Raw genomic sequence first — 72089 nt, forward strand, 5'->3', positions numbered from 1 at the left:
TAACCCCCCCTCCCCCCCCCCTTCAATACAGTATGTAAAAAAAATCAGCACGCCCTAAATTTTAATGAATCTGGGCAATACAATAAGTTTACATGTCGTTTTTCATCTCATAAAAAAAAATTCAGCTCTTGTCTCGTGCAAAAATGCCCGAATCGGGAGGGAAGATTTGACGTGAACCTCAACTGAAATACTGTTACAACACCTGAACATCCACTGTATGGACAAATTATTATATTACTGAAGGACACGGAAGCACTACTATCAATGTGAAAATCTGTCAAAATGCTCTCACTTCCTCCGACTTTGTCAGTATTATTATTTTTTGTTAAAGCACAGAATTTCTACTTTCCTTACAAGTGATAAGACACAAAACAAAGATGTTATATGTGCATCATATTTTTATTTTATTAGAATTCATTATTCATTCAATTTCATCAATAAATCACATCAAAAATCTACTGGCTTTTTGTTCAAGATTGAATTTTTCTGTCTGGTATTAACATACTTTTAACCCTGTTCTGTTTTATGACATGTTGCACATATTATTCCACAGCTGGTTAATTCAGTTTAATTAACTAATTTGGCAAATATCAAAAACACATGAAATAGCACTGACTAGCTATGATGACAAAACAAGCTTGATGCATAATCTGTGCGTTCAAATTGTACTGAAGCAATAAGATACAAAACACACCTTAATTTTCTTCAACATTCTGCTATTTATTTTTAAATATTTGGTCTTAACTTGGAATGTGAAGCAAGAGTTCCTCAGTCAAAATAAATGACTTAGTCATCAAATATTGCACATTTTCACAAAGAAATTGTCACTGAAAAGTCAGTTATTAAAATAAATATTTGATTTGCATACAACATATGTACAGGCAATCAGAAGGAAATTTCAAAAGTTTGAAATATTTTCTAGGAAAGAATATATTATTTTCACAGATGATATACTGGACAGCAATTATCAGACTCTTTCCAGTGAATATTTTTTTAACTTGTCCAGAATGGAGTATTAGCAATGGTATATTATAATGTGTAACCTGATTAATCCAAAACATAGCTAACCCATACCAATGAAATAACAATAAATATTGTTTTCTTTAAAGCTTAGACTTTTCAGAACATTTTTCTTCCCTTGAGTATACATTAAAAGAAAAAAGTTTTCTCAACAAGATGTCAGTTGTTATGAAAATAACTTTATGTTATGAATATGAATTTCAAGTTTCATCTCAATGTCTGCAAGCCCTAATATCAGAGTAAAAAAGAGATAAGCCCAAATCTGTCAAAAAAGGTTAGAGGTCATACCCAGGAGAGTCCAGTTACTATTAATAAAGGCTAAGGCATCTTGGAACAACATCATACAGAACAACATTAGAAATACTGGATTTTTTACAAGGCTGACACTTATGCTACCATGTATTTTCTGCTCAATTGTAAATCGACAAAATCCAAAATTAAATGTCACAAAAAAAAAAAAAAAAATCTAACAAAATTTGTATTGGTCTTTTATATCTTTGTGATATGATAAACTTCCCTGTTGCTTTTACATTTAGATAGATAAAAATATTTTCCCTAAACAACCACAGACATTAACATCCAGTAATTTTAATCTGAAAAAAATCCACATCAGTAATCATTTCCCATAGATTTGTATAGCTTACAGGAGCACCACAAAGTCACTTGGTAAATAAGGCATAATATTCTTTACATCCAAGCACAGAAAATCTGTGAAAGTATTAAATACAAATCTGATTCTGTTCCCATCTTATGGTTCACCGGCCTTTTTTAAAGTAATCATATGTGTGTGACATTTTTGTTATCCATCAAATGGTCATGAAAATGGAGGAGATGATTCATTTATTTTCAATTTCTTTATGATATACACCAAAGAATGAAGAAAACTTATACAGAGGCAATATGCATCAAATCATAAAATTTCAAATAAATTTCAGATTAAAGCAACAGAAAGTTATGAAAAAGTATTTGTTCTGTTTTACATAATTTCTTTTTTGGATTGCAGTTTTTAGGGGGCATTTTCATTCATCCTAACTCTATTTATTTATTTTTTAACATTTATATTTAAAAAAATTTGATTTCTCTAAGTAGTCAACAAATTCCTTCAAACTCTGCATACTGCCTCCTGTATATGTGATAATTTTATTTAATGAAAAGAATTCATGTCTCCATCTTTATAAAGGCACTGAATCATTTTGTTTGAAGAGGAGATTTCACGTTATTTGAATAACGGTATTACACTCTTAAGCAGAAAAAAATCTTTTATACATTTGAAATTAAAATAAGTGTATGAAAAAAAAGGTACAAAATACATGTAACTTTTGAAAATAATTAATGCACATGTACCAGTCTCAAGCCCATTTTGGAATACACATCCATACAATGTTAAATGCACTAAAAAGAATAAACTGATTGCAACTTACATACATCACACTACAGAAAGAATATAAACAACATTTACCCAAACAAGAAAACAAAACAAATTTGTACAAAATGGAGTTCAAACAACTTTCAATATCAAGATCTATTAGCTATCACAAAAACTTATCCTCACTGTATGTAACATGACAATGAGCAACTGAGAACAAAAAATATATAAACAACAAAAAAATCTCGAGCACCAATGACTCCCCTCAACACCTAAAGTAGAAACATTAAATCTCATCTATTCTTTAATAAGAAATACTTCTAAGCCCATATTTCTCATTTTTTAATACTGAAACACATACCGGTAAATCCACTTGTATCTAACCTTTAACATGTTAAAACTGGCCCCAAAACCATAAACCGAGAAAAGACTTTAATTAAAATTTCAAATCTGTTAGTATTCTTTTGAAATAATCAAGAAAATAAAACCGAATCTTCATTAAGTGTTTACATTTGAATATTTACAAACATGCAACTTTTCAAACATGTTTGTTGAATTAAAATCAAGATATTCAAAATCTAAATTTTGACTTACTCTGTTCATAGTTCATGGTCTTGGGGCCTGGTCTTATTCATTTCTGATAGCAACCAATTCTAAAAAAACATATCAGACATCCTGCTCCAAAAAAAAAAAAACCAACCAAGAGTTCATTCTTATACTTCCCTGAGGTTAATTTGATCTCTGTTTTGGGGGGTGTTTTAAAGGGGCCCAACTTTTCACTCATTTGCAAAAAAAAAAAATGATACTAAATATAACAGAAATATATTAATAAAGGTAAAAGTAGCAAGTTTCTGCATTGCTTTGAGTGATAAATTTCTAAATAGTATTTAAATAGACAACCTATGACTACAAAATTATACATATGCAGAATAAATGAATACAACAAAGGAGCATCAATGATATAAGGTAGTGTTGATGAGATGATGTCAGTAACTGACAAGCAAACAGACAAGCTCTCACAGAGCAGACTGATCCTGACTGGCTAGAACCGAAGGAGATATACGGCCGGAGTCCATAGCGATTTCACAACTGTGATGCCTTATTCTACCCTTCTTCTGTTTGGCTATGGCACAATCTTCATGACTTTTACTTTTGCTTAGATTGCGATGTTTCTCCATGCTTTTGAATTCCTGCTGTGTGATAAGTGCAGTTGTAGATACAGCTTTACGTGCGGTCTCGGTTTCCTTAAGGACAGGCTTGTCACTCTCCACTTCCGGTAATGAAGCAGCTAGTGCCTTCTCAAAAGCTGAAGAATGATCATTAAAGGTCTCTGGTGATTTACCACAAATGACTTCTTTAAATATAGGATTATTTACTGGTTCAAACACGGACTCTTCATTTAAATCCATCTCCTCGGAATTCTCATTCAAACTTTGGGAAACAATTTCATCTGTTTGAAAATTCTGCAGGCTGACACGATCAGAGAAGTGAACACTCTGTTGTTCTGATCCACGATCACTGGCCATTGAACGCTTACAACGTCGACACTTATGCTTGTGATCATCCATGGAAGAAAGACGCACACTGCACCCAGACACCGGTGAACTCTGACCTGATTGATTGCGAGGTTTCTCTGGGACGTTTCTCTCAGAGTAGTCCTCTGGACTTTGAGTCTGTGAGGAATCCACATCAACCTGGACTTCATATGGTGATGTCCCTATAGAAGTGTTGTCTCTGTCCCTAAAAAATTTTTTTCAACAATACATTACACAAAAGATCTCCAAGTAAATCTTTAAAATATTTAATCCTACAGTATCAAGCTATTAAATTTTAATAGGTACTGCATACAGGGAAATTTTCACCCCAATTTTGTTTTTGCCCCTTTTGCCCTCTTTCCAAGAGAGCAAATTTAAAACAGGGCAAATTCATCAAATCTTTTCAATTTGTGTCTGAGCAAATTTAAAATGGGCAAAATTGTTTGCAAGTGTGAGAGGGTGATAATATGCGGCGAAAATAACTCTATACACTATATCACTTTCAGGTGCCACAATGTGCAATAAGAATGTTATGTATAAAATTACTTCATTATTTATGTATGAACAACCATAACAAGAGTAGAGTTACTTTCAGGTAGTTTAATATAGATTTACTGGATGATCTGTAAACCTGAGATCATGCCTCTATACCTGTATCCAGCTATGGATCCCGCCAGAGCCTTTGTACTAGCATTGTCCCCTATAGACACAGTTCCTGACTTTTCTCCAATGCTGAAATTAGCTGAACCACTACTAAAGCTGTTTCTCTTCTGTAGATTTGAAGACACATCTGCTTGCACTTCAAGTCTGGAGTCAAAATAATGATAATTAAGAAATGAAGATTTAAGATATCTGTTCACAATATTAACCTACGCCACCTTTCACTACAAGGGCCATGATGCTTGAACTTAGCAATGCATTTGTATGAGTCTAAGTATGTGTTGCCTCTCTGTTCTGAAGAACACATTAAAGATTTCTTCTTTTAAATCTTGTGTAAAATGTTGACCTCCTATTATAGCTTTACCAAAGCCAGAGTGGCCACAATTTAGACAAAACTGAATCTGCACAACATGAAAATGCTAAATTTTAAGCTGGCAATTTTCAAAACTGTCTATAATACCTACCTGCATTTAAAATCCAGATTGTCAATGATGTCATACATGAATATTATTCAATTACAAATAAAATCAATATTGTAACTGATAATCAGCATTCAGTGTGGTGGATAATCAGTGTGGTATAAATTATATACCGATAATGAACATAGAAGTTTGGTCAATTATTGACATTCTACTCCTTTGTACTTATTCATCCAGCAGTGACACTTCTTATTTACTTATTAAACCAAAATTATGTTCTTTTTTAAACTCATAATCATTAAATTTGTGTATGTTTTCCCTCTCTTTCTTTTGTTAAAATACAACAGGTATTCTTAAGTTCAAACTCAATTTCACAAAGTGAAAAATAGAAATATACAGTAGAACTTCGGTATCTCAAACACTGATATCTAGAATACCATGGATATGTCAAAGTGTTTTGGAAGTCCCAACTGCTTATATTCTTCAAGTATTTTACCCTTGATATCTGGAATCCTTGGATATCTCTGTTTTTTCTCTGTCCCATTGAGTTTGAGATAATGAGGTTTGAGTGTATTTGCAAAATACTATTACATGTATGTAATAATAGCTGAGATGGTGAATACATGGAGAATATCTATATGTATTATTAATGTATATCAACAGTTCCTTCTTTTCATTGCTGTTTTATTGAATTTACAAAATACATCATGTGTACTACATGTGTATTAATGCTATGTAAAAGTTTCCTTCTTCTATCATTTCACTAACACAGCAGGTGATGTTTACTTGAATTCCACCTTATGATATATATTTCACATGTATAAATAAGACCTGCTGTTCATCATTACATGCAACTTACTTTGACTGGAAAGCACTAATGAGTGAGGCCCCCTCACATATACTGCCATTGAGACTGAGTCCTCCAATGGCCCGAGTACTGGCAGTATCCCCCTCATCTCGAATTACCCCTATCCTCTCCATGTGGCTTCCACTGGCACTCAAACTGCTTGTCATACCAAGCGAGGCATCCCCAATACTTGGCCCAATGCTAGGGTTGGCTACATTATGACCTGTTCCCACACTTTGATTATCTGGAGATAGGAATTAAAAATTTCATCACTGTCCCAAAACACTTTTGGAGACAAAAATTAAAAAACAAAATCTTAAAATCTTTGCTTTTGAGATAAGAGGTTTATAGAAAGAAACTCCTTTTGAGATGAGTGGTTAATAGAAACAAACTCATTGCTTTTAAAATGAGTGGTTAAATTTTTGTTTATTTCCACATTCAGATACTTTGCTATTACAATTCAAAGGAAATGTTTGTACAATAAGAATACACCCAAACTTTTTTTTTTAACACTGACCTAAGTGTTGACCAATGGTTCCTGCTGTATCATTTTCTTCATCAAATTCAAACCTGACACCACCCTTTCCTGACGTTGTGACCCCACAGCCTCCACTTCTACAGAGGGAGATGGGTACCACACCATATACATATGCCAAGAGGATAGGAACTCCTATTGCTGTAGCAATTAGAACATAAACCTATCACAATACATTCACCATCCCCAATTACAATGAAAACTGATTAGAAACCTGTACATTACATATTACAACTAATAAAAATTATCTGAAGGACTGGGAATGCTACTTAAATTTGGTCTTTGACTTTATATACAATAAAATCAGAAAGAACTCCATTACCAGTTTTTTGTTAACTCTCAAGCAAAAAAAAATTAATTGAATCTACCCCTGCAGATACATGTATTATTTCACTGGAAATAATCAAATGATAATGAAAAATAATTTTTCAGTAACTTTTAATTTATTATTTTCCTTTTGTTTACATGTTATACATATTATCAATATTTTCAGAGTTTTGAGATGTTTGTTCCGCTTTCCATAGAGAAGACATTTCACTGATGCTTATTCACTTACCTACAGTTAGTCCTGCCACCACTGGGGCAACAATGACTGAGGCGGCTACCCCTCCAGTTATAGCCAGGTTACGTTTATGTTTTGATGTATACACCAACTCATACTTTGAATATATCTACAAGTATAATGTAATGTCATATGAATATCAAAGGAAAAATTAGACAATATTTATGGTTCATAGGGTATAAGTAATTCACATTCCTGTTTCATTTGCATGTAAAGAAAATTGAAGTGTTGATATTAACGTTTTCCTATTTGCATTACTTTTACTACCTATCAAAAAGTAAATGAATTAAATAATTTGTATCAACAGGATCAATTTATTTCTAAATATTTCCATAAAGATGTTATCATACACCCTGATACAAAGGAGGATTTGATTGCCTTAGGTTATCATTTCTCACCTTTCTTCCTACCCAGACTGGAATGCCAATGATCATAGCTGGGACAGCGATTCCTGCGATCAGTGTAATCCCCACAGGAGCCCCCACCAGAGTCCCAAGCTGCCACAGAATCTTCTTCTTTCTGCTCCATGGTTTCTTACCCCAAAATGTGCAACCGGAAGGGCTGCAATGTGAAAATCATACATGTACACAAATATTAATTAGCAACTCAAATCTGTTCAAAATTCTAGTTTGGATGTATAGACATACATATAACACTGAGTAAATGTATAAGTAAAGACTTGACAAAAAATATATGACGGTAAACTCACACTAATGTACCCGTAATTCAATTAGATGTAACTTAATTATGCCACCATAATTACACTGTATTTCATTTTTAAAGATAAACTCAAAGATAGCCCAGTGTAAAAGAATCTGATGTCAAAACAATATACGTTACATAAAAGAATTGTTCAAATCTCAAATATTTACTCAGAACATTATTCATGTTGATTTACTGCACAGGGTAAGGGATTTGATCACAAGACATAAAATATAAGGTAAGGGAATACTCTGGTTGTTCCTGACATTTCAAAATGATAACTACAGTGATATTGGCTGCATATTTTCTTCTCTGGTTGCAAAAAAAATCAATATGGCAATAACACAGATACAAATTGAAATGGACAGTGTGCCAGACACTGCATTTCATCAAACGTGTCTAAATCAGCCTTGACTTTCTATCCACAATACAAAAGAGAGACGAACACATAAGCCATTTCACAAATGTCATGACGGTAAAGCAACTATAAATTCCCAAAAAGCCAGTGGGTCATACATGTATTTCTTCAAACAGAAATTAGTACTCCAAGTAAAACTATAGATATCCATTTAGAGTTTATACCTAAGGTAGTGTAAATCGGATATTTCCTTCATACAGAGCCAGCAGAACTCGGCACCACACACCGGACAGGCCATATGGTTACAGGATCCGTCGTTCATCTTCATAATAAATGCCCCGCACCGTGGACAGGGCTTGATGTCATCCTCTACAGAGATACAAAATATACACAAGTAGAAACACAAGATAGTAATGATGTTACAAAAACAGGAAATAGATTTTAAGCAATCTCCACCAAATGAAAAGATTTTTTCTTTACACAAATTTCTTGGAAGTTTATGAAATACTGTTATCATAATTGAAGGTTCTAAAAGTCAGCACCTTTCTGATTAAAGTAATTCATAGATTCTTTTATCAACATAGAAAATTACATATAATTGCATAAAAAATCTATAGAAATAATCAGTATTTTGTCCTTTTGAACAGAATTTCACTAATGGGACAGAATTTTTTAAATATATATATTTTCATGAGTATGATGCAATATTTCAGTGCTACAATGTAACAAACAAAGCCCTCCTTGGCTGATTATAAAAACCTACAAACTTTACTTTAGGTAATAGAGAGGTTGAGATTTCATACGTGTACAGGTACGTCTAGTAGGGGAATTCCCTAAATTTCTTGCGTATTACATCATCAGTTTTGGTGTTGATAAGTTTTCTTTTTCATGCGCATCAAAAAGTTCGTTGACAAAATGCTTTGTTTAATGGGAAAATCTTATATAATTGATCTCAAAAGTTTTTTTAAAACTATACTTTGCTAGTTGTAAGGGGGTACATAATAAATTTATCATTATAACAGTAACTTGATCTGAAGAGCCGTATCACGTCTCGTTGACAGGCGCGGATCATCAGATCAAACTCAACACTTCGCGTCTCTTTGATCTGATGATCCGCGCCTGTCAACTCAACGTGATACGACTCTTCGGATCAAGTTACTGTTATAATAATGTATATATATTACAATCAGCAACAAAAAAAGATTAGACAGTGGTCTTATATGCCTGTAAAATGCCTTTTTTTTGCTCAGAGGCATGAGAGACACATACTGTTGTGTAACTCCATGTCAGGGCCATAAGTTGTTGTGGTAGAGCGCATGTTGGGTGACCTTTCTGCCCTTGCCGCATCACAAGTCTTGTTTGGGTGCCAGTGTTGTTTACAATGGTAACAAAAGTGTGTGTCACATCCTGGCCTCTCACATTTAATCTTGGGACACCCTGCACAACCTGTGGCAATCACTGCATACCTGTCAATAACAAAGATCAAACTGTCAGATCTGGAAAGAACACAAGAGCTAATATAAGAATCTGGACCCAGAAAGTGGGTATAAATAAATGACATAATGGGACTTTTCATGCAAAAAAAAATCACTTCATGTATTGCAAAGTTTAAAGGGGGGGCTTGGATTTTGAACTACCTCAGTGAGGATGCTTCCATATCAATATAACAAATAACTTTGCTGTTCTTGAGCAGAAGATTTTTAAATATTTTTTTCCTATATATTCCCTTGTTAAAAATTTGATCCCCAATTGTGGACCCTCCCTACCCCCCCCCCCTTCATTTGAACAAACTTGAATCTACACTACCTGAGGATGCTTCCATATCAATATGACTAAACATGGCTTTTCTGTTGTTGAAAAGATTTTTTCCTATACATTCCTATGTAAAAATTTGATCCCACATTGTGGCCCCACCATACCCCTAGGGGTTATGATTTGAACAAACTTGAATCTACACTACCTGAAGATGCTTCCATATCAATATGACAAAACATGGCTTCGCTGTTCCTGAGAAGAAGATTTTTCAAGTTTTTTCCCCTATATATTCCTATGTAAAACATTGATCCCCCATTATGGCCCCTTCCTACCCCCAGGGGTCATGATTTGAACAAACTTGAATCTACTCTACCTGAGGATGCTTCCATAACAATATGACAAAACATGACTTTGCTGTTCCTGAGAAGAAGATTTTAAAAGTTTTTTCCTATATATTCCTATGTAAAACATTGATCCCCCATTGTGGCCCCACCCTAACCCTGGGGGTCATGATTCGAACAAAGTTAAATCTACACTATCTGAGAATGCTTCCATATCAATATGACTTAACAAGGCTTTACTGTTCTTGAGAAGAAGATTTTTCAATTTTTTTCCCTGTATATTCCTATGTAAAACTTTGATCGCCCATTGTGGTCCCACCCTATCCCCAGGGGTCATGATTTGATACAAACTTGAATATGCACTACCTGAGGATGAATCCACATCAATATGACTAATTGTGACTTTGTAGTTCTTGAGAAGATTTTTCAAGATTTTTTTCTATATATTCATATGTAAAACATTGATCCCCCATTGTGGCCCCACCCTACCCCTGGGGATCATGATTTGAACAAATTTGAATCTGCACTACCTGAGGATGATTCTATATCAATATGACTACTTGTGGCTTTGTTGTTCTTGAGAAGAAGATTTTTCAAGATTTTTTTCTATATATTCCTATGTAAAACTTGTAATGATTTGAACAAACTTGAATCTGCACTACCTGAGGATGATTCCATATCAATATGACTAATTGTGGCTTTGTTGTTCTTGAGAAGAAGATTTTTCAAGATTTTTTTCTATATATTTCTCTGTAAAACTTTGATCCCCCATTGTGGCCCCACCCTACCCCTGGGGGTCATGATTTGAACAAATTTGAATCTGCACTACCTGAGGATGATTCTATATCAATATGACTAATTGTGGCTTTGTTGTTCTTGAGAAGAAGATTTTTAAAGATTTATTCCTATATATTCCTATGTAAAACTTTGATCCCCCATTGTGGCCCCACCCTACCCCAGGGGGTCATGATTTGAACAAATTTGAATCTACACTATGTAATGAAGGTGTCACATAAGTTTCAACTTTTACAGCCCAGTGGTTCTTGAGAAGAAGATTTTTAAAAGATACCACCAAATTTTCACTAATTCTTAATTATCTCCCCTTGGAAAAGGGGGTGGCCCTTCATTTGAACAAACTTGAATCCCCTTTACCCAAGGATGCTTTGTGGCAAGTTTGGTTGAAATTGGCCCAGTGGTTCTGGAGAAGTCGAAAATGTGAAAAGTTTACAGATGGACGGACGGACGACGGACAAAATGTGATCAGAAAAGCTCACTTGAGCCTTCGGCTCAGGTGAGCTCAAAAAAGGGAGAGTCTGTGAATACTCATATACTCAGGGAAAAAGGTAAAGTTCTTAAAATTTCAGAAATTGCAAGTTTATTTGGAATTACAAATTTAATTCACGACACAAACCCCTCCTCAACAGTACATCTTTGTTCACTTCTCTAGCATTGGATCTTCGTTAAATTGGTGAACAGATAATGACATGGTATGTAATAATGTTCATTTTAATTACCATATACAATTATTGCTGTTTTTGAGGACAATACGATTATTTAGGCATCTGAGGCAAACACCATATTTAAGCAGAATTTTAAGCAAGGATTCAATTTTGGCATTATTGGCTAGGGTTCTGAGATCGCTAAAATTGAATATCGCTAACAATTTATTCCATATCAGGTTTTATAGCTATCTCCCTCACTTCTCACTAAAATATATAACTTTTTTTGGATAATTCGCTAAATTTGCATCTTGCTATACAATACATGTAATCATTTTGATTGACAAAACACAATAATTGTTTCATCATATGATTCAATGATCAAATGCTGATGTTGTTACTTAGATCATGTACATACAAATTTCAAAACATCATAAGCTTATCAGAAAAACTTCAAGAGATTTTTAATCTATGCATATATGGATGGAAAAAAAAAAAATAAAAGTACATGTGGGGATATGAACTTTGTACAAACAATAATACTCTCATGAACTTCGAAACTGAAAAACATTTTTTAAATGATTTGAAAAAAAAGAGAAAATTTTCTGATTTCAAACTAACTACCTGGAATCATCAGCATTCTTTGTAAATTGTTGAAGAACAACTTATTTTTCTCAAAAACTAGTGTAAAATAATGAAAATTTTCAAGATATCTGTTTCTGATTTTCAAACAAGAGCATAAGACTCTCACCTTGACAGAATCCCAACAAGAATCCATCAATGGAACAACTAAGACTTCATGAGAACGTTATGAGAAAATTATGGATTTAAAATTCATCTTTGAAAACATATATCATTGTGCAAGTGATCAAGGCAATATTCAAACTGTTGTTTCACCTATTTAATATTAGAGGATTATTAGAGGGTATTCAAATCTTAAAAGTTGAAAATATCAGGCACACTGTGAGCATTTCTGCCTGACAGTGTAATGTTCACATGTAATTTGTACCTCATGATGTCTTTTTGCAGAACCTTTTCCCTCAAGCATTCAATGTAGGATCATTAATAAGGATTATAGTGACGATCAGAAATAATCCAGTAATGACGTGACACATAACACATTATACAACATGAGATCTAAACCAAAAATAGATGTTATGAACAATGCCAGATTCTCTGTAAAAAAGGGGGGAGCATATTGATCTACAAGAGTTCTACTTCAAGTCACTCTTACTATATGAAGTCTCTAACTGGTCACCAATTCAGAATTTCTTGTCAAAAACAAATATTTCACTTGAAATGGCAAAAACATTTCGTGAATAACACAAATATATTGTAAAATTAAAGCTGCGAGCAATGAGCTGACAAAATGATACCCCCCACCCCCCAAATTAATATCCCCCACTTTCAGTGAAATCAGGGGACAAAACTTAACTGCACAGAAATGTCAGGGTCCCTTTTTCTACAATGAATTTTAATAAATCTACAATGAATTTGATAGTTTTCAAAAAGGACAGATAAATAAATTGTGTGTTACCAGATCCCCTACCTACTCTTCATTATATGAATTGACACTGAAATTTTTTTTTTTAGGTTTACTTGTATACTTTTTAGAAGAAAATTCTCGTTTCACTATTAACAGGATTAGAAATCCTTATTTTGGTCTTTTATGTGTTTTAGAAAACACATATCCTATGTTCTCCAACAAAATTTCTTGCAAAATCTCAAAGAAAATGTAAGAAAATGTTATCACCAGGGACAACCTCTTTGCAAGATATGAATTTTCGACCTTGACCTTTTGACCTTAAAATTAATAGGGGCCTTCTTTAGGCCATAAGCATGATAAGGAGCTGTAAAATTTCATTCCAAAACTTAAAGGCTTTTTGAGATATCATCTAGAAAGGAAAGTGTTACACAAAAACAGAATGACAGATAGACAGAACCAAATTAGTATCCCCCATTTTCATTGAAAGCAAGGGACGAAAAAAAAACTAAAGTATTATTTCAAATTTTAATTGTCTGAAAATATGGCAATGTTTTTTCTCTTAGGTTTTCTTAATGTTTCCTTATGACATAATGAAACTTACTTATTTTTCTTTAATAAACTGAATTGACCAAAATGTCCAATAACCAAAACATTTAGTAAAAGATTATTTTTTCCCTAAGCAGCTGACCTACAATAACATCATATGGGATTAACTATTCAAATAATACCCATAAAGGTCTGTTTTGTGTAAAACTGAGTAACCACACTGGGATCAGATAAAAGGATAAAAGAATTGATCATTTGAGACACTTTGATTTCTGAACATCAAACAGACAATTAGTACTACCAATTTTTATAACCAAGGTAGGGGTGCAACGATACACTTACCTCACGATACGATACATATCACGGTATTCAGTTCACGATACGATATGTATCATGATACATGACAAAGTTAAAAAGTCTTTCAAGTTTGTATCATTTTTTTTTTAAACTTGACAGGGTTATATAAAATGTTCAAATTTTTAATAATAATTAAAAAAAGCTTTCTGTTAACTTGAATTGGATTGTTAGGTAGTTCTTTGAGTTGTGACAATATTCTAAACCAATGATGAACATTTACTAACAGTGAACTACGGGGACCTTTCCTAATAATCTTCCTTTTAAATTGGAATGAAAAAGGAAGACATTCATTCTGTTATTCCTTTTATTTACATAGAAAACCAGTTGTCATATTTCTCGTGTTAACACGTCTTAGTCAACAAAACAGCGAATTTTCATCGAAATACACACGTGATAAAATATCGTGTATTACCAAAGAATACGTTTAGATCTAAAGGGTTTTTACTTTATCATTTGTCTTAATATCTATTTTAACAACTTATAATCACATTAAGTCAGAGACATATAAAACCCAGGGTTTTATATGTCTCTGATTAAGTCCTTCTCCGTGTTAAATCTGAGGTCTGTAAGATGATGGAGATAAGTTCAACTGCCGTTAATGCGTTATCGACGAACTTACGTTTTGTGCGGAAGGCATTTTGAAATTGTAAAAAAGGGAACAAAATGGATGATTCGGATAATTATGGACCAATTGAACCGAACCGCAATATCAGTTTAGTGTATCGTGAATTGAACCGTGGAAAAATATACCACGATATACCGTCAAACGGTTTATCATGGCACCCTTAAACCAAGGTGATTGGAATGATAAAAATAGATATCTTTTTTTTCTGATAAAATATTCAGGGACAATAATATCTAGTGCATAAGGCCTATTTCCTTACTTGCATTTTGTTAATCAAAAATTCACTCTTTTTTTTATATCACTAAAATGAAGTAATGACCTTGGCCCCTAACACATCAGTGACCTCTTGCTAAAAATCACATCTCAGCACAGCAGCTTTAATCATTCCAGTGTATAGATTTACTTGAATCTGAAATATTTAAACAAGCCCAAGAGAACATCACATGACAATCCATTGAATATAAAACTGGTTCTTACCCACAATCTGGGGCTGGACACCAGCGAGTGTCAGGATCAGAGACAAGAACACGGCGGACCATGAAATCCTCATATTTATCCATCAGACCCTGGTTCTGAAGGATGTTCTGAATGTCATTAGGGTGGTACTTCTCTGTGCACTCCGGACAGGATATGTTAATGCGACTCTCGGTGATTTCTATTTTTAAATATGTCTGCAGACATGTGCTGCAGGACCGATGATGGCATGTCATGATTTCTGGGAAATCCTCAACAGGTCGCTCTATCAAACACAGGGGGCACTCCCTCATTCCCGATGCAGAACTCTTCACTGGCATATGTTCTGTCTCTGGGACAGTCTGGTTCATGATGAGAACCGGATGGGCAGGCTCTCTTTCAGAGGAAGCTGGACTTAAGCTCATCTCAGATTTACCAGAGTCTGAGTCTAAACTGATCCTGGACTTTGATTTACCAGTTCTAACTCCAGGATAAAAAAGTCGTCTGAGAGAAAACCGACTTAGTCTCCGGCGCTCTGAACCACGGGAATTACCAGACGAAACAGACATGGCTGACACTGCATGTACTCCTTCTGAATCTCTTTTCTTCATTTCAATGAATATTTCTTCCTGTAATAATAATAAATATGATGAAATACAGTGCACAATATCCCATCACATAATTCATAATGAATGGAATTCTCATTTCCTGTAAATGGTAAACCTCTGGCACTTAATGAGAGGCAATCCATGTTCACGTACAATCACTTAGAATCTCTGAAATCTCCTCCTTAGAAATGATGTCTTTAATTATAAATGGCCAATACTTTAACATGTACAACCTGCTTTTAACATATCACATGAACATGATGAATGTAATCAGAGGGTGAAAGCGAAAGTGCTATTTCATATATTGCCTCTTCACACTTTAAATAAGCAGAATTTCAACAGTTCAAATAATGACTTAGCCCTTGGTACAATATATGTATCTTTGTACCCAGTATTCCAGGAACTGAAATAAGCTGCTTAATCATGTTAATGTGTGGTTTTAAGTGTTATGCATAACACAAAGGGAAATCCCAAATACATCTGTTTCTAAAACAGGATTTCAAAAATATATATCAAAAAAAAAAAAAAAAAAAAAAAAAAAAGAAAAACCCAAGTTTTTATGTTTTTTTTTTGTTAACTGTACAGTAAAACTTGGTAATAAGATTAAGTCACTGTGACCTTGATTTTTTCTTCCTTATAATAGAGATTCTTTACATCAATATAAAGAACTTAGTGAAAAGTCTTCATTAAATTTTTATTATAACCTAGACTTCCTTAGAAGTCAGATTTTTACTGTATATAATTGTTGTTTTATTTTATTTAAATTTTTTTTTTTTTTGAATGACAGAATTTTTTGAAAGCCTGGACTCTACCTTAAACATGTTATGTATAATAACAGTTACTGTTAAAATTTAATGTTATTCTTACTTGTATTACACAATGTAAAAACCAGGAACTGAAATGTAAACATGTACACTAAGTCTTGATTCCAATGAAAGATTAAGTACTGCACTACATCCTTAGTACTTGATATACATTAGACAAGTTAGTACTTTTCATCATTTACTTAAATTATCATGCTTCTTTTTATCGAAAACACACTTCAGCCACCACAAAAATAACCTACTCTTATTGTAATCTTATACATCCATACTCCAGTCCAAAACTGACTACTCACCAAAGCTTGTTATCTTGTAACTATTAAGTTTTTAAATAATTTTTAGTAACATATTGTTCATCAGAAGAAACCCTCAAGATGTCCTATGTAAAATATTTCTGATAAAATACTATAGTAGGTAAATACTGTTCTGATTTATTGGACCTTGTTTGGCTACTCAAATGTAAAACTGAATGTTTTGCTTTTCTTAATAGCAATCAAACTGCAGAATTCTGGTTGGACTAAAACTTTCAAGAATGTTTACATAACTAGCTCCCTTTTCCACCTGCTGACCCCAGAAAAATATTTCTAATATTCCCTGCTATACATAACACCTCAATATAGATGATTACAAACATAATATACAGATACCTTTACTCCATATTTTCTATATTCATTCCTGTCAGGTTCTGTCTAATTTTTCTTTATTTTTTTTTTACCCACAATTTATAAACGCAGTGTATAAATAGAAATATTGGGATGCTAAATTCATGAGAAAAGTCATTTCGAAATTGTTACATACATAACTAAAAATTTAAAAATCTACTCCTTGCATTTCTAACTTTTATGTAAGCTGTGTAAGTTGTGAATGAATTAGAAAATTCTTGGCAATTTATTTACCTTTGTGGAAAGATTGATCATTGAATGTTCATATTGAACAAACTTCTGAAATAAATTCTGTACCATCATATTTAATGCACATATCTATCAAAGTAATACACAATAAAGTAAAAAGAAATAGGGGTTGGGAAGATCTTGAAAAAAAATCCTTTCATAGCAAAAGGTGTCATTTAACAACAAGAGGTACTGTGAGCACTGAGCTCACAAATTATACCCCCACTCCATTTTTTGCTATGGGAAAGCCCAAATATCTGTTTGATCAAAACATTAAGTAAATGGTAAACAATGGCATTATGTAATAATGATTCTATGAAAGTATTGTTAAATTTTATTCAGTGGTATAGGAGGAGTTGCAGATAAGGGATGGGCACCCCTGATATTATAGAAAGAATGACAGTGCCAATGTGTTGCTATGAGTAATCAACCTGAAATATATATGTGTCCAATCAAAAAGTAAAATAGGAGGTGCAAATGGCACTGTGTAATTAAGATTCTGTAAAAATCTCATTAAATTTTATTCAGTGGTATAGTAGGAGTTGCGGATAAGGGATGGGTACCCCCAATTTCATAAAAAAGAATGGCAGTGTCCATGTTTTGCTATGGGAAACCCAAAATATGTGTCCAGGGCTCAACATTAACAATTGTTCGATTACCCGGGGCAAGTAAATTCTCAGTTTGGGCAGGAGCAACTGTCAACTTACTTGTTCAATCGGGCAAGTGAATTTTTCTGAGAGAAATGTATATTATTATCTAACTTACATTAATTTATAAATGTAAAACACTAGTGCTTGACTGACATTGCTTCTGCATTCAGAATCACTTGGAAGAATTTCTAGATTATACCGTTCATTTAACCAGAAGTCTCTGATGAGACTGTAGCTCTACTGGTTTGTACTTAAAAGTAGCACTTGGACTTGAAACTTTGCAACAGCAATACATAGAATAATGATCCTTGGTGTAGTCTCTTTTTGTTTTATTGAGATTTTTGTATTATCAAGATTTAATGCAATCAGACTAAATCTGTAGAAGGAGTAGCCTTTTAAAAGAATTTTACAGAAATTTCAATTTTAGTAACCATGACAACATCATTCAACAAAATCACAAAAAACAATAAAGACAATTTTGTATCATAGTGTAGTCTACTTGTGTGCCAAGTTACACTGAAATCGGATCAAAACTTTAGGAAGAGTAGCATTTTGAAAGTTTTTCACAGAAATTTCTATTTTTAGTAACCATGGCAACACCGTTCATTGGAATCAAAAACCAATACACAGAATTATGTATCTTATTGTAGTCTACTTTTGTGCTAAGTTATATTGAAATCAGACCAAAACTGTAGTAGGAGTAGCGTTTTGAATAGGGATGTCAAAATTGTCAATAATTCATATTCAAATATTCGATAGGAGTATTCAAATATATTTGAATATTCGATAAAATAAATAAGTCTTGCATTATATCATATATATCTTCACTCTTGTGTCAGCTAGTACACGTTTAATCCATTATTTTGAAATAAAATATCATGTATAGTCTTGTAAATGTGCAGTAATTAAAGTATCTTTATATGAAATATTTCGCAATGTATTGTAGAATATATTATATATACATGAAGTTTATACATCCAAAACATAACTCACAATTTTATTGAAAATTCAAAAGATTAATTGATTGTCTTGCCAAAGACTACACTGATAACTCCTACAGATTTATACCGCATAAGAACAACTATCTGCTGGAGAAAAATTATCTTAATTAATATATTATGTTTTGAAAATAAAAACAAACAACTTTAGAGCAATTATTTTCAGTTAATTTCCTGATAATGATTTTAATTATATATACATAAACAAGGAATCCACGCGTTTATTGAAAAAAATTGTGTCCTTTCAACAATACAAACTGAATCAAGAGGAATATTTTAATTTTGTTTTAAATCATATGCTCGATTTTTTTTTATCTGATTGCAAGAGGGCCGGGATTTTATTACCAACGACATGGCAGCGAGATCTGAAAACCCAATGGATGTCCATAAGTTACTGAATTTCCATTACCATTCCTCTTAAAATATTGCCAGACATTTGTTTTTGAGTAAATGACTTTTCCTCTGGAACACATAATTCAAATTAAAATGTAATCAATTAAAATTGATTAAATTTTTAATAAAACTTGACAGATTTTCCTCTCTTTTAAATACACGCATACTTAAAAAAACGAATATTCAAATCATAAATTCATATTCGAATATCAGCTCATCGAATGAATATTCGAATATTCGTTGACATCCCTAGTTTTGAATGTATTTCCCAGAAATCTGTATTTTTAGTAACCATGGCAACACTGTTCATTGAAATCAAAATCCGATATACAGAATTATGTATCTTAGTGTAGTCTACTTATGTGCCAAGTTATATTGAAATCAGACCAAAACTGTAGGAGGAGTAGCGTTTTGAAAAATTGTTTACAGACGGACGGACAGCCAGACAGACAGACGGACGGACGACGGACACCTTACTATCGCATAAGCTCTTCTGGTCTCTGACCAGTAGAGCTAAAAATCAGGTTCATTATTCTGTTTTCTTTGGTTTTCTGCTGTCTTTCTTTGGTTATAATGCTCAACGTCTAACAACTTTGATACCTACTAGGAAACTAAATTCACTTAATACACTGACAGAATATAGGTAACACGACCTATCCTGATCAAGATATATATGTATGTTTCATAGCAATGATCTTCCTTTACGTTGCATCACAGTTATCCGAAAATCAAAAATCACAAAACGATCCTACTGAAAATGATTTTCAAAAATATGATTTATATTATAAATGAAATGGGGGGGTAGTGATGCATTGCAGTGTGTATTAACACATTTAATTGACAAGGACAGTGGTATACATTTATGTACAAATGTATCATCCAATTTTTTTTCAGGTACCTCAACTTGCCAAACTTACTGTTGTGTATCTAGTCACACTTTTTTCTTCTCATAACATTTTCAGTAATAAATTATTTTTTTCCTTCCTAATTTGGGCAACCAAGTTTTGCATTCGGACAAGTCAAAGTTTGAGATCACTTGCCCAAAGGGCAAGTGAATCTAAAAGTTAATGTCTATCCCTACTGTCCAATCAAAAGATAAAGTAGGCGGTGCACAACGGTTCTATGTAATAAAGATTCTTTGAAACAGTGAAAGTATCATTAAATTTTATTCAGTGGTATAGGAGGAGTTGCGGATAAAAGACAGTACCCCTGATATTATAGAAAGAATGGCAGTGTCTATGTTTTGCTACGGAAAACGCAAAATATATGTCCAATCAAAAAGTAAAATAGGAGGTCACAATGGCACTATATAACAAAGATTTCGGAAAAGTATCATTAAATTTTATTCAGTGGCATAAGAAGACTTGCGGATAAGAGATGGGTACCCGACGCATAATGGATGGACATAGTCAGACATACACCCCCATCACTATACACCCCCCGCTTTTCAAGTGGGAAATAAAAAAATAAGCATGATGGAATATAAATTAAATATTCTAAAATCAATAATGAAAATTATAAAATTATAAAAGCACAATACACTGGATTTCAAAAAGAAAGATTATGATAAACATCAAATGTGAATATTTAAGTTCAGATTTCAGATCTAATGCATTACAGGATGAGGTAAACAGAAAAAGACAAATTTATATCAAAACTGATTTTACAGATAGTCTTCTTTTTTTGGTTTTAATTATTGTTACCCACTGGAACAATTACCAAGAATTATCCTAGATGAATCCATTACATTGGTATTTCGGTAGACAGACACCTCGGCCCAACGACACCTCGGCCCGTCACATTTGACACCTCGGCCCTGACAGGTCGGCCCAAAATTATTGACACCTCGGCCCATACTGAAGACACCTCGGCCCAAGGAATTTTTTTTTTCAGAATTATTATCTGTATTCACTATGGTAATATAAATATATGTATGTTTATAATGACGATATGTATACGATAAACAGGGGCAAATAATTTCAAAATAGATTAATGATATAAAGATCTATGTCAGCTGCTGACAGTGGGAGATAGAAGGTCTATTTATTTATTTATTTTGTTGCTTATGAAAATGCAACTTTATTCATTTCATAATGTTAAGAATTCTTTTACTTAAAAATCACTTTGTAGTAGGGGCATATTGTACACGTTAACCTCACAGATAGAAATTACGTTAACCTGATAGATCTTCGTTGCGTAATATTAGAGCATAATGGATATATTTCCCTAAACCAACCAAGGTAGATATGTGGTTTGTACCCAACAATTGGATTAATTTAGCCTGCTCGTAATTAACTCCATCCCACATGACACGCGCTTGAGACGGCAAAGGATGCGCCATGTCTTCTTGTTTGTTTAACGATTAGCACTTTGGGATGGACAGTCTTTTATTAATTACCGCCAATATTTATTCATTTATTTTCTTTTTTATTTCATGGATATATAATAATATAATCCGTCGCATTTAGTCCCTATAATAATAAAATACTTCAGAATATATTAAATAAATATGTTTTAAAATAATACATTTTTGTTTGTGCCAAGGTGTCTTTTACGTGAGCCGAGGTGTCTCAAATCTTGGGCCGACCCGTCGGGGCCGAGGTGTCAATGGGCCGAGATGTCGTTGGGCCGAGGTGTCTGACATTCGGTATTTCCATACTATAGTAACAAGGATCCTTTCCATTAACTTCATTAAACATGTTAAACAGACACAGTACAGATTCTTTTTAAAACCTCTTTACGTGCGTTAACGGATATAAAACACCTACTCGGATGCTTACAATCTTTCTAATATATTGAAGTCCGTAAATGGAATAAAAAGATGTAAATAACCTGGTTTCACTACATTTCAAAACATAGTCACTGTACTGAATGTAGCATCCATGATCAGACCTTACTCTGGAAAAAATATTTTCATCGCATAGTGGAGATTATAACAATAACCTACATTTAATACCAAGAGGTTCAACCACCTAATTAGCCTAGTATTTTCCCAGTACAGTAAAGTGTTTTCCTTAATCATGAAAATCTAAAAATAAACACCACTTACATATTCATTGTTTAACATACCTTAATCTTAAAAATATATATAAATGGTTTCCTTATGTTAATATATTGGGTTTATTCCTTGTCTCCTGTTGAGATATTCTTCCGAACATCTCCATTTTTCCGATTCCTTTTCGCAACCGTTGATGACAGTTAAAACAAAATGGCTACACCCTGCCGGAAGTGCATACATAATAATGCTTATATTTTCTATGGTTCATTTTCTATTTTCAATACAGCCCCTACAATGGATTCAAGGGAGGAAAAATTAAAGTTTGTACATTTTATTAAATATAATTTTTGTTGATCTCTTAACAAAACTGAAAAATTAACTGAAGGGTCACCAAGTACAAGAGAACTAGTTTAGCTTTGCTAGTGCCCATAAGTTGGCGGATCAAAGCTTAATCCATGGGGCGTCCAACTATGATAAAATTAGGCTTAGATCAAGAATCTGGGGGTCGTAACATAAAGCTTGCTAAGTTTTTCACTTAAGTAGGGTCATAAGTATGTTTTAGGTGCAATCTTAAGACCTGCCTAAGTACTACTTAAGTATGTCTTAAACCGTAACATAAAACGGACTTAGGTAGGTCTTAGCTAAGTCAAACTTATGTTCAAAATATTTGTTATGAATCATCCTAGTTTTTCAATTCATTTATATATATTTGTAAAAATGATTTAGTTACGTTTTTAATCACATATATATTAATGCTGACGTCCTTACTTATCGGATTTAGCTAGGTTAGATTAATTTCGTATTTAATTAAAGTTAATTCTGTTTAAATTATTCGAAATAGTTTATACAATGTATTTGAAAAGAAATATTGCACAGTCACAAAGTGGCACTAGTGGTTCATTGTAAATGCGTGAATATTGTTTATCACTCGAGACTGCGATGTTTTCAGTTTACCGTTTGTTGTTATTCTTTCGTTTGACAAATGTTCACTTGCTTTCAAATTGTCTTTCTCGCAGACATGGCACGATAACCGAACGTCTATGTACTTGAAATTGAAACTCTAATTTAAAAAAAAGTGCAAAACAAAAGGGACATTTTGAATTTTTTTCCTCCCATATCAGTAAGAAGAAAATGCAGCCGTTTTATGATATACTTATTTACAATTTAATGAAGGATGGAAATTAAAGAATTGTTTTCAGAAAATAATTTTTCATATATCTCCAACTTATCAACAATCTCTCTCTCTCTCTCTCTCTCTCTCTCTCTCTCTGGAACGTTAGTGAACGGTAGTGTACCCTGTCTGAATCCTCGCTTGTTGCGTTGTACATTCAATCTAATTTACAGAAAATCTTTATTTGTTTTCTAGTCATCATCCTTTAATTCACCGACAATTTTTAAAATCATTTCATCTCATTTTCTCACAGTGAACAAACAAATCCATGATTGCCGTATACAAATTACTTTTATAATTGAAATTATACAATATACTTATAATGATTAGTGTTTATAACCTAGGTCACACTAATATTTCAAACGTATCCCAAAAATAATATGTTGCATTTACCATTTACATGTATATGTCATTTAGAGAGTGATATTGTAATCAGTGATGAATAACCCCCCCCCCCCCCCCCGACGAAAAACTAAAATTCTTATACCAGTATATTAAATATAGAAAATTATTTTTTAATGCATAATATAAATGGAGGAATGTTTTAACATAGATAGTCAACCTTAAATAGTTCTAAATATATGTTTAAGAAAGTTAAGACATACTTAAGTCACCTCTTCCGGCCGCCTAAGTTTTGCTAAGATTGTCAAATCTTAGCACGTTTCTAGTTACGGTCTTAAGTTTAAGACTGTACTTAAGTCCTACTTAAGCATGGTCTTAGACTTAAGTACCCTTTATGTTACGACCCCCTGATGTGTGTGAGATATCTTATTCCGTGCTTACCAATTAACACACACATCTAGATAATAGAAAAACAATTAGTTCGTTTTTTTTGCGACTATTGTCCATTGTTATTCATCTTGGTATTCAAAATATTATATTTAAAAAAAAAAAAAAAAAAAACACTATTCAGTTTGAATTTTAATAAGCTTTGCCTTAACCAAGATCAAGGTCAAATCCGATTAAAATGTTTGAAAAGTTCCATTTTGTTTCACCCATGTACTAAGTTAGAATCAGTTATAACAGTAATATGTTGACGGTGCGACCGGTAGGGCGAGCGCAGATACCTTTCAGTTTTAATTTAGATCGGGCTCGTCAAGCCGCACGTGATATTTGCTACGTCTAGACTCTGACGTCATATGACGTGTATGCTGCATTACCAAAACGGAGTCTGATCAGTGCTAATTTTAATCAAGAACGTTTAATCTACTATTTATCTGCTATATATCCATTAAATCAAGGTAATTTTATTTTTTGTTGAAATTTTTTTGCTACCGCGAGAACGTAATTTGCGTCGAGATGCAATTCGCTAAGCATTATGGGACCACAGGTAATTGCGGAAAAAAAAATCATTTGGATCAATGTGCAAAGTCCGAATTTTCTCTTCGCCCAGGCGTTGCTTTAAGAGCTCGCAGTGACGAGCGGCGCTTCGCGCCGCTCGCTGCGCTCGCTATAATCAGATAATGGGTCATTCTACAGTGTTCTAAACAAAGATTTAGATTTTTCCTTCATTTCCCAACTTCAACAGTTCAATGTTCTTGGCCAGATTAAGTCAATAAAAATCTTCGGACCCTATCTAAAACTACCCTATGATTTAGGTATAAGATCACATAAACACTGACAAAAGAGCTAAATACAAGTGTTATGTGGTTGACAGACTTTTTAACGGTTTAAAATCAACAGATTTCGTTTTCGAATTAGAAAGAAAGTAAATCGAAAAGAAAATTGTCACACCCGAAAAACGAAATGGAGAGAGGGGAAGATTTTCCTATGGAGAGCCAAATTGATCAGTTACATAGCACAATTTCAAATTCAATGAAAAACTGGAGAAGGGGGAAGGGATTACGGGCCCTTTTTAAAACCCCCTGAAACGCAGACGCGTGCATGTTTTCCTGACTGGGGGAGTTAAAAAAAAGGAAAAAATATTGATAGAAACTCCTACATTTGAAGAGTGGCAAAACTGTGGTGGTATCTTTTTTTGAAATGTTGTTATACTGTACGTCACACTCTAAACTGTGCATAACTATCTTATATCAATTTATTTTATTACCATGGAAATATTTCATTTTAAAATTTCTCAACGAATGGGGGTAAATATTTACCAGACACAGAAGAACTTTTCTTTCAAAAATATTGATGACGGGAAATAACAACTTCAACTATGTTAAAATATGTAAAATAAATAATTTTATAATTAATAAAATAGTTTGATTGTTTCAATTTCATTTCAACAATTTTCATTTTTTTTCTCCGAAATTTTGAGAAAAGAAGATTTACTTTATGATAGGTGTACTGGTGTAGATCGCTTTGGATACTTGAAAAAGCTTTTCCATAGCCAGGTTCGTAGAACACCGGGGGGGGGGGGGCAGAGGGGGCGCCCCCACTTTTTTTCTGAGTATAGTATTTTGCTATTGTAAAGTTTCCTTAAGATGCTGGTCCCCCCCCCCCCCTTCACTTTTTGATGTTGTAAGGTCGAACACTGACAAATTCCAGGATTTAAACAGTAAATAAGATAAGCTTTTTTTTCTTGCTTGTCAGATAATTTTGGGAAGTTGGCCCTCCACTTTTGGTCACTTTGTTAGTTAGTTTGTTGTTTGTTTATTTATTTATTTATTTATTTATTTATTTATTTATTTATTTATTTATTTATTTATTTATTTATTTATTTATATTTTTTGCTTGTTAGATAATTTTCGGAAGTCCCCCTCCCCCCACTTTTGGTCATTTTTTTTTTTTTTTGCATGTCAGATATTTTTGGGAAGTTGTCCCCCCCCCCAACTTTTGAAACCGTTGCTACGGGCCTGATAGCACATAGCAAAACCCACAAAGTTAGCATATAACACTGGCAATTTATCATAGCAAACTGTTAAAAATCCATACGTGTAAAATTTGACACCTTCAATTACAGGTTACATGTATAATAGGGAGCGAAACCACCCGAGGCGAAACAAATCAAAGCGAACATGTAATGTTGGGTTGAACCCACCCTTTATCCACAGAAAGAACTTTTCCCTTTGAGACTGAGAATTTGAATGTTGTCGGGATCGATATTTTAATATAGGTGGCGCTCAGAAGCTGCCATATTACGCATGATTTTCATTTTGCCGAAAGAAGATACTTTGCACCGGGATAAAAATCAACAAGTAACACGTAAATCGGGACAGTCCGTCCTTTAGGCAGATTTGGTGCAGTAAAAAATAAAGACAGCAAAATGGCCAGTGTCTCCTATCACATTGCTAACCTGCTGGAGAAGGTGAATGTAGATTCTATATCCTGCAAAGTTACATTACTAGGTGTTATTATGGAAAGAAAGAAAGAGAGGGAAAGCGGTGTTCACATAAATATTGTGAAATATAATACAAAATTATGCGCATACACTATAATATTGCATGTATCATGTATTCCAGTAGATATACATGTTCAACAGGTCCAGTCCAAAGACTATTTCTACCTACGTAGCTATGAATAGCTACGTAGGTATTAAAACCTACCCAAAGTAGCTATTTTTACCTACTTTTTGCATTACTTGCATTTTGTGGCCGTGTTTATTTTGCAACATTGCCAATACACGGAACGAATTCTATCGTTAAACCGGGTCCGTAGGACAATATCATTTTAACGATAGAACGTTCTATCTAGGCGCAACATGGTGAGTACCAAATTTCTTGATACAGTCACACTGGTGATGAATACAACGAAATTTTGGCCAAAAGATGATTACTTCTTAAATTAACAATTTTGCATAGTAATGAATGCAAAATTGTAAATTTACGAAGTAATCATTTTTTGGCAAAAATTTTGTCATATTCATCATCAGTGTGACTGCATCAAGAAATTTGGTACTCACCATGTTGCGCCGTTTGGCCACAAAATGCAAGTAATGCAAAAAGTAGGTAAAAATAGCTACTTTGGGTAGGTTTAAATACCTACCTAGCTATTAATAGCAACGTAGGTAGAAACAGTCTTTGGACTGGACCTGTTCAAAGAGGTAGCTTGTAGTTTTGACAATCTTAGGTATAAACCAAGACTCCTCTGACTCTAACTTTGAAGGCATAATAGTCACAAGGCTAGTGACTTCAAGTTATCTCTTGCCTTTTACTGAATTGTTTGTCCAGCAGCTTTTGACTGTTGGTTGAGTCATAGGTAACTGGTGGGTTCACCCCGATTACATGTTCGCTCTGAGTGGTTTCGCCCCAATTATACCTGTAACCTCTCATTAAAGTGTCAAATATTTGTATGTGGGGATTTTGGCAGTTTGCTATGACAAATCGCCAATGTTCTTTGCGCGTGTGCTATGTGAAAATTTTTTATTGTATCCAAAGCAATTTACACGGTACACCTAACGTTATTTTGATAATGTTGCTAATAAAGTAAAACATCTTCGTTCAAAATGTCAGAAAAAGATGGAGATTGTTGGAATAAAATTGAAACAATTAAGCTAAATTTATTTATTTTACATATTTAAAAATAGATGAGTTGTTATTTTCCCTTGTTCATGATTTTTGAAAGATAAGATTGTATCATCTGTTGTCCAAATCAAAAATAAGTATTTGGTATTGATCGGCAACTAATAATTGAATTTAATTAAAGTGCTCATTAATTATGTTAATCTAATCACTCACTGATCAAACGACTTTTGCTTAAATAAACATCAAGAACAATGTATGTTCGATGAAAACCACTCTGGGCGAATCCACTCAGGGCAAACATGGAAATGGCTGGAAACCACTCAGAGTGAACAGGTAATTGGGGCGAAACAACCCGGAATCGAGTCATGGAGTGACAAGAGTTGTAGGTGCTGGAGGGATTTTCCCATTTTGCTGGTGAATGTACAGAGGGCCACCTCAAAAATTTTTGAAAACAAAGATGCCAAATCCTGCATTTTGGCTGTATTTTAGGGCATAATTATGTCAATTTATTGCGTTTTATTGTGTGATCATTAAGGCTAGTGCAGTTGTATGAGGGTTGATCCAAAAGTTCATGGAATTTCTTTCTAAAATTTTATTGTGACATGATTAAAGCAAACAAAAGACATATCTACAAAATAGGGCCATTATGCAACAATACTGGAAAATTTCACCACATTCCAATTTTCTTTCTTAACATGGACAGCCTAAAATCCGGGGTAGACTTTGATGTAATGTAAAGTTAGGTATGTCACGTCATGATCTAGGAGCATCTCACCCACATGTTCAAATGGACATAGAAATTCTACAGAACACTGCATTCTTTTCTCCATTTCTGCCTTCAAGGAAAGCCTGGGTGCCCATTGAACACCCACTTTCTTCATATTACGATCATTTTTCAAAAAACACTCTGTCGTTCCATACGATGTTAGGATTTCATCCGTCTGTAAACTTTTCACATTTTCAACTTCTTCTCAAGAACCACTGGGCCAATTTAAACCAAACTTGGTACAAAGCATCCTTGGGTGAAGGGAAGTTTAAATTGTTAAAATGAAGGGCCAAGTCCACTTCAAAGGGGAGATAATCAAGAAAAGACAAAAATTGGGTGGGGTCATTAAAAATTCTTCTTCTCAAGAAACACTGGGTCAGAAAAGCTGAAACTTATGTGGAAGCATCCTGGGCTAGTGTAGATTCTAAATTGTTCAAATCATGACCCCGGGGATAGGGCGGGGCCACAATAAGGAATCCAAGTTTTACATTGAAATATGTAGTAAAAATCTTCTTCTCAAGAACCACTGGGCCAGAAAAGCTGAAACTTATGTGGAAGCATCCTGGGGTAATGTAGATTCTAAATTGTTCAAATCATGACCCCTGAGGGTAGGGAGGGGCCACAACAGGGAATCCAAGTTTTACATTGAAATATGTAGTAAAAATTAATCTTTAAAAATCTTTTTCTCAAGAACCACTGGGCCAGAAAGGCTGAAACTTATATGGAAGCATCCTGGGGTAGTGTAGATTCTAAATTGTTCAAATCATGACCCCCGGGGGTAGGGCGGGGCCACAACAGGGAATGCAAGTTTTACATTGAAATATGCAGAAAAAATTTTTAAAAATCTTCTTCTCAGGAACACTGGGCCAGCAAGGCTGAAACTTATGTGGAAGCATCCTGGGGTAGTTTAGATTCTAATTGTTCAAATCATGACCCTTGGGGGTAGGGCGTGGCCACAATAAGTACTGGAGGGATCAGGTGAAAAACAGCAAGGCCAAAATTACTCAGGTGAGCGTTGTGGCCCATGGGCCTCTTGTTAGTCTTTGTAATTGTTTATGTGAGTGTTTTGGTATATAAAGTATCAGTCACCCCATAGGGCAAGCTTGATGACTTTTTTATTAGTTGAGCCAAAATTTTCAGTTGTCCCGGGCTAGCGGGCTACTGTAAGTATCAAACCCTGTTTAACCCTACTTTTATATTGTGACATGTGCCAGGGATTCACAATATAAAAGTGGGAGTCAAAGTCAGAAGAATCTTGGATTATGTTAGATACTGTACCATAAGTCCCGTCTAAAGATTATACCTTTGTAGAAATCTGTAGCTACCTTAGTATTTAAACCTAACACTTTGTATATTTTAACCAATTTAAAATGATTATTAGAAAAGCAATTTTCAGTTGCATAAGAATGAGTTAAGCACTACGGTATACACTGTAGGATTAACTTTGTTTCTAAACTCAAATAGAAAATTTATTTAAGATTTATGAAGCAAAAATTTTGTTCCATTCTGTAGAGGATGCATGAAATGCACAATCCTGTACCTCTCTTTTTGAGACTTTACAACAGTTTGACTCAATTTTGAATATATTGTCGTTACCAATAGTTATGCACATACACTTTTAAAATAAAATTTGGTCTAGTGTCCTTTGCTTTTAAATACTGAGGTTTAACGACATACAGTCTTTGGACTGTCTGTTCTATACATGAATGTCATTGCACTGTTGGCATTTGGGAGCTGTCTGCACAAATATAGACTTTTCATATGCTTACTATATACCTTTTAAAATTTCTAATAATGATTTAGATATGACAAAAATTGATTGTGTACCTGTGACTGAAAGTGAGGTACAGAATATATGTTTTTGAAAAATTGAGTTCCTATGGTATTTTTGATGTCAATGAGATTTCTTTATATTGCATTTATAGTTTTCAATCTTGTAGATGACCTCCAATGACAAAGATTTTCGTTTTATGGCAACAAATGATTTGATGACAGAGCTGCAGAAAGATTCCATTAAACTGGACGATGACAGTGAGAGGAAGGTACAAAATAGAGAAAGATAGAAAGAAAAAACTGAAGACAGTAATTTATATTTGAAAAGTATAAAAAAAAATAATAATAATAAACTGGATTGTATATTGCAAAATATATACATTTGTGGTATCTCTCTATTATATAAACATGCAGAGAGCAAATATCTTCATACCTGTATGAAGTTTTTCGAAGGTTATAGGTCATTACGTGACCTAATCACACAGCGCAGTAATATCTACATAAAAAGACTTACTCCACTAAGCAATATAGCATGTTTTTCATGCATAAAAATGTACAAAATACGCAAGTAAAATAATAATCATTTTATTTACAATGTAAACGAGTATTTAATACAGTTCTTAATCGATTTTACATAGAGAATAGAAAACTACGTGTTATAAGTTTCATGTCTGAGCTGCATAGTCTCAACGTTTACCCTTATTTTTCTCGCAGACCTCTGAATGCTATAATTTTTTTTTCCATTAAACTTTACTCACAATAAATTTGTTGAAAAATATCAATGTAATGCAATCACGCCACACACTGCACTTTGGAAGTTCGGTAGGCACACCTCCATCATCGAGATTGTTGTGACGTTGTCTTAACAATGTAAGCTGTCGCCAGTGTCTCCATGTCAACATCATAAATTAATAAATATGCCTTACTGAAATCGTAGATTTTATGTTTTTGATCAAATTTGTACTTGATTTCAAGTTATCTGGTCCGGACAAGTGTCTCCATCCATCCCTTTCCGACCGAAATTCCTCCAACTTTTTAGTATCAAACATCGGACGTATTTCTTGTGTTTTTAACATCGAATATGGGTTCTCATGAATACAAAAATTCCCAGACACCAATATGCTCACTATAATAATTGATCACAAGAAGCCTTTCACAGAATATTCCCTTCGAAACAATCCTTTGCCAGATGAATTTGAAGCGTAACCGCTTTTCAAGCCGATTTACACCTAGCGTAATTTGTCAAAATCTACGACGTACAGTTAGGGCAATATTTATATTCGATTACATTCGATTGTCCGTCTCAAATGTATATATAAGTAATAAATAACAAGTTTAAAAACTTCAATGGGAATTGAAGTGGGTCGGTACGTGATCAAATCTTCTGAGAAGGCCTTCGGCCTTCACAGGATTTGATCACGTGACCGACCCACTTCAATTCCCATTGAAGTTTTTAAACTTGTTATTTATTTCTTAAGGAAAATTAGCTGGACATGATAGTAAAATGAAGGTTAGACCATAAAATACAGAAACAAAAGAAATGTTGTTTAAATCACATGCTAAGCTAAGCAAGAAAGAACTTTCCACAGTATTTTTTATCGTGTAGATGCTTGTATGTGTTTTATTAGTTAAAGAATTAAGCAGGCATTGTGGAACAAAACCCCATTCTTTGGAAGTTTGTATTTAACAAAATGGAAATTTCCATACCTACAGCATAATCCATGGAAAGGGAAATTAATCTTGATAGTTTCATTGAGAAGAAGAAGAAATATGTAAGGCCATATTATAGGATGAAAATCTAGAATTTTATCCACTATTGGCTTTGCTGAAAAATATACCCTACAAATATAGAAAGTAATTATACTAGAAAAAGGATTAACTCTAAAGGAACTTACACACTGTTACATGTAAGTTATTGTTTCACATTTTTACAAATACGAAAATCTGAAAATAGTTTTTTTTGTGTGAAATAAACAAATTTTTGTTTTCCTTAATTTTAATAATAAAGAAAAAATATGATTAATGAAAGCTACTGTTTGAAGTAGCCATTCAAAAATCCATGAAAAATTTAGTGTGTTTAGTAGTTTTTGAAGACAGGAATTATTCAGTACTTAAATATTCTTCTTTCAAGGTTGTTAGAATGTTACTAAAGTTATTGGAGGACAAAAACGGAGAAGTTCAGAACCTGGCTGTAAAATGGTAAATAGACAGAAATTCCGTAATATAAAGAATTCAAGAAATATTAGATATATTTTCAGTTGAAAACACAGTTTTATTGGATTTTTTTTTTTTTTTTTTTTTTTTTTTTAAATTGTGAATGTTAATTTTTCCTTTGATTATTAGAAGTACATAGCAAAAAATGAAATAATGTGCATTGATACATGTATAGTGTATTTTAGTAGAATTCAATTATGTTCCTTTATTCAGTCTTGGTCCATTGGTGAACAAAGTGAAGGAGTTCCAGGTGGAGACAATTGTGGACACACTGTGTAGTAACATGATTTCTGACAAAGAACAACTCAGAGACATTTCCAGTATTGGTCAGTAATTGTCGCAGGGTTTGACATTAACTTTTTTGAGTACTAGACCAGTTGGGCTACTTTCCATTATTTAGTAACTTATTGGTATTTATACCAAACGAAACTTAAAGAAACTAGCCTCTTTATATCACAATTTGTCTAGAACAGATGCGGCTAAAAATAGCAATTGTGTTGTGGGAAATTTTCCTTTACATAGCAATAGCTGGGTGTTTACAATTGACAAAGAAAATAAGACAAAATCAGTTTTTAGAATAGTTATGTGAAAGACTAAAATAGGGGTTTACATGTAAATTATCCACATGACCAGTTAGCCTAGTTTGCATACATTTTATATGACTGGACCACTCATTTACTAGACTGGCTCAGACAGAAGTGCCTTAGAGTCCATCCCTTTGAATTCTTATATGTGTTTGTTACTCTTGTCATGGTTTTGTTTACATTTTGTATTGGAAAGTTGAGAGTTATCAGTGATTAGATTTCTTCCTCCTCTAGGTTTGAAGACTGTGATTAGTGAGTTACCCCCATCTTCCACTGCTCTGGCAGCCAGTATCTGTAAGAAAATCACAGGGCGACTAACCAGTGCTATAGCAAAGGTAAGTTTGACAAGTGCCAAAGGTAAGATGTGCTATAGGTAAGTATATATGCTACAGGTACATGTAAGCAAATGCTGAAGGTATGGCATGATACAGGCAAGTATGTGCATAAAGGTAAGGCATGGTACAGGTAAGTATGTGCTTAAAGTTAAGGCATGGTACAGGTAAGTACATACTGAAGGTAAGGCATGGTACAGGTAAGTATCAGTACATACTAAAGGTAAGGCATGGTACAGGTAAGTATCGGTACATACTAAAAGTAAGGCATGGTACAGGTAAGTGCATACTAAAGGTAAGGCATGGTACAGGTAAGTATATACTAAAGGTAAGGCATGGTACAGATAAGTTTATTAAGATTAGGTGTGCAACGATACACTAACCCCACGATACGATACATATCACGGTATTCAGTTTACGATACGATACGTATCACGATACATAAAAGGTTAAAAAGTCTTTCAAGTTTGTCATCATATTTGTTTTTTAACTTGACAGGGTTATATAAAATGATCATATTTTTAATAATAATTTAAAGAACATTTTGTTAACTTGAGTTGGATTGTTAGGTAGATCTTTGAGTTTTGAGAATATTCTAAACCAATGATGAACATTTACAGGGATTCAGGGAACTATGGGGACCTTTCCTAATAATCTTCCTTTTAAATTGGAATGATAAAGAAAGCATTCATTCTTTTATTCCTTTTATTTACATAGAAAACCAGTTGTCATATTTCCCGTGTTAACACGTTTTAGTCAACAAGACAGTGAATTTTCATCGAAATACACACGTGATGAAATATCGTGTGTTACCAAAGAATACGTTTAGATCTAAAGGGTTTATCATTTGTCTTAACATCTATAACTTATAATCACATTAAGTCCTTCTCCATGTTAAATCTGAGGTCTGTAAGATGCTGGAGATGAGTTTAACTTCCCTTAATGCTTTATTGGTGACCTCACGTTTTGCACGGAAGCCATTTTGATATTGTAAAAAAGGAAACAAAACGGACGATTCGGATAATTCTGGAGGGATTGAACCGAACCGCCGATATCAGTTTTAGTGTATCGTGAATTGAACCGTGGAAAAATATACCACGATATACCGTCAAACGGTATATCGTTGCACCCTTAATTAAGATACATAATACATAAGATACATAAGGTTTGCATACATACTAAAGGTAAGGCATGGTACAGATAAGTACATACTAAAGGTAAGGTATGGTACAGGTAAGTACATAATAAAGGTAAGACTTGCTACATGTAAGTACATACTAAAGTTAAGACTTGCTACCTGTAAGTACATACTAAAGGTAAGACCTGCTACAGGTAAGTAAATACTAAAGACAAGATGTTCTTTGGTTCATAAATTATTGATATGATACATTTTAGATACCTGTTAGTTTTTATTTATTTCTCCATATCTGTAGTAACATGCCAGGCTTATTCTTTTGTAGCAAGAGGATGTTTCTGTTCAGTTGGAAGCTTTGGATATTCTTGGAGATCTTCTCAGCAGATTTGGAGGTATTGCTAAATTCTGAAAAAGATATAAGTACTAGATATGTAAACTATGGAGTATTTATAGTCATGATAATTCTTAAGAGGTCTTGATATTTAGCTCACCTCAATGAAATTGGAGGGAGCTTATGTGATACCCCTGGCGTCAGCATCCCAGGTTTAAGTTTTTGGTGCAGTTTTCTTTTTAGGTACTTCTATGCCCCACATTAATCAGAGACGCATGAAAGATGCTTCTAGTATGTGTCATTGTACCAGTCAAGGTTTCATATGCTGAAATTTAGCTAAAGAATGACCAGGTTAATGTTTTTGGAGCAGGTTAAAATTTTTGGAGCAGGTTCATTCTAAAGTAACTTTAAGCCCTATTTTGACCAATTTTGCATGGATGATACATCTAAGGATGCACACTTCCAGACTTGCTTCGGATGCTGGATCTGACCTACATTTTCTGGATGAGTGACTGGGTTAATGATTTTGGAGCAGGTTCATTCTAAAGTAATTATAAGCCCTATGTTGACCAAACTTGCATGGATGATACATCTAAGGATGCACTCTACTTGACTTGTTTTGGATGCTGGATCTGACCAACTTTTTCTGGATGAGTGACCAGGTTCAAGTTTTTGGAGCAGGTTCATTCTAAAGTAACTACAAGTCCTATGTTGACCAAACTTGCATGGATGATACATGTAAGGATGCACACTATCAGGCTTGCTTCGGATGCTGGATTTGACCTACATTTTCCTGATGAGTGACCAGTTAATCTTTTTGGAGCAGTTTCATTCGAAAGTAACTATTTGTCATTACTTGACCAAACTTGCATGGATGATACATCTAAGGATGCAAACTATTGGACTTGCTTCAGATGCTGGATTTGACCTACATTTTCCAAATGAGTGACCTGGTTTAAGTTTTTGTTATGTCCATTACCAAGAAACTATAAGAAGACCTATCTGAACCAAATTGCATGGATGATGCATCTAGGGATGAACACTATCAAACTTACTTCAGATGCTGGATTTGAATCACATTTTATGGATTAGTGACTAGTTTGAAGTTTTTGGATAAGTTCATTTCCAAGTAACTGCAAGCCCCATTGGATCAAAATTGCATAAATGTTGCATCTTGGGATGTACACTACTACATTATTAATTTAGTGTGGGACTTTGCCTTACTTAAAGACAACATTCGTTGAGGTGAGCTCTATAATCTCTGATTATCTATGTTTAAGAAGTAAAGATACTCATGAAATATGATTTACACTGAGAGGGAGAGAGCATTTACAAGCTTCTGGAAACTTTTTCTTTACATAGGCCTGTTGATCAGTTTTCATCCTAGCATCATGCAGTCTTTACTGCCACAATTGGCCAGTCCAAGATTGGCAGTAAGAAAAAGAGCCATTATTGCCATTGGTAAGTTATTGTTTACAAAATTTGACGGTAGTCTAAATTCATCCATTCAAAATCATCGAAAAACCTCTCTTTGTACATAGACATAGTTATATTTTGATAAGTGTAAAGATTTCATTTATCCTGTTACAGGTTATTTGGTGATGAGCTGTAATTACACATTGTTTAATGAGCTGATTGAGTTTCTCTTGAGTGAGCTGATCAAGAACTCTTCTACATCAACCACTAGGACTTACATACAGTGTGTTGGAGCTATCAGGTATGTCAACCACTAGAACTTACATGTATATACAGTGTGTTGGAGTTATCAGGTACTTCAACCACTAGGTCTTATATACAGTGTGTTGGAGATATCAGGTATGTCAACCACTAGGACTTATATACAGTGTGTTGGAGATATTAGGTATGTCAACCACTAGAACTTACATGTATATACAGTGTGTTGGAGATATCAGGTATGTCAACCACTAGGACTTATATACAGTGTGTTGGAGATATCAGGTATGTCAACCACTAGGACTTATATACAGTGTGTTGGAGATATCAGGTATGTCAACCACTAGGACTTATATACAGTGTGTTGGAGATATTAGGTATGTCAACCACTAGAACTTACATGTATATACAGTGTGTTGGAGATATCAGGTATGTCAACCACTAGGACTTGTATACAGTGTGTTGGAGATATCAGGTATGTCAACCACTAGAACTTATATACAGTGTATTGGAAATAGCAGGTGAGACAAGGCTTTTGCTGAAAGCTACTGATTTGGTGAATTAAGACTTTGTATACCCCCCGCAAACGAAGTTTAGGGGGGGTATATTGGAATCACCATGTCCGTCTGTCTGTAGACGAGATTTTGTCCAGAGCGTTTCTTGGAAACTATTGCTTAGATTTGTCTGGAAATTTGTACACTTATTATTCACCATATGAAGGTGTGCACCTGGTATTTTCATCATGATTGAATAATTTTTATGCATTTTACAGGTGTTTTTTTCATTTTTATTATGTGGTTTTGTCCTGACCTTTTCTCAAAGACTATTTCATAGAATTGTATGAAAATTTGTACATTCATTATTTACCATATGAAGATTAGCTGCAATAATGTAGCCCTCTCCGATTTTTTTTTTTTTTTTTTTTTTTGGGAGAGGACTACAACTCCTTAGGATCTCCGTAATGGTGCAAGTGCGGGAGTGATTCACTACCGCACAGATTTCGGCTCAAATTATCAGTAAGTGGGTATTTTTTTAACATATCTTACCTGAACTCATAAAATGTAGTTATGCAAGACATGAATCGATCCAAAAATATACAGAACAATACGTATATCGGTTATTTTTGAGTATGTCAACATCACAACTTGAATTTATCCGCCATGTTTACTGACCTTGATCGATTTTATTTTGGGACAACCAATGAGAATTCGGGATCTAGGGGCAGGGATCTGTTTAGGATTTCCCTTATTTTAAGAATAAATATCACTGTTTATGAAAAAAATGTCACATGGAATGCTTTTATTTATCGATGTTTAGTGATATCATACAACACAAACATTTATCAACACCGACATTTACTTTATCAAGTGATTCTAAATTTCAAGCGCAAGTCTCAGTACTTCACCAAGAACTGTCATGGCTGCTGAGGAGAACGACTGATAAACACGCAGATTTATTTTACTTGGTTTTCGCGTATAAAGGGCTATGTTGTTGACAGTGATTAAAAAATTTCCGTCTAATTGGAAGTAAGTTGAATGCAAAAACAATTTATTTTGCCTACAGTCGTCTGTATCTAAAAAATGTATTTGCACCATTACGGAGATGCAGTGGAATTGTAGCCCTCTCCTGAAAATATCAGATTAAAAAAAATCGGAGAGGGCTACATTATTGCAGCTATATGAAGATGTGCACCTGGTATTTTCAACATTATTTGATAATTTTTCCGCATTTTAGTTGTTTTTTTTTATTTTTTTTTATTTTTATTGACTTAGTCATTTTGGGTTTATTTCTAAGGTTTGAGACATAGAATCAAGAACATCTGTACAAAAATGTGAACTACAGCTTAAAACTATTCATTAAAACAAAAAAAAAAAAATCACCAAGTATTAAAAACAATTTTTACATTACACAGCAGATAGTGTAAATCCATTTGTCCCTTGGGAGTAATGAATGGACATCATCCAGTTAGAGATAAATTAATGAGTTCAGTGTGGGAAGTTGTTAGGGCATCTCTGATCAAGCAAATTATCTATATCTCCTGGGAATTTAAAGATCTCTGTTCTTAAATTCTCTTGATTGTAATCTATTGTCTGTCATAGTACATAGTTACTGGATTACCAGCATTTTTAAAATGAATTTGATATAAAGTTATCAAAATTAATTTGATTTTGTAATTAATTGATTTTTTTTCAACAATCAGTTTGCAGAGTGTCGTGTGTCAAAAAGATGACAGATAGAACTTTGCAATTTATTTTTTCAATGTATTAGAAAAACAATGTAATTACAATGTATTGGTATTGATGTTTTATTAGGTTGTTCCTTGGTTTCATTCATTAAAAAAAAGATAATGAGCAATTATTTTTTCACTCTAAATGTTCATAAGAAAATTGTGAACACCTCTTTGATCCATAAAATATTAGTGATTTGGCACCTCTGAAAAACCCAGCGGGGGGTATTTGTCCCTTTTGGACAGTTCTAGTTTTAAGACTGATAAATTTGATACTAGTAAATCATTGTAGATTGTAATGAAATGTGTAATACCACAGCTTAAGAGCAGATTAATGAGAAAGTGTTTTTTTTTTGCCTAGTCGACAGGCAGGACATCGTTTTGGGGAGCACTTGGAGAAGATGGTTCCTCCCATAGTGAAATTTTGTAAGGAGGAGGATGATGAACTACGGGAATACTGTCTGCAGGCATTTGAGTCATTTGTAAGAAGATGTCCCAAAGAAATCTCTCCATTTGTTCAAGAGGTAATATTTTCTCTTAGGATTCTGTTGAATAATTCAAAGATTCCCCCATGAACTACCATTGATGAGCAGAATGCTTTTCTTAAAGCACTGTGCAATTACAATATCATGAACAAGTGACCTACCCTTCCTCTAAGCTGACAGAATTATGATGTTACATTAATTTAGTTACTTAATACACACTCAAAACATTCCAGGCTTATCTAAAGGAATAAACGTTCATCATTAATTATTTAAAATTTACAAATACACCCTCATGAGCTTTTTAAAAATGAAAGGCATTCTTAAGTGAAAATTCATAAAACACATTCCCATGAATTTGGAGTTTAGAGAATGTCATTGGTGAAACAATTATGCTCAAGGCACAATTTGTACAGTAAAACTCAGTTATAGGAAGTCCTTGGAACCCTGGAATTTACTTCACTATATCCATAATTCATTTTATCCATATAACAAATTCATTTTATGTACAGCCAGTGCAAAATACATGTACTTCCTTGAAGAATTTGTATAACTACCAAATATGTTCAGGGAATTTTTAAATACAAAACTTACCTGGAAAATTGAAAATTTCTGCCTTAAATTTCATTATAAATGCTTGCTAAAATTAGTTTCAGTTCAATAATTTTGATTTGGAGATCTTACAAAATTAGTTAGAAAAGACTTATTTGTATTTCATTATTTTCAACCTCTACATGACACAAAATCTATTTGCTGCATCTGTAAACTCATTATATCAGAGTTTTGTTATAATAGTAAAATTGTGCAAAGACTTGTTCAGAATTTTGCTGGGAATTAAAAAAAAAAAACATCCATAAGGCCGTCTTCAAAAAATTGTGAGTTTGCCCTCTCCCGACCAACTGACTGAAAATGGCATGACTCAAAACTTTTTATGACCTCCAGAAAACATTATTTTTTTTGAAATTCATCCGGAAGTTTTCTCATCCCATTTAGAACTATTTTACCTTCACATTTGCAATTAATTGAATATTGCAGCCCACGATAGTTTTGCTTTCTCTGCCTTTTCCATACCATTATACTGAAACTGTCTTCCAGCCACCTCTTGAGAATTGAATACCCCAATTTTAACTTTTGTAATTTATTGAGAAATCACATCATAATAATACACCACACACAATGTTGGATGGAAATGGCCACAAATTTTGTAGGAGTCAAGGGAGACAACTAGGATACCATTAACAAATGGGCAAACTAGTGGCCTCACTTAGATGCGAGTGACATGGAACCCCATGCCCGACATGCATGGTGGCTAGGCACACAAACTGCACAGCTTTTACACCCTGCCTTGGGATAGATTGTAGATAACCTGCTTATTAACCTGCTTTTTGTTCACACTTGAGCGGGATGTAAAAGAGGAAGAGGAAGTTGCTATACTAGTTAACTCATCCTGATGCTGACTTTCCTAGAACTTATAGTTAGCTTTTACCAAGTTGTGTCCAATTATTAAATGGTATTCACTCAATTAAATAAGATTATCTCATATTCATTTCAATAATCTATATTATATTTGAATAAAAAATAATTTACCCTTACCTACCTATCCAATTTTTTTATCCTGAGTCGGGGGAGAGCAAAGAAACATTTCTTTAAAGATGGCCTAACTTTGCTTTATTTCTGTTCATACTAAATGAGATTTACTGTTTAGTCATTGTGAACTAAAGCACATTTTAAAAATGTATTTCAGTAAGGAGATACTATTGCATAAAATGGTATGTTTTTGTGTACAGATAATCAAGATCTGCTTGAAATATATTTGCCATGATCCAAACTACAACTATGATGATGATGATGATGATGCCATGGAAACGGAAGGCGATGATGAGGAAGAAGAGTAATTTTTTATTTACAGTTTATCGTTATTGTTTTTCAGAAAAGTTATTTAATATTTCTTAATTGGTGTTAAAAATGAAGAAGATACTAATATTTTGATCAGTTTGATTTAGACTTAATGGTTTAAATTTTTGATAATACAGAAAAACTTGTCTAATCCGGACACCTCTGGTACCAAAGAAATTGGCCGGACTAGGCAACATTCCGGATTAGACAACATTTAAAACAATTGAATTTACAGCAAGGGACTTAAAGTTACACCATATTAGACAAGATTTCGGATTATACAACATCCGGATTAGACAAGTTTCACTGTAATGAAGATGATTTTTAGGGAGGAAGATGAAGAATACAGTGATGATGATGACATGAGCTGGAAGGTTAGACGAGCTGCTGCCAAATGTCTGGACGCAGTGATTGGAACTCGACATGAGATGCTGATGGAGTTTTACAAGACTGTGTCTCCAGCACTAATAGCAAGGTTTAAAGGTCAGCAGGAAAAAAATTTGCCATCATGTGACAAAGACATTAAATGTAAAAAAAAAAAAAATAGTGAAGTAGATCTGTATAATTTTTATGGCAACAGCTATGTGTATTGGTATATGTACATGTAGACAGAAAATGGTGTAAAAGAAAATTATGACACTTTTATTTATAAATGCTGTATTTGATGTTGGCAGTTTCATCTAGGATATTTTAAAGCAAATGTTCAAAAAGAACAGAATCCAAATAAAATAAAGGAAAATTAAAGAAATATTATTACTGGTGCTGGTGTGCAGATACATTCATAATGATAATTATGAAAAAATGATTGATGGGCTGCCTATCAAAACCAAGACATAAACAAAAATAATTATGATTGCCCTTGCATCAGGGGTTTTGCCATTCAGACAGCATGCCCATGTAATGAACTCCTAGAGATGTTAGCATTTTAAATTATTTTGTAGTGTTTTGTTTGCTTATTTTCAGAGAGAGAAGAGAATGTGAAGGCGGACATATTCCACGCCTTTGTGACTTTACTGAGACAAACACGACCGTCAATCACAGCTGATCCTGATGCAATGGAACAAGATGGAGGGTACTATCATAACTTGTACTGTTCAAAATTGGTTCATATTTCACAAGTATTTGAGGCTTCTACCTTGATAAGGATTATTTGATTCAGATCAGTTTCAAAGGATACCTATAGTTAAACTATACCTGTGTCTAAGAATTTCAATAACTGTCTTGTGTTATATATTTTAAAGAAATATTGTAGTATACTATACAGGTACTTTGTTGCAAATACTTAGCTTATTGATCTTTGATCTTTGACAGACCAGTGTCTATGCTACAGACTCAAATACCTGATATCATAAAGGCAATTCACAAACAGCTGAGAGAGAAGAGTGTCAAGACGAGGCAAGGCTGCTTCAGCCTGCTAACGGAACTTGTACTGGTTCTCCCAGGGGCACTGGCCAAACACTTTGATCAACTTGTGCCTGGCATAATATACTCACTTGGGTATGATAAGTTACATTATTTAGACAATATTATGCTGTGTCAAAGATAAATAGGGTATGAAATTTTACACAGAAAATGAATGCCTGAAACCCTTTATGCACTATGAAGGATTTATGGTCAAATTTAAGTTTGTGGTGAAGGTATTTCAGAACTGTGTCTTGTTTTTCTTTCAGGGACAAGAATTCCAGTTCTAACATGAAGATAGACACCCTTTCTTTCCTAAACACTATTTTGATTCATCACCAGCCTTCAGTTTTTCTCCCTCACATTAGAATTCTTGTACCGGTAAGATACTTTAAGGAATATGTACATGTAATTGTAAATATTTGTGACTTATACAATCTTTTGATTTTACAGTTTGAAAAAACTGTGATTTTCTAAACTCATAGTTTCTTAGATCTTAATACTTTTTACAGCATTTTCTATTCGTTTCATAAAATAAAAACATAAAACACTGTCTTGCACAAGAATTGTTAATAGAAATGCTGTAAAAACAGAAATATTCATTAGGGACTAAATTTTGTGAATTTTGTTGATACATTTAGTCCCTTTCAAAATTTTTCAATGATTTTAAAATATGTAATATCATTATTTTTGAAACAATGAAACTAAGTCTTCATGAAATCATATACATGTAGATCACAAATCAAAGAAATTTTATCCTTCGAAAAATTCCTGCTTCAAAAATGATGTTGATGACTAAGGGGGAAATATACTGATTACAGAAATTAATTTTAAAGATGCATAAAAAAACTCTTTTTTTTTTCCTTTCCGCTTCATAACACAGGAATTAGTATATTTTTTCTTTTTCTTTAGCCCATTGTCCATGCTGTATCAGATCCCTTCTACAAAATCACTTCAGAAGCCCTCCTTGTGACACAACAACTAGTCAAAGTGATTAGACCTCTGGGTAAGATGCAGTGTACAGAATATGTATTATTGTGTCAGTAAAGCCTAGAGATGCTTGGTAACAAAGTTGTTTAGATAGTGGTGCACATTTTCAATTTTAACATGTATTAAATGTCATTCAAAAGGCTTCAACAAAAAGTCTAACACTGAAAAAGGAAAAAAATTTTATCCTTGCCAATATAATGATAAAATGACAGAAATTTTGTGATAAAGGATGGATTTTGAAGATTTTCAATGAATTTGAGGATGTAAAATGAGTATCATTGTAGAAGAAATTTCAAATAGTTTGAACATATCCTAAAAAAAAGACTGAATATTGTTATTACAGAGAACCCTGTCCAATTTAACCACAAGCCCTTTGTTCCGGAGCTGTACCAGTGTACATTAAAACGACTAAGGGCAGCGGACATAGACCAGGAGGTGAAGGAGAGAGCAATCTCATGCATGTAGGTGACAAGTCAGGAAATCATTTAGGGAAAAGTCTTTCTTTGTTTCATATGTTATATTTTCCCAAATGTTCAAATGGAACAATGGCACATGTTGCCAAATAGAGGACAAGAGTTGAATTGTCCTGACATTTTTGCACTTTTGTTTTGAGGGCTTGTACAATTCATTTACTTCTAGTAAAATGACAGTTTTCCTAGGAAATACTGTAAACATATTACATTTGGCAGTGTATTCTATTTAGTGTCTTTCGCGGAAGGTAGCCTCTGCTAAATCAAGTACATCGCTAAATGTCTTGTGTGTGTGTGTGAGGGGGTGTGTGTGTGTGTATATATATATATATATATATATATGTATAATCTTACACATTTCAGAAAGTGGCTAAATCAAATCTAGCTAACTTGTTGTAGAATCAATTTCTGCTTAATATCGTTCACACTAAATATAATGCATTTGCAGTATTACCCAAAGAATTAAAAAGAAGCTTCCAAGCACAGTCAGAATGCAAAATCTGTAAAAGAGGATGATAATTATGCCCCCCCTTTTTTTTACAGGGGACAAATAATCCGTAACATGGGTGACAGTTTAACTACAGAGCTGAAGGAATGTCTACCCATCTTCCTTGAGCGGTTAAAGAATGAAATAACAAGATTGACAGCTGTCAAAGCTCTCACAATGATAGCAGGGTAAGAGGAGAAATCAGTATTTTGTACCAAACAGACAAGCTGAGTAAATGAGGGCTATTATTTTGAGCTTTCTGCCTTAAAAAGAAATTAACACTCTTGTAAAGGTGTTATGTAAACTTGTGAATATTGAAAGTTTTAGAGGAGATTGTTCTTTTAATATTAAACAAAGGGAGGGCTGTAAATATATTGTAGCCAGTATATTTTGGTATCATTTGAGATATTGATATTGTAATACAAATGGTCAATAATAAAATTAAATTATGTAATTATGAAATTTGAAGTGCTAATCAGATTTGCTAAAAACATAAGTTGTAATATTTGAAATAAAAATAAATTTTGTGATAAAATGCCTTCCTTTTGCCTTTAAGCTTTTATGTACTTGATTTTTACTATATTTTGATAACATTTCATATCAACAGAATTAAAGTTAGTATACAGGTGTCTCATTATATCGCAGTACTTATTTTTTTGCGTAAAAAAAGTTATTCCACATTCTTACTTTAACTTTTCATCAAATGCTATTCATAAACCTAACAATGGCCTAACTTTTCGTGGCTCATTATTTCCCAAGCGTTCTTTGTTTAATTTGTGGTCTATTTTTAACACAGGAAGTCTTATTTACCTCCTAAAGTGGAGAGTCTCATTGTATCGCAGTACTGAAAAACATGGAAGCTTGCCGCTGACACAAAAACAATTTTTATTTTTAAATTTACTATGTAAATCTACATGAAAACTAAACAATAATACAAACTTAAGACTTTCAAAATATGATCTTTACTATGAGTTTTATTAGGATGTAAATTCAATGGTCTAAATAAAATAAAAACGGGAATTGAAATTTGTAAAATTACGTTTTATTTAAATAAAAAAATTTCAAACGGGTGTTCCATGCTTTTTAATCATCACAAAAGTCAACATTCAGACGACAGACAGATAGTCCATCAACATAAAGGATATGAGCTAATCCTAATTTTTGGAATATATCGCAATACAATGGAACCCGCGATATAATGAGAATTGACGATCTTACTCTATGATTGAAAAAAAATGTCACATTTTATATCCATATTAATCCAAAGTATATTGAAATCTGTTTTTTTAATTGCAGGTCACCTTTAAAGATAGATTTAAAACCAATATTGGTAATTTTTTGAATACATATATATGTATTTTAGTCACAGTTGCAACAACAATTCTGTGTTTTTGAAATTGTTTGTCAAATTTTCTCTAGATAAGACTTAAATTAAATGACCAGAATTTCATCCAAAGTGAATTCTTAATTGATGTCTCTTTTGAATGTTTAAGTGGATCTTTTTATTCAGGAGGAAGGAATACCTGTATTAGCATCTTTCCTCAGAAAGAACCAGAGAGCTCTGAAACTCAGTACCCTGACATGTCTAGATGTTTTGGTCAAGTGTTACGGTAGGGCATTTTTTATCAATCATTTATAGCCCAGACATGTCAAGATTTAAACTTACCATAATATTAACTTATTACATCAGATCTATTTATAATGCTGCACTGAACATATGTAATGCCACATATTGTGTCAATCCTTTTTGTAACACTCGCAAGTTAATATCATACAGTCAAACCTCATCATTTCAAACTTGGTAGGGCCAAAAAAACATGTATGATATCCAATGTTCAAAATATCACAGTTTAAATACAGAAAAATTGTTTGGAATCTCCCACTCGCTTAAGAAGAATCATGAACTAGGTTATATCAATGCTGATATTTGCTACTTTTTAGCTCACCTTGACAAAGTCGAGATGAGCTTATGCTATATCCCCGGCGTCGGCGTCCCGGTTAAAGTTTTAGGAGCAAGTCCATTCCCAAGTAACTATAAGCCCTACCTGGAGCAAACTTGCATGGATGATGCATCTAGGGATGGACACTACCACACTTGCTTCGGGTGCTGGATCTGACCTAGATTTTCCACAAGTGACCAGGTTAAAGTTTTTGGAGCAGGTCCATTCCGAAGTAACTCTAAGCCCTACCTGGATCAAACTTGCATTGATGATGCATCTAGGGATGGACACTACCACACTTGCTTCAGATGCTGCATCTGACCTAGAGTTTCCACATAAGTGAATTTTAGCCATATTTTAACCAAATTAGCATGGATGATGTATCAAGGGATGGACACTTCCAGACTTGCTTTGAATTCTGAATCTGACCTACATTTTCCAGATGAGTGACCAGGGTAATGTTTTTGGAATAGCTATATAATATTAAGCCTATTATCATTAAACTTGCATAGATGGTGCATCTAAGGATGAAAACTTCCAGACTTGCTTTGGATGTTGGAACTGACCAAAATTTTCTTAAAGTGACAGTACGGCGCATCTCATCAAAAAACTGACTAGATAAAATTTTCCGACAAGATTTGGAATTTTTTTTACTACTCATAAATGTATAAACTTTCAGAAAATTACAACTTTTACAATTAAATAATTTGGATTATTTCATTAAAATTAATAGTTATTTATGGGACGTAAATATATACTTCGCAACGTGTTCGGGGTTCCACATTCCATGCTATGCACGCATGCGTAGTTTTCATAAACAAAACAGCATGGTTAGAGAGGGAATCCCGGTAGGCCTGCTACATTGACAAAGTCGACCAAAAAGAAAAAGAAACTGAAAATAGAACTTGAAAAAGCAACTTTCATGACTAAAATTTAGTTTGGGGATTAATAAAATCGCTGGATAAGGAAGAAACGGGAACTCGGCGACACTCACGCAGGGCTCTCGAAGGTTCTATTCGACAGGTTTGTTGATACTTGTTATCATTTCTCATTTTCCCATCGCTTTCAAAGAAAAAAAGTAGTGTAAACTCAACATTAAAAATACATCTTTGACTTATAAACATTGTTGCCATTTGAAATGCTAATTTTTTTAACTGTGCAGAAAAATATTTTGTTTGACATTTGCCGCGATAACGTATGATTAGTTGGTTTTCCCTTTCTCGGACCCCAATACACAAAACGTAAACATTTGTACTTTTAATTCTGTTAAATTCGCCTGAATGCAGACTAAAATCTTTACGATTATTATTTTAGATTATTTTATCAGAAAGTTATGATAATTTGTGTTTTTGAAAATTGCTTTCACCTAATATTCATTATAACTGTAAACTCTACAGTGTAGGCACGTGCCGTTTTAGAATTCACGTGGTACAAATAAACAGATCTAAGATTGCTCCAGTTCGTACGACCCTTGATTTTCCGGCAGATTCTAATTACGTTAATTTTGTTTGAGTAGAGAATATTTCTGTTTCTCAAACTGCTTACATCAACTTTATACCTTATTTCTTAATGACATATTGGGTAAATTTGGATGAAATAGCACACATTTTGCAGCCGTACTGTCGCTTTAAGCAATAAACAGGTTAAAAGTTTAAGCAGGTCTATTTCCAAGTAACTATGTAAGTCCTACTTAAACAAACTTGCATGGATATTGATCTTGGGATGTACACTAAAGAGAAAAAAATAAGATGCAAGATTTGCCTTACTTATAGATAACAGTCATTGAGGTGAGCTTCGTAATCCTTGATTACCTATGTTTCTTTTATTTTTATCATAAAGAAATAGATTCACTGTCAGTTATTTGATCCATGAAACTTGATTTTGATAGTAATTGACTCATTTTTAGCTCACCTTTATAAATCAGAGATAGCTGATTTAATGATGCGGCTTTGCTGTTGGCATCCAATATTATTGAGAAGTCAATTTCTATGTAATTATAAGCATTCATCGGCAAATCTTTTATGAATAATGCATCATAGTGTGCATTTTATCACTCAGTCTTTGGATGCTGCATCTGACCTTTCTAGGATAACTTTAAGCTCTATTTATATGATTGAGACACAATCTAAGTGGATGATGCATCTGGGAATGTGTATTACAAGTTTTCAGACGCAGCATTTGACCTACATTTTACAGATAAGTGGTCAGATTATAGCTTTTGTAGTAAACCATTTCTTAGTTTCTGAAAGCCTCCCCTGGACCAAACTTTTCATGGATGATGTATCTGAAGATATATATGGTTAATCTTTGCTTTGGAGGCTATATTTCTCTGATGGGTAACACCCTTCAATTAAAAACTAACTAATGCTGCTTACTGACGACTAAGTGTATTATGTACAAGGCTTGGCCTCTTTTATAGATTACTTGTGTCAAGGTGAGCTCTGTAATCTTAGATATTCTGCCTTGTATTTACCTGGCATACAGTCATATTAGAAGAAGATTAAAATTATTACATGTATTAGTAGTCAATATATTTGAGATTTGATAATTTTCCTTTTATGTGATTTACAATAAAAATGAACTTTGAAGAAATACCATGGGTAAATACACATTACTTTAAGAATTCAGAGACATTTTTGTGAACATTTTCAATTACTTAACTGCTGAGTTTCATAACCTGAGGATTGGACTACTTTAAGCTAAGCAAAGTGTACCTTTGCCCAATAAGTGGAGACATTTTGTCAGTATCCCAGATAATTGTAAATCCTGGCACTCATTATGTGTCTTTATTCATCATACCAATTTTAGGTGGGTTTTTTTCCTCAAATGTTGTTGATATTGTGAAGAAAAATATTTGCAATAAAACCTTGCATGGGTAATAAAAAATTCAATATGATACATCCAAATAAATCTTTATTGCCTGAACATCAGCTTTATTGCCTTGTGTGTGATTTATTTCAGGTGCTTCTTTATCACCCAGTATGATTTATGAAGTGATGAATGAAATGCCACCACTTATTAATGAGAATGATCTCCATGTTTCTCAGGTGAGAGGTCAATGAAAGTTTCTCATAAAGTACAGGTATCATTTTCTAAGATGTTTCAATGTAGAACTTGTATAAACTTTTAATTTCATGATTATTATTTTTCCAAAAGAAATCTTAATTATTGTTAAAATGCAAACAGTTTCAGCATACCATGCAGTGCAAAATCTGACAGAAATCCCCTTTTAAATGACAATTTTTCAAGGGAATAAGTAATTAAACCTGTGAGAGTTATCTCCCTTATCAGAGGGTCAATGAACCTTAACTTTGAATTTTTTAAAAAAATATCTTAGATTAAATGTTTTATTACCTTTGTTTTAAGTCTACGCTACAGGTGAAAAATATGTATTGAGCTTTATCAAAAACTTTCTGTGTTACAGCTCACTCTGAACCTGTTGACTTCAATTTCCAAGACCCACAAATCATGTATGGCCAGTCTGCCTAATGAGATTCTTCCTCAGATTCTCTTACTTATCCAGTCCCCCCTGCTTCAGGGAGGGGCCCTCACGGCATTACTGGAGCTGTTCCAAGCACTGGTTGCCACGGGGTTACCCAAACATGGCTTCAGAGATTTCCTACAGGTAGGTATTCTTAATATTTCTTTGAGAATAAATATGTACTTCTCAGTGTATATGTACTTATGCCAATATGGAAGCATTTAGATTTCTTCATGACTCTTGGAATTGTTTAAAGTTAAGGTAGCTTTTTCGTGGGAGTATTTTTAGCTGGGAAAGCAGATACCTGCCTTTCCATCACCCATTTAAAGCTATGTTTCTACTTGATTAATTATACTTGATGAATAAGTGCAGTATATACTAGGAATACATGCATCAATCATATGTTGATAAGTGAAATGCTAGTTTTAAAGATTTCAAATGATGGTACTAAAACTCAAGGCAGTAATCTGTTTTATCTTGCAGCTGTTAATTACACCTATATACAGCCCAACATCCACAACCAACATGGGGTTTGCTGTCCATAAACAGGTAAAGAAAAATTAACTGAAAACAAAACTATTAAGGTGTTTACAATGACGGAGTACTGAAGCTCTAAGTCAAAAGAATTGGGCATGTTTAGGAAATCTTTTATTAGATGCACGTGATGCATTTAAATGTACAGTGTACATATGTACAAAGAAGAAAAAAATTGATTAATCCTTGTATATTTATGTTCATTATTGTAGGCTTTCCACTCCATAGCTAAATGTGTAGCTGCTCTAACTATGAAATGTCCAGGAGAAGTCAATAATGTAGTGACACAGTTTGTCAAAGATGTCAAAAATCCTAAATCTACAGACTCCATTAGGTTCTTTGCTCTTCTTGCTCTTGGAGAAATTGGGAAACACATGTAAGTTGTTTGGTATTAAATATTGTAAAGCAGTTAATATTCATGACAACTTTTATTCCTAATTTGGCAGTCTGAAATCCATATGTGACTATTAGTTTTTGAGATAATCAAACTTTCTTCGATTCATATAAACATACTAGAGTATTTATTTATAATTTTAGTGTAACCTGTACTTTGTTGTTTAAATACATGCATATTTGTATATTATTTTGATCACAGTGCAATCTCTTTATCACAGAGTGCATACATACATATACTTTCAAGTCTGGTTTGTGAGTGCAAAGAATCAGTTGTAGGCCCAGTTTAGAAATTCTTTGGTTTAATATCAGTTTACCTGACAATTTTTTTTTACTGACAGAGATCTGAGTGGACATGGTGAGATACAGGCTGTGATACTGGAATCTTTTTCATCACACAATGAAGAAGTTAAAGCTGCTGCCTCTTATGCTTTAGGTATGTCTAGCACTTCATAATCCTAATTACACTGATGTATTTTATAACTGCAATGTGCAGCTAGCATAGGAGGTAATTAAAATCTCATCACTGTTGGTAATTTTCTCTGCTTTTTTTGTATGGGTTGAAATTTCTAATATTGTCTATTTTTTTTTACTATAAGTTCAATTTTGTCTATAAGTACAATTGCTTGTGGTCCTTTATTGGAGTCTCAAGATCAAAATAGTATTGCCTTGAAAACTTGTCTTTATGAAAGTGTAGGTTTAAATATGTATGATATAAAGGAGAATTCTGAAAATAATGAAAGGTTGTGGTACTTATATCTATTTTTTTTTCAATCACAGGAAATGTCAGTGTTGGAAATCTACCCAAATTTTTACCATTTGTTTTAAAAGAAATAGAAAATCAACCGAAGAGGCAATATCTTCTTCTCCACTCCTTAAAAGAGGTATACAATGTCCTTGGTATGAAGAAGTTTTATTTATAAACTTAGTATTGGCAGTAATAGTACGGTGTATTGGTAAGCAAATATTAGAATTAAAGATTTCATTTGCCAATTCTTGATGTAGAAAAAACAAAGAAACTTGATTTTTTTTTTCAAAGGGACTTCTTCATTTTTACTTGATGAATCCAACTTGAATATGAAATGATAGACATATCATCATAATTTATTGATCTGACACATATATATCATTTATTTAACTAATTTCAGATTATCAGCTGTGAGTCCACCTCAGCAGCTGGGGTAGATAATCTCAAGCCTTATGTTTCCTCTGTATGGTGAGTTATATACACAGTATATGTTTTAGGTGTTTTCTACATACAGTATATGTTTTAGGTGTTTCCTACATACAGCATATGTTTTAGGTGTTTTCTACATACAGTACATGTTTTAGGTGTTTTCTACATACAGTACATGTTTTAGGTGTTTCCTACATATAATACATGTTTTAGGTGTTTTCAAACTCATTAAAAAAAACGTCTGCATACAGTGTACAGGTACTGTTTTTCACCTTAGAATTTGCTTATGGTATCTTTTTTTTACTGTAGCAGAAGGAGATTATTTTTGTAGAAATGTTTATTTTAGGAAATAAATTTTCCAAGTGACAAGATGCCAACAAATTTATTTATCTGATGCATTTTTGAATTGTTTGAATCTGAACAAAAAACGAGAAAATTGTTTAGCTTAAATTATCAAGAAGAAAGTATTTTCTGTTCATACTTATAAATCCCCCCTTCGAAGAAGGGAGGGCACACTGCTTTACTGCTGTGGGTCGGTCTGTATGTCTGTCGGTCCACCAACAGTTTCTGTTCATTTTCTTCACAGAGGTTGCACATACTGAAATGAAATTTGGTATACAGATTTATCATAAAAATATCTAGGTCAAGTTCTGTTTTAAGTTCGATCCAGCAGTTTTTGACAGAGTTATGCCCCTTGGACTTAGAAACATTCAAATTATTTGCAGTTTCCGTTCATTTTCTTGACAGAGGTTGCACGTACTGAAATGAAATTTGGTGTACAGATTTATCATAAGAATATCTAGGTCAAGTTTTGATTTGGGTACTATCGAGCAATTTTTGACAGAGTTATGCCCCTTGGACTTAGGAAAATTCCAATTATTTGCAGTTTCCGTTTATTTTCTTGGCAGAGGTTGCACATGCTGAAATGAAATTTAGTATACAGATTTATCATAAGAATATCTAGATCAAGTTTTGTTTTGGGTATGATCGAGCATAAGTGGTTCACAAACATCTCTTGTTTTTCTAGTCTTTAACTTTTTCATCATCACCAAAATAATAATTTTTTTCTTTGCCTAGAAGCTGTGAATCCAGACTTTGTTAGGTAGATGTATATGATATGAACATTTCCTAGTTCTTATTCATATAAAGACCAGCACCTCAGTTGACTTTCATTTTGTCTGTTATGATTGTAAGGTTATGATTTTGATGTTGTGATTTAAAAAAAAATACTGTGTTATATGAATTTTGTGGTTAATTTTTTTTATTCAAACACACATTCAATAATATTAAAAAAGTAAAATGTCCAATGGGACAAGTGTATCTGAAAATTGACTTGCCCAATCACAAAATGAACTGGACACAGACAATTGGACAAATGCTAATGTAGCCCGTAGGATTTATAATGTACTGTTCACCCCAATTCAAGATGTTATGATTTCATAATAGAAATAATACTTATTTACTTCAGGTCAATGTTGTTTAACCACTGTGAATGTCCAGAAGAGGGTACTAGAAATGTTGTTTCAGAATGTTTAGGAAAACTGACGTTGATTGACCCTGCTAATCTTCTCACCAACCTTAAGAATCATCTCAGTTCTTCATCAGCTCTTACCAGGAGTACAGTAGTCACAGCGATCAAATTCACCATATCTGATCAGGTCAGTCCCCAAGGGAAAGATGTTTAAGGCTCATTGACCTTCTGTTAAGAGGTAACTCTTACTGGGATAAATAATTATTATCCCCCCAAAAACAATCAAGTTCAAAGTTATCCTCAAATTTTGTCCAGCAAGGTATGCTGAAATAAGTGCGTTTTCATTATAAATTAGATTTCTTTAGAAAATTATTAGCATTGAAGAAAAATTTTATATGAGTTAACAGAGTTAACATGAACCTAAAGTAAAGACTAAAAAGAGATACACAACTTGGAGAAAACATTTCTTAATTTGATTTTAATTTTAGATAGTGCCTTGTCCAAAAATACAGATCTGTTACTGTTGTTGATATATTAATGCATTACAGTCAGTTTCTCTATTATTTTTGTAGCCACAAGGAATTGACAACTTATTACGTAACTGTATAGGAGATTTTCTCAAGACTTTACAAGACCCAGATTTAAATGTACGACGTGTTGCTTTAGTGACATTTAATTCTGCGGCCCACAACAAGCCGTCACTGATCCGAGATTTGCTGGATAAAGTTCTCCCTCATCTCTACAATGAAACCAAAGTCAGAGTAAGAGTGAATTACACCACATAGACTGTTGTAGATGAGTGCTTGGGGTACTATTTTTTCAAAATGTAATATTTTGTATATACATGCAGGAAAAGTTTTCAGAATTTAACATTTTTAAGTTACATTGTAAGTATATACATGTACGTTTCCCTGTTAATTGTAACTTTTGAGATGTTTTTATTGTTGTATTTTTAGAAAGAGTTGATCCGCGAAGTAGAGATGGGTCCGTTTAAACACACGTTAGATGATGGGCTAGACATCAGAAAGGTGAGGTTTCAATAGCCATTATTTGCGTTTGTGATGTAAAAATAATGAGGCAGTATATCATCGGAGAAAAGTGATGGACTGATTAGATAGGAGAGTAAGACATGGCTTACAGGCGGTGTAGATGATTCCAGTCCAGCATTGTAGTCAACTTTAATACAGAGATGAAACTTGGAATTTTTTTTAGATGATCCAATGTTGAAGTTATTTAGCTTTTTATGCTCTGGCATTCACTAGATGTAATTATCTACACACAATATTTTGTTTATTGAGTTTATTCTTGATTTTGATTTCCTAGGCTGCCTTTGAGTGTATGTACACACTCCTGGATTCTTGCCTTGACAGACTAGACATTTTTGAGTTTTTGAATCATGTTGAGGATGGTCTAAAGGATCATTATGATATCAAAATGTTAACCTATTTAATGCTGGTTAGACTGGCTCATCTTTGTCCTAGTGCTGTATTACAAAGTAAGTAAAACGCTGCTTAAGCTTTTCTAAACAAATGTTTACATCCATTGTGTATTAACTTTTCATATGTGTATAATGAACATCTCCAGAACTGTTAAACCAGCATTAGCCAATGTTTTACAATCCCATGTACATATTTGAAATTATTTGGATTTTGGCTATTGGCCAAGATATGGCCTCAAATTGAATTGAAAAATTTGAAAAGAAGTTTACTTGGGGGGGGGGGGGGACCCAAACAAACAATAATTTCAACAAATATGTAAGTGATTTATATGCAAGATTACACACAAAACTTTTAAGGTACCCCCCTCCCCCTAATAGGATTTGATTCTCTCATTGAATATCCATCTGACTTAAAATACTCTGGCAATCATCTAAACATTTTAGAGTAAATAAAAGGTTTACCAAGAGAAATATTTTTGAAAAAAAATTACTTAAGTAGTATTTAATGACAGATGATTGCATTGAGATCAATGAAGTAGACTAATTTTTTTAATAAAAAAAGTAAAACTTGGTTATAGTGAAATCCTGGGGACCTGTGGATTTATGTCATTATATCCATAATTTGTTATATCTGAATAGTGATTCAATTTCAAATATAAATATTTACGAAAAATTAGTTCAATATATTAAATTTTGAATTTTTTTTGGTATAAAATTCATCATAGGAGATGTAAATTTCATTATTTTTAACCTCAGTGGGACAGGAAATCAAAACCCTAGAAATATAAATTAAGTTATAAACATAAAATTTTACTCAGAATTAAAAATTGTTAAGAATTTTTAAGGATAAAAAAAACTTTGCTATATCCATTAATTTGCTATATCCATGATCATTCTAAACATAATCTAAATACTAAGAATACAGTTACTGTGGTGAAAAGATGTGCATTACATGAAGAATTATTCAGTTGAAAAAGATTTTTTAAATGGATATTTTTTTTAAAAATTGAATTTTTAGCGATTCAAACTAAGGGAGATAACTCTTCAAGGACTGTTCAAGGTCATTTATTAGGGCACATTTAATCCTTATACATACAGATAATTGTAAATGGAAATTATGTATAAATACATGTACATGGAAATACATATGCATGAATACATGATGTTATTGTAATTATATTTTAAGATGTTTTGCTTAAGAATTTGTTTATAATTAGTGAACTTTATTGTTTAAAATATACTCTTATTTAAAGAAAGCTATAAAACCCCATCCATTCTGTATTGATATTGTAGGATTGGACAGACTGGTAGAGCCACTTAGAGCTACATGCACCACCAAAGTGAAGGCACACTCAGTCAAACAGGAATTTGAGAAACAGGATGAGTTAAAGCGGTCAGCCATGAGAGCTGTGGCTTCACTGCTAGCTATCCCAGATGCAGGTATGGCAGTCAATTCTGTGTTCTGGAAACTCACATATTTAGAAAAAATAAGGACTCTCTACACTGCACACTAATTTCAGGGTATTTTTGTGTAATTAGACTGATACACCACTTAATACAAAGTACTGGGTAAGCAAAAATTTTAGCAGGGATTCAATTTTGGCATTATTAGCGAGGGTGTTGAGATAGCTAAAATTAAAATGTCACTAACAATTTATTCCGCATTACACAGGTAAAATTGCATCGTATGTGCAACATATGTTTTGAGTATCATGTGTTGAACATATGTTGCAATTTTACCCATGCAGAGGTTACTGTTATCTTTGTATGTATTATAAAATTGCAAAAGTTACTTCTTGCTAAAATTAAATCTGATTTTTAAGGACAAAATTTGCGTCTTGCTAAAAATTCCACTTGTACGATATAATTTTGCATTTATTTTTAACAGACAAGAGTCCACAGATGAATGAATTCTTATCTCAAATTAAACAAAGTACAGAGTTGGCGGCCATGTTTGAGAGTATTCAGAAGGACGCGCAGTCATCGTCTACCGACATCATGATGATGGACACCAGCTGAGTCACATTAACTCTTTATAGACATCCTGTGTCATGTAAATGGCGGTGCAAACAGAAATGAAAGTGCTGTACTTTTTTTTCTAGATTCTATTTTGGTATTTTAATTGGAAACCTTAATACAAACACTTGTTTCTTGATAAATCTGCAACAGTTCATTGTTCTATGTTGAATACATCATCCTTTATGTTTCTTTTTTTTTTTTTTCAAAAGAACTTGAGTATTCTGTTGCACCAGTGATTTATAGGTACAAACACTTGTATTGATGACTTTTGATCTATCCTTAATCTTGACTTCAGATTGTATCAAATGACCTATTCTACGTAATTAAGATATGATAAAGTACAGTATTGTCTACTAGATTAAAAAGACTGTGTTTTACTGCTTTCTTGTTTTAGATGTATGAAAGGATTAAACATTTGATGTGTGAAAAAAGCATTAAACTTTAAGGATATTTGAAAAAAGATGTTTATTTATATAATTTATGATTTTTTATGCACAGCTGGTCATAAATCGGCCTTCTTTTCAAAAGGGATAGAGCCATGAATATTGATATCAGTATGCCTCCTGCATTTGCATATGCATTTGCATCCTCGGGTAGTGCAGAATCATTTTTGTCAAATCATGGCCCCTGGGGCTAGGTTGGAGCCATAATAAGGGATTGAGTTTTTCATTGAAATTTATAGGGAATCTTCTCAACAACAAGAGCAGTCATGAAAATTGATATGAATATGCAGGAATCCTCTGGTGGTACAGAATTAATGTACATTTGTATTTTTCAAATCATGGTCTTCCTACATGTCTCCCATTTGATTTGATATGCAAGCACATGTTCTACGTACAAACAGTTGCCCGCGTGGTGCACAGTGGTTAGAGCATTTGCTCTAGAGTTACAGAGCAAGGAGTTAATCCTTACGTCGCACGTTCGAATTCCATTCAAATTGGAGGTGGAGACCGGTCCTTCGGATGAGACCGTATAAACCAAGGTTCCGAGTCACAGTAGGTACTGGCACAAAAAAGATCCCTCACTGCTCAAAGGCTGTAAGTGCTGAATACAGGTATAGATTTGTAGAACTCCAATGGCAAATGGTGGCGTCTCAATATAAGTTAACAAACTTTAAATAAACAAACAATCTACAAGCAATTTTCATAACGAGGCAAGCTATCGATTGATAAGTTGATGACACAAGGATATAAACACTCTCGTTTAAAGTGAACATTTTGCAAATTCTATAATAGAAACAATGATGTTAGCAAATACAATCTATCGTTAATTAAGTCGAATTTGACTGATGTTCTTCATACAAGTTGTTTGGTCATTATTGTTTACGGACTTTTCCATTTGCCAATCATGACAAGGAGTAAACAGCAAGTGTGACTGGTGGAAAAGGGATGCTTACTCCTCCATGGCACCTGATTCCACCTCTGATGTTGTTTGAAGCCGTGTTTGCTCTGCTCCCATGTAATGTTCAAATGAACTTTTGAGCTTAATAACTATTCGTTATCTTCATATTTCACCGACTGTGTATTCAACACACAAAAACAAAACAAAACGAAACAAAACAAAAACGCACAATAAATACGTCACTTTGGCTATTGCTTAAAACTGTTATCTTTTTTTTAGCATCCGTTTCAGATTTGGATATTTATTGTTTATAGAAACTTGTGGCAAACTAACAACAAAACTATACGAGAAGGATAATTACTGAATCAGCTTTTACATTGCCAACTTCTTGTATGCACGTATTCCACTATTGTCTTGTGTTTAAGTATTGAGTTTAAGTCTCTTATTTGGTACGCTAGAGCATTCTCGGGTACGATCAATTTTAAACAAGGACAGGTTATTGACAAACAAGATTATGTTACAGTGGTTTCAACAGTCTCAATCAACAGTCTCAATCAAAGTAAGCATTTCGAAAATTCTTGAGTCATTATAATGTCCTTATTAGCAAATACACTTATTTTTCCTTTATTTTTTACTTTGTAAGGTTATACATTTTGTAATTTTAAAATCTTATCAATAATAACTTTAACAAATTTACAAAAATCCATGAAAGTCATATCTTATATATATATGGCATATAATACAATAGTATGTTGAAGCCCAGAAAAAATATAAAATTGTTCTGAACGAATTTGATGTATGTTCTGACAAATAAAGTAATAGTTTGTTCTTCGTTCCTACGAACAAGATATTTATATGGACAAATAAGTTCTTCCTTCGGACAAATTATATACACTTAGAAGAAAAGTAAATTAAATTGTCTTTGATTGGAATTGTTGGGGTTGGGTCCAAGAGAACTTTTTCTTCACTTTACATTGGAATTTGATACTTCTGAAAATCCTAGGGGTTCCTGCCGTACTTGCAAATCACGTTGATAATTTAGAGATGAACGGATTTCACTCGAAATTAGTATACTATTTGATGTATTTTTTCCCCCAAGATTCCAAGCTATTCCCCCCCCCCCCCCAAGTTTCATGATTTTTTTGTGTGACTTGTTTCAACAAGTCGGTCAGAGTAATTAAATCTTGAATTTGTTGCTGTAATGTAACAGATTTAGAAATTAGAAAAGCCCGGTATCTATTCAATCCCCCCTTTTTTGTATTCACGTACATTTTCTGATCCTCAATGACTAATTATTGGATAATAACATCATAATAAAACGCATCAATGATAAATATGCTTTATAAATGATTCATACATAAAACTTATTTCTTGTATACTGTACATTGTGCATTCTAATGAATCCTATATTCAATAAACTGTAACCTGATCACAAAACTAAGGCTCAGACGTGTCTGATAGGCGGAACCAATAGTCGATATTGGCAATGTTCTGGTCTGCAAATGACGAATACGAAGAAATGGACTCTTTCTTGGAATAGGCGTTCACAGCAGGCTTCGGTGATCTTTTCCCCAGGAAGGTAAATACACAGCACTCACACCGGCGAGCTGTATGGGTGAGCTGCATACAAGAAGTATCAGGGCATTGACATCCGTCTGTCATGTCTCCTTGGAACAGCAGCAAAGCTTAAAAAATAATCACGGGGCATTAGGTGTTATCACGAATCTAATGAAAAAACAAAGGGATTAAAAAACAAAAGGCCCAAGGGCCTTAACGGTCACCTGAGTACAACACAACAATTTAGAGAATCCATAGAGTATAAAATGAACTGAAAGGTGAAGCTTTGTTGCCCAAAAGCAAGAAAAATAGAGTGATCAGGATCAAAAAAGTAATGAGTCTACCATTCATTTACAGTTCATAAATTAGGTTCTAATATGTTCCCCATTTAACATTATCACCATACAGTAAATTAACAAACTATCAGTGCTTCTGTACTATCTTAATTCCTTGTTGAAATCTTTTACATTGGCCTCTCTTGGTCTTTGATGAACATTTAATAAGACAAGTTATTTTTGTCTCATTTTTATTTATCTATTACTTACAAGTCTACTTGATCATTAAAACTATGAAAGTACTTTTTGTATTATACAATAAAAATTCTTGCATAATTCTCTTATTCTATTAACCTTTCAAGTACATTATTTACAGTGATTAATTATCAAAAGTAAATGGCAAAGGGGAATAATTCCTCTCAGTAGATTACAAATTAATAGAGCCCTAGCTGGGACCAGAACACTTGACCAAATAGTCCAGATGTTCAAAAATCTGGTAAAAATACCCTTCCTTATTAAAACTTTTACTCTTTTTGCCTCTGATATGCCCAGGTGCAGAGAAGATTTTTAAAGAAATAATGCATTTTTACTACAGATTGATTATATTATCAATAGAGCCCCCCCCCCCCTCCCCATCAAGAAACACCAGAACCTCTCACCCTGGGACCAGAAGTTTGCTCATCATAAGTGATCACTTTGTTTATCTGCTTAACACTAAGGAGCAGACAAGATTATTTAATAGAATTAATGCATTTTCACTATATTATCAAGAGCCCTATCCTCACACCAGCACATCTGACCCAGGGGTCATGCAATTCACAACTCTGGAAAAAGCACTCTTGCTCATCATAACTATACACTTAGCTTCTTTGCTTTCTAACCAGAAGCAGAAAAGGATATTTTCAGAGAAATTTTGCTTTTTCACTATATAATCATTAGAGCCCCCCCCCCTTTCACCAGAACCCTTGACCCTGGGCCATGAAATTCACAATTTTGGAAGAGGCATCCTTGCTTATCATAACAATGTACTAATTATAGTTTGTGTAAATAATACCCAGGGGCAGAGAAGAAGGTTTTTAAAGAAATAATTCACCTTCACTGTAGGATATATATGGCCCCACCCTAGCACCAGAACCCCTGTCCCTGGGGCCATGAATATCACAATTTTGGAAGAGGCATCCTTGCTTATCATAACAATGTACTTTATTTGTTTAAATAATACCCAGGAGTAGAGAAGAAGATTTTTAAAGCATTAATGCATTTTCACTATATAATAAATAGAGCCCCACCCTAGCACCAGAACCCCTGACCCTGGGGCCATGAATTTCACAATTTTGGAAGAGACATCCTTGCTTATCATAACTATGTATTTAATTTGTTTCAATAATACCCAGGAGTAGAGAAGAAGATTTTCAAAGAAATAATGCACTTTCACTATATGATCTATATAGCCCCGCCCTAGCACCAGAACCCCTGACCCTGGGGCCATGAATTTCACAATTTTGGTAGAGTCACTCTTGCTTATCATAACTATGTATTCAATTTGTTTCAATAATACCCAGGAGTAGAGAAGAAGATTTTCAAAGAAACAAAGCGTTTTCACTATATGATCTATATAGCCCCACCCTAGCACCAGAACCCCTGACCCTGGGGCCATGAATTTCACAATTTTGGTAGAGCTACTCTTGCTTATCATAACTATGTATTCAATTTGTTTCAATAATACCCAGGAGTAGAGAAGAAGATTTTCAAAGAAATAATGCACTTTCACTATATGATCTATATAGCCCCGCCCTAGCACCAGAACCCCTGACCCTGGGGCCATGAATTTCACAATTTTGGTAGAGGGCTCAATGCTTATTACAATCATGTCAACAGTTTGACTGCTTGATGTCCAGGAGTAAAGAAGAAGATTTTTAAAGATTGCATTAATTTTGGTGGTTTTAGCCCCACCCCTCAGGCCCCAGGGGGGCAGGGACCATGAAATTCACAATTTTTGTCCCCCTTCACCCATAGATGCTATATGCCAAAATTGGTTGAAATTGGTTGAGCAGTTTCAGAGAAGAAGCTGAAAATGTTTAAATGTTAACGCACGACGGACGACGGACGACGCACGACGACGGACAAAAACGGATAGCAATAGGTCACCTGAGTGACTCAGGTGACCTAAAAAAAAGTCGCATCTAACACACCGTTTGTTTTGTGATGAAAATATGTTGTTGAAAATGTTGATTGAACCATAGTTATGTTTTCCCCAATTTTGATAACATTGTTCATAATTAGATTATAAGTGGAACCAGCGAAAAGGCGTCCTTTATGCAATAATTCCAGGCGCGGATGCACGGGCACTGGAAGTTAATGTAAATATTGAGTATGCGCATGTATTTACATGCACATATTCAATATTTACTTTTAACTTCCAGTGTCCGTGCAGGAGTTATAGTCAGGGGTAAAATATTCCAGAGGATGGGGGTCTGGGTGCCGCTTTCAGGCCCCCAGTAGGTCCAGAGGCGAAACCCCTGGAAGCTCCTGAATTTAAATTTTAAGAGTTGTATGTAACTATAATAGCCCCTATAGCAAATATTTTCATGAAATTTGGCAGAAAAAATATAAGCATAAAAAGATTTTTGAATCAGAAAGATTTTCTTTTCCAAATGATGAAAATATATTAAAAAATTGCTTTACGGAGGTTTTGGCAAATGTGTCAAGAATTTTTTGGTATCAAGTAGCTGATGCTACACACTCATTAAGCAATCCATGCCATCTTACTTGTTTGTATTTACTGAAGTACTAGCCAAACATAATGAGAGAAACGGGGTTAAAAACATAACCAGTTGTATAATTTTGGAATTTAGGTACAATCTAGAAAAAATAAATGTTAGGCACATATATAGGACTGATTTTGAAAAAGGGGCATTATAAGGGGGAAAAAGACAACTTACCTGAAAACAAATCTTTGACTTCCCCCCTCCCCCCCCCCCCCCCCCCCCCGAATGAAATGAATTCTCCCAACTCAAAATTTTATTTGGTGGGATGTAAAGTCCATAAACGAGGGGAGGAGGGCTTTCATTGAAAATTTTTATCCTTAAAATTTAAATTAAAACTTTACATTCTCAAAAGGTGGGCAGAGAGGCAGGCTCCCCCCCCCCCCCCCCAAGAATCTATGTACGTGCCTTAATGTTATGTTCATATGAGTGGAAGTCAGGAGCAAGTGAAACTAGTATTAATTGTAACGGGGACCGTTACAGATGTTTCCCAAACGCTCCCCAACTCCCTTTTGGTGTCTTATTACCTGTAAGCTTCATTAAATAAAGCAATTAAGTATATTGGTCATTTAACGCATTTCACGCGCGCGCACGTGCATGCATGTGCAGGTTGACAATGTCATTCCGACTATGCTATAAATGCATCTTTATATTCTAAGTATCAAAACATTTCATCAAAAAATATATAAGTTCCGGCTATATCAAGTATATTGGTCGTCTTAGTATTGCGCGCACGCGCACCTGTATGCATGTTCATAATGACCATGCCACTTTGTGTACACTTATAATATGTCTGTTTATTCTTAGTATCAAAGTTTTTCATCAAAAAATATAAAAGTTACGGCTATATTAAGTATATTGGTCATTAAACACATTGCACGCGCGCGCATGTGCATGCATGTGCATGATGGCCAAATCATCTTGTCTACACTTTTAATATATCTGTATATTCTTAATATCAAAGCTTTTCATCAAAAAATATAAAAAGTACGGCTATATTAAGTAAATTGGTCATTTAACACATTGCACGCGCGCGCACGTGCATGCATATGCATGCATGTGCATGATAATCATGTCGTCTTGTCTACACTTTAAATACATATAAATATTTTGAGTATCAAAGCATTTCATCAAAAAGTTTCAAAGTTACAACTATATCAAGTAAATTGGTCATTTTACGCTTTGCGCGTGCGCGCACGTGCATGCATGTGCATGTTGACCATGTCATCTTGTTCACACTTTTAATATATCCTTATATTCTGAGTATCAAAGCATTTTATCAAAAAATATAAAAGTTACAGCTATATCAAGTATATTGGTCATTTTACGCATTGCACGCGCACGCACGTGCATGCGCGTGCGCGCAAAATGACCTTCGTTCCGCAAATCTACATAACATGCCTAGTAACCCTAAAAAGGTTTCACCTCAATCGGATGTGTAGTTTCGGAGATCACTCACGGACAAAAAAGTACCCAGGAAGAAAAATAATAATAACTAGACTCTTGTTGCCATGGCAACAAAAAAGTCTTCCGTACTTCTTAATCTGTAAGAATTTGCTTTTTTCTGTGTAAAAACATACATATCATATTTACTGTGAAAGAAAAAAATAACTGGAAAAAAAGTCCTTTCAATACTTAAGGTACTTTGATTTTCATGATCAATCTTGTATAATGCATTTGGCACCTATAAGAGATATACGTATATCATAGAGCAAGGATAATTAGCAATTAAGAAAAAATGTTTGCAATCATTTCTAAGACAAACAAACAGACGAACGAACACCGTACTATCATAAACTTCACTTTATATACGTTCTGGCATAATTGTGATGGTGTTATAAAAAATATAATGAATTAAGTTAGTATCACATTAAACGTAAAGTCACTGAGTTTTATAAAGTTATAATATCAAGGTTTGACAGCATACCTATAAGACAGATTATTCAGTTACAGTAATTCTTCAGCAATCGATTGATTGATCATATGTTGTTTAACGTCCCTCTCGAGAATTTTTCACTCACATGGAGACACCAGCACTTGCCGATGGAAAGCTGCAAATTTTGTTCTATACTCGCCACTTACGGCCATTGAGCAGTGAGGAATCTTTTTTATGCCAGCATCTTCTGCGACAAGGGACCTCGATTTATACGATCTCAAAGGACCGGTCTCCACGTCCCACAATCGAAGTTCATAATACGGAGATATTTTATTTTTTATTTCGTTCTATTTTTTCACAAGTTTGTTGCATCAGATTTACTTAAAGATCATACTTCAAGATCATTTCGAACTCAGGCTACTTAGTTGCAGTGCATACAGCGTCAAGTGATTTTGATTGACAGGTCAACACACGTGCACTTCGTGTGATACTTTTTAAGCTGAAAAATATACAGGATGTGACCATGACTGACTATGAAATCAGAAAACATCTAATAAAGAATGGGTGTGACCGATAAAGAACTAATTTTTGGTCTGGATCGGGATTAAGAGGGAATCTCTCCTCTCTCTCTCTCTCTCTCAGACATGTAAATTGAACATTTCATAATTATAAAATATGAAATTCTGTATACATGTAAATGGTAATGTTATTCACATGTTCCAGATTTAAATCTAAAACGAATATATAATTCAAATTCAAGACGGGGGGGGGGGGGGGGGGGCTTCAAAGGAATTAGATGATTTTATGAATTACAAGGAAAAGTACGGACATCAGTTGCATGTACATGATTATATATCATTGCATAAAATTGTGTTCATTCAGATATACTTATCCCACATATCAACAGACTTGTACAATTTTTTTATCATGTTTTTTTTTTCAAAAGAAACATATAGCGTACCATTATTTCACACACTCTTTAACTCTTTGAGTATTTCACAAAAATCCAAGAGTCGCCTTTTCACATCTTTTATAATTCCTTGGGTATATAGAGTATAGATCATGTGTCATAAATAATTTAACTTTTTATCAAATATACATGTAATAACAAAATCTAATCTATAGATTGATTTTCTTTCTTTTAAGTGGCAGATATCAATTTATTTATAAAGGCTTTAAAACAGTACTGTATTACAATTTTCTATCGCTCAATTCCTTTTTGAGTGTATGTAATATTTTTTTAATATCGAAAATAAAACTCGGAAATCGGGATAATTTCGCATTCAAATCATAGAGAATAATAAATCGTCTGCATTATAGAAGGCTTATAACTATCGTATTCTGAACTTACTATACGAGATAGATAAAACTGCATGCCTGTTCATCACTATAAATGTATATTCAGTGCTTATAATATATTTACTTGAATTAGGTACCTAGCATGTATATTAATTTTTTTTTAGATATATTCATGTGTAAATCAATTAACTGTCAATACAGACTTACACTACACTGGCAACTTTAAACTATACATGCACTGGAAGTGGTAACCAACGTACTCTTACATTTAGAAGAGTGAATATGGAACGTCTAAATATTTTGATATGGAGAGTGTATATGTCTCCGACGTCATCGATACTATTTCCGCCTTTATCTCGAAAGTTCTATTCTCACTTACAAGTCAGAGTTATCTTTCTTTGCCCATTGTCTACACACTAGGTAAATAGGGAAAATAAGGGTACCGAAAATCTGCAAAATGTGGAATCTGATTTCAAAACAAATTATATATTTAGTATTTGTAGAAAAACCTCTGTTATACATAATAATATCTTGAAAAAATATTAAAAAACAAAAAAGTTGAAAATTGACCAAACACAAGTTCACTTCCGGTTCGGACAGGAAGTACCGGAAACACACGAAAACAACTTCGAAACAAAGAGAATGTCATGATCTAATACCCCTGTAAATTTCACATCTTTACCTCAAACCATTTCCGAGAAAAATTCCGGACAAAAGTCCATTTAAAAATTGGAAATTCGGCCGTAACTTCGGACCGGAAGTGAATTTTTCAAAAAACGGAATTTTATATAAACTTCATATATCAGCCTACTATCATGTGAAAAATTGTGAAAATCTATCCAACCATCTCTGAGTAATCGCGCTCACAAAATTTGGGAGGAATAATAATAATAATAACTAGACTCTTGTTGCTATGGCAACAAAAAGGTCTTCCGTTCCTATATGATACCGTTTGCATTGATTTTTTTTGTAGAGAAACATGTACAGTATGTAATATTTAAGTTGTAAAGAATCTAAAATTTGTCCCTTCGGTACTTGCAGTCCATTGATTTTTACTGCAAAAATGAATGTATCTGTTGTCCTTATATAAGATATTGTATGCATGTTTTTTTTCATTAGTAGAAGTATATTTAAACTATTTTAAATTTAAAAGTTAAAATGGGGGAGGGGGTTTTATCTAGAAAACAACTTGTCAGTTCTTACAGTACTTTGATTTTCACTACAAAAATGAAAGTATCCACCGTCCTTATATATAAACATGACAAATTTAATACATGTAGTGTATGAATTGAATTTTGCATTTAGAGAAACATCTATATATAAGTCGAAGTAAAAAAGAATAGTAAATATCCTTTCAGTCCTTGCGGTACTTTGATTTTTATTGGCTAATGAAAATACCTTCCATAGGTAACTTATTCTATGCATTGATTTTTATGTATAGAAAAACATGCCTGTTTATACTACACTGTAGTTTGAAAAAATTGGGTATCTAAAACAGTCCTCTCAGTACTTCAGGTACTTTGATATTTACTGCAATTAAATGTAGTCTTCATTCTTATATATGATACTGTATGTATTGATTTTTGTATGCAGAGAAACATGTAAACATAACCTTCATGTAAGTTAAAGTAAGAAATGCGCTATCAGTACTTTTAGTACTTTGATTTTTGAAAGGAAAAAGAAAGTAGCTGAAATCTATAAAACGGGTGACCTGATTTCAAAACAAATTATATATTTGGCACTTATAGACCTATCTCTATTACGCCTAGAAATATCTTGAAAATATGTTTAAAAACAAAAAAGTCGAAAATTGAACAAAACACAAATTCACTTCCGGTTTAGACAGGAAGTTCCAGACACAAACAAAAATCACGTAGAAACAAAAAGAATGTCATGATCTATCATTCCTGTAAATTTCACATCTTTACCTCAAACCCTTTCTGAGAAAAACACCGGACAAAAATGCAATTTAAAATTTGAAATATGGCCGTAACTTCGGACCGGAAGAGAATTTTTCAAAAAACGGAATTTTATATAAACTTCATATATCAACCTATTATCCAGTGAAAAATTGTGAAAATCTATCGAAACATCTCTGAGTAATCGCGCTCACAAAATTTGGGAGGAATAATAATAATAATAATAATAATAATAATAAAAAGAAACAATACAATCACTATAGGTCTTCCGTTGTGAACGGAAGACCTAATAAAAAGAAACAATACAATCACTATAAGTCTTCCGTTGTGAACGGAAGACTTAATAAAAAGAAACAATACAATCACTATAAGTCTTCCGTTGTGAACGGAAGACTTAATAATAATAATAATAATAAGAAACAGAGTAAAAACAATATGTTCCCAAACTTCGTTTGGGGAACATAATAACTTTCCAAAACTATTTTGCATCAATTTGGAATTTCCCAATCTATTTTTAGTCAGTAAAAATCTATTCTCAATGTACAAGTATGCTAATCTTTAACGAGTTTTAAAGTGTGTTTTACAAAGAAAATGGGCAAACAAAGCGAGCAAAATACCTATGGTGCGACAAATAGGAAAGTGAAAAATGAAAACTATATAACAAAATTTTCTTCGATATTTTATCCAACATTAACGTACTATACCCTATGTAAAATCTTCAAAATTTGCAAAAATCTCACGAAGATTGAAATTATTTGTCTATGAAATAGCATAAGCACACTAAAGAGGGCAAACATACTATTTCAAAATGAGTCTTCGCGTCATTTTTGTTTTTAAGTTTATTCTCAAAATATGCTTAAAAAACATACAACATTGAAACGACTTTACCGATCCCCAGAAAAATGCGCTAAAATATAGTGTCGCCGTAGGCGACTTCAATATATATGAGATCGCGTGAGCGATCAAAAAAAAAAAAAAAAAAAGAGGTTTTAAGCCTTTTTGACCCCAAAATCGAATTCTACGGTTAAAAGTTTAGTTTAAAACTCCGATTTTAAACCTCGTTCTCTGAAAAAAGTAATAAATATTGTTTATTCAATGAAAAGGAGACAAAAAATAATTGTGAACGAAGCGCGTGCGGCGCATGCTTACTGCCGTTTCTTTCGTACTTAGCCATTTTTTCATGTAAACAAACCCAATGAGATGCCGTTGAAGCTGAATTAAGATCTTGCAAAAAGTACAGATGCAACTGAATTTCTTAATTGATCTAAAAGAACAAGACACTAACCCTAATCTCTCAGATGGTATGCGAGGACTAACCCAAATCTCCCAGGCGGATATTACAAGCATTGCTAGACCATGCTAGACTAACCCATGTGCAAGGACTAACCTTAAGCTCTCGGATGGATGCGAGGCTAACCCTAATCAATTGAAAACTTGTGCAAGGACTAACCCTAATCTTTCAGGTGGGTGCAAGACTAACCCTAACCAGTCCAAAAATGTGCAAAACCAACCCTTATCAGTTGAGTGACGTAAATCTTACGTCATAGTGCAATGAGCGCGCGGATCTTGCGGATCTGGGGACCGGTAAAGTAAAGTCATGGTTAATAAAAACATAGAGCGAAGACAAATGTTTGGAAAATAATCCTGCGATAAACTTGCCTAACAATTTTCCTGCTCATATATACAGCTGGCTCCGGGCGTTGCAACCATTGTTTTCGACGTTATATCAGGTATTGATTGTGACGTCACAATGACGCTGCACGCGCACTGATCCTCCGGTGAATACGGCTTCAAATCCAGTGAATATCTAGTATTATGAACTGTTTGCGTTTGTATAGATTATATAGGGACTATTTATAGACTATAAAGTAAACCTTATAATGCATTTTTATTACACAACATTCGTATCTTTCCGAGAAATATTTGAAGTCCATTTAATCAAGAGTTATATCACAAATATGATAAATTTTAGGACATACGCAACGTAATTTGAACTTTATTGTCTTTTTCCCCGGAGTGAATACTTAAAGGAACTGTGTGCTACATTTTTATGTCTATATATGCTATTGTACACTTCTTCTAAAACAAGTTTGGATAAACAAAACATCTAGAATATATGTTTAGTAGTTTTTGTATATTTTTCTTTGAATTATTCAAGAATTTTCATCAATTGATATCTTTTCAAAACCCCTGGTAATGCATGCTGATTTTTTTGTCTACGAACATCTGATTGCACTATAATCTTGAATTAAGAATATTTTGAAAAATTATCAGTAGGTAAGGTACGTTGCGTATGTCCTTAAGTGTCATTATCTGTTATACGTTCTGTAGCGAGTTCTGTTCAAAGAATTTTTACTACTTGGGTTCGAACCCCGAAAATACCACATTATTCTTTTCAATTTTAGAATAATTTTTGCGGAGAAAATTTTCCACGTGAGTTTTGTTTGTCATAAGTTCATAAAATTTCAATAATAGGAACTGTACTCTACTAAATTCACTAAAACTAAATTCGATAAATCACAAAATATAATTTAAACATCTTAAAGGCAGAGAAAATAAGCACCTCCTCCAAATATGCCTGGTCTGGGAATCCCCGTCAATCAAGTGAATTAAGGTCCAGGATTGGGTGCTAGATATTGATTGACATTTGTTTTCTAGTCTCCGTGTATACCGTGTATATCCCCAGGTACCTTGGCACTGGCTCATGTCGATCGTCAAATTTACTTTCGGTCTTTTGATGATTACCGCATATACCAGTGCGCTAAGACATTGTATTGATACGAAAATTTTTGGCTTCGTAAAATATTTCAATACATGTAGTTGTAAATCATTTTGTTTAATAATGAATCATGCTTTAACTGTGGTTAGAATATCTTTTTAAGTCAATTTCGATTCAAAGAAATGATTATGGAATGTGTGCACCAAATTTCAACGTACATCGATTTTAAGCCAAAGTGAAAGTTCTGACCTTCGTTGAAATCGTCATTCTATATGTCATTATTTTATTAAATAATTTGAAATTTAGATGTTATTCAATTTATAAGTGTCGGGTGTTCTCTTGGGACCCCTTAAAACACGAGAGGATGTAGAAGAATTAAAATGACAAATAAACCTATTAAATCACTGGGAATTTTCTTAGGACACGACAAAGTATCTAATACTAGTAATGAGAAAAAGTGATTGAATAAGCTTAAAGAATGTGAAAAAAAATATTAGATTCATTCATGGAGAACAAGAAGTTTAACGTTTTTCGGAAAATGTGCCGTTGTTAATTCACTCATAGTATCTAAATTATTATATATGTTTACAGTTCTCGAAAATCCATATGTTGAATAAATTAAGAGTATAAATAAAATTATATACAATTTTTTATGGAAAAAGAGAGAGAGAATTAAACGCAATGCACTCATAAGGCCAATAAATGAGGGTGGTCTTGGTTTAATTGATATCGAATGCAAACTTAAAAGCGTAAAAGTCGGATGGATCAAAAGACTACAATAAAAACTCCACGCTTAGAAATTTTTTTAGATAACGCATTAAAAAGTTAAAGAATAAACTTTGAATATCTGTTACGTAGTAATATTATAAATCCGAATAATTTCAACGTTTTAAATAAATTCTCGAAATTTTTCAAAGATATTTTCTGTAGTTTTAACCAATGTAAATCATTATCATCACCACCTAATAAAATTACAGAAAACTTATGGTTAAGGCCATCTTTAAAAAATTGTTTGGTTGCCCTCTCCCGACCGACTGGCTAAAAATGGCTGGACTCAAAACTTAAAAAATAAGCGTCACTTTTCGAGACATGATGATAAAATTCAATACCGAAGCATAAATCCTGAAAACTATCATCGGCCATAAGAACTGGTTCCGAGGTAGAATGCGTGATTTATAG

The 72089-nt window shown here is 33.5% G+C and overlaps 2 protein-coding genes across 3 annotated transcripts; one reads left to right on the forward strand and one right to left on the reverse strand.

Annotated features, from left to right (window-relative positions):
- Positions 1-732: 732 nt before the first annotated feature.
- LOC133190056 (E3 ubiquitin-protein ligase RNF19B-like) lies at positions 733-22586 on the reverse strand. 2 transcript variants are annotated; one of them, XM_061325538.1, is made up of 10 exons: positions 22436-22586; positions 15031-15635; positions 9274-9470; positions 8229-8373; positions 7343-7505; positions 6939-7053; positions 6365-6523; positions 5860-6091; positions 4573-4728; positions 733-4126 (listed from the first exon to the last, which is right to left on the reverse strand). In XM_061325538.1, exons 2-10 carry the CDS (start codon positions 15615-15617, stop codon positions 3403-3405), a joined length of 2478 nt encoding a protein of 825 aa, XP_061181522.1. In that variant the 5' UTR covers positions 15618-15635; positions 22436-22586; the 3' UTR covers positions 733-3402. The 2 variants fall into 2 exon arrangements, with proteins under 2 accessions (XP_061181522.1, XP_061181515.1); XM_061325531.1 differs by lacking the exon at positions 22436-22586 and having other exon boundaries at positions 15031-15751.
- A 4015-nt stretch (positions 22587-26601) lies between these two features.
- Positions 26602-57536, forward strand: LOC133190073 (cullin-associated NEDD8-dissociated protein 1-like). The gene is made up of 32 exons (XM_061325549.1): positions 26602-26788; positions 30651-30752; positions 32615-32682; positions 32911-33023; positions 33516-33616; positions 35074-35140; positions 36442-36540; positions 36670-36796; positions 39342-39504; positions 41250-41353; positions 41687-41841; positions 42322-42430; positions 42670-42855; positions 43029-43140; positions 43672-43765; positions 44093-44210; positions 44763-44894; positions 46003-46036; positions 46217-46316; positions 49608-49693; positions 50071-50271; positions 50611-50676; positions 50874-51037; positions 51396-51490; positions 51835-51938; positions 52203-52270; positions 53700-53889; positions 54275-54463; positions 54659-54730; positions 55026-55197; positions 56434-56580; positions 57029-57536. The coding sequence occupies exons 1-32, from the start codon at positions 26747-26749 to the stop codon at positions 57157-57159; spliced, it is 3711 nt and encodes a 1236-aa protein (XP_061181533.1). The 5' UTR covers positions 26602-26746; the 3' UTR covers positions 57160-57536.
- The last annotated feature ends 14553 nt before the right edge of the window (positions 57537-72089 follow it).

This window comes from Saccostrea echinata, unplaced genomic scaffold (genome assembly GCF_033153115.1).
Source record: "Saccostrea echinata isolate AGI-Se365-2 ecotype Australia unplaced genomic scaffold, CSIRO_AGI_Sech_v1 ptg000001l, whole genome shotgun sequence".
NCBI classification, from domain to species: Eukaryota; Metazoa; Mollusca; class Bivalvia; order Ostreida; family Ostreidae; genus Saccostrea; species Saccostrea echinata.

Bases quoted from the DNA above. Each gene is read 5' to 3' on its own strand.
- LOC133190056 (XM_061325538.1), bottom strand. From the start codon at position 15,617: ATGAAGAAAAGAGATTCAGAAGGAGTACATGCAGTGTCAGCCATGTCT. The intron at 9,471-15,030 runs GTAAGAACCAGT...TGTTATTGACAG, and splicing joins TGTCCAGCCCCAGATTGTGG to GTATGCAGTGATTGCCACAG. The intron at 8,374-9,273 runs GTATGTGTCTCT...GTATCTCTGTAG, and splicing joins TGACATGGAGTTACACAACA to AGGATGACATCAAGCCCTGT.
- LOC133190073 (XM_061325549.1), top strand. From the start codon at position 26,747: ATGGCCAGTGTCTCCTATCACATTGCTAACCTGCTGGAGAAG. The intron at 30,753-32,614 runs GTACAAAATAGA...TCTTCTTTCAAG, and splicing joins ACGATGACAGTGAGAGGAAG to GTTGTTAGAATGTTACTAAA. The intron at 41,354-41,686 runs GTAATTTTTTAT...GATGATTTTTAG, and splicing joins GGCGATGATGAGGAAGAAGA to GGAGGAAGATGAAGAATACA.